Source organism: Nerophis lumbriciformis, linkage group LG02 (genome assembly GCF_033978685.3).
Source record: "Nerophis lumbriciformis linkage group LG02, RoL_Nlum_v2.1, whole genome shotgun sequence".
In the NCBI taxonomy this organism is placed as follows: Eukaryota; Metazoa; Chordata; class Actinopteri; order Syngnathiformes; family Syngnathidae; genus Nerophis; species Nerophis lumbriciformis.
Genome location: NC_084549.2, coordinates 18104876 through 18176964, shown reverse-complemented (window position 1 = coordinate 18176964; position 72089 = coordinate 18104876). Strand labels below are relative to the sequence as shown.

Genomic DNA, 72089 nt, shown 5'->3' with positions numbered 1-72089 from the left:
ATTACCTTGGCCTCCAGTATTGCCTCGCCTCTGTCGTTAGCCTCCTCGTCCTCGGAGTCGGAGTTTCCCGCTTTGATGTCCAGGTGCTCAAAGGCCGACTCCAGCACCTTTAACCCGTAATTCACCGCTTCCTGCATCTTGGGGATCAGCTCGGATTCTTTCTGCTCGCGTGTTTTCTTTGACAGGAAAGAAGTTTGTCATTAAACTTTAATAAAACAAAAGTGATGGTGCACAATTACAGATACAGTTGGAGGGGGTGGATATCAAAATAGTTAATGAAATAAAGGTTCTGGGAGTTACAATTGATGATCAAATTAACTGGTAATCACAAATTAAATCATATACAAACCAAAGTGTCACGAAGCATCGCAGAATTGAATAAAGCCAAACACGTTCTAGATCACAAATCACTCCGCATTTTATACTGTTCCAATAGTTCTTCCATATTCTGAATCTGATTCCGATTCTGATATCTAACCTACTGTGCAGAAGTTTGGGGCAATAATTACATAAGGACACTAAATCCACTCATTATCCTGCAAAAGAAAGCAATAATGGTCATTCATAAGGCAGGATATAGGGATCACACAATTAATTATTTATTACATTCAAAACTTGAAGTGTAAGGATCTTGTGGAAATACAAACAGTACAAATTAAATATAAAGCAAAAAACAATTCACTGCTTGGTATTGTGCAAAAGTTTTTCACTGAAAGGGAAGGGGGTTTAAATTTAGGAGGTAATTTCAATCTAAAAATTTTGAATGTACGCACAACACGAAGAAGCTTTTGTGTTTCAAACATGTGGGCTTCTACTATGGAACAGTTTGAATGTAGAGTTAAAAGAATGTCTACCCTTAATTTAGTTCAAAAAAACAATACTAAGACATGATTTTTAATATGTACAAGAATGAGGGTTTCTAACAATCACAAAGTGTTTACATTATTATTATTGTAATTATTTGGGTAGTTATTTACTTGTTATTGGTTGGTGTTACCATCAATTACTACTTGTATTAACGTGACTATATACAGTATGTGTATATTGTACTTATGTACGGTATATTTGTGCAAAAGAAAAGTGAGTAAAGTGAGTAAAAGATTATTGATGATATATTGTATTAGGACCGGTAAATGTATCATTGTGTATAATAATAATAATAATAAAAAAAGCCAGTGATTTGGTTTATAAAGTAGGGGGTGGGAGTAAATAAGTTTCACTCCTTTTTGGATATGAAAAAAAACCCATTATGTATTATTTTCATTGTTCAATATTTGTTTCTATTTCTGTACCTTACTGTAAAGTTATCAAGATTATTCCCTTTTTTCATTTGCTTTGGTTTTAACATGTCCAATATAAACTACTACTACTACAAATAAAACATTACCATCCATATTAACACTGACTATATAAAGAGACAGGGTTCATACACTTTTATTTAAAATATAACTTTTTAAAATGATTGAACTCACTTTGTTATTCAATTGTCAAAAACTCTGCCTCCAAAAATGTATTTTTATTAATGTTTTTCTATTTTGAAAAGTTGAGATAAGTGATGTTAAAAATATATATATAGTTTTTTTTTTAAATAACATTTTATCTGAATCATGTTAAGAAACAAGTCCACATACACCTAAAAATTCAACAAGTTTGAAAATAAGTGGTAAGTATATATTTTTAAACGTTTTAAATAATTTATTTGTAAAAATAATAATATATTTCTTCATGTTGTACTTCCTCAAATAATGGCTTCCATACTCATAAACACTACACCCCAATTATTTGCCAGATGGGTAATCCAATTGTGTAAATAAATGCCACACTCTTGGAAAACAAAAAACAGCGAATAGACGTAAACTAAACTTTTATCTGTACCAAATGCCAGAAGAAAGACCAACATTGAGGCGGCATTTAGCCGCTATGGCCCCCACCTGTGGAACAATCTATCGGAGAGCCTTAAGTCTGCAGAGACCGTTGATATATATATTTAAAAAAATGTTAAAAAAGGCACACCTTTTTAAATCAGGCTTTTTATTGGTCATTTTAAACTCTCAATTTCTTAATTTTTAATGTTACTTTTTATTTTGTGTTTTGCTATTATTAGTACTAGTATTCATTATTTTATTTTATACCTATATTTTAAACTGTATTTCATATTTTTTTAGATGACGTTAATTTTTAAGTACACTCCAGTGTGGACGCCTCAAAAGTGGCGTTTTTGCGCAATTCTGAGTGCCATGCCATGTCCAGTTAATGTAAATAGTGCTGTGTGGGTTGGTTTTTTTGGTGTAAAACACTTTGTCCTGCAATTTGCCTGTGCAAGAAAATTTATAAATAATCAAGTTTGATTGATACTAAATACAACAACTATTTTGGGATAAAATGAAACCCCTGATTCTACCTGATCAGGCTGCTTCTCCACAGCTTCAGCCTTCAAAACGGGCTCCTCTACCTCGTCATCGTACACTCTCTGCAACAGGAAACAAAAGTTGATGCAACGCTTATGTGTTGTAAGTACAAGGAAAGTCATTCAAATCAAATAGGAAAGCGATATGTTACGTTTTCGATGAACTGTGTGTTGGAGAGCATGAGGAAGTCATTGAAGACAGAGTGCAAACTGCTGTCTGTGGCCTTGGTGTCTCGGATCAAACTGTCCAGCTGCTTTTCAATCTCATGTGTTTTGGACAACATTCTTTGAGAAAAGTCTTGGAGGAACAAGAAGAGCTGCCATGGGAGGGAGATGGGGGTAAACAAACACGGTTATGTTGACGAACCAAAGCAGAAATAATGTCAAGATCCTTGCAATGCAGGGTTTAAGTGTTACTCTCATGACTCCAGTAACTGTTGGCTCTGCTTTCTTACCCCTGAATCGGCAGCTAACGACCAGTTGACGCTGCTCTGCCTCATTTCTTCAAGAGTCCACGGTCTCTCCCAAATCTGAGCATCTTTCTTACTGTGTTCATTCCCGTCCGGACCATTTGCCATCCCATCTGGCATCCCGTTCATCTGAAGAAACAACACGGTCATTAAGAGAGAGACCAAACAGACCAATATGCTGTTTGATCTATCAATAAATGCACATACAGCACATAAAAATATGCCCTATTTTTGCTTCTTGTAAACAGTTTTTTTTATTATATCGTTGCCATGTCTGGGGTTTTAACAGCAACAATTTTCAAAAGTTCCAAAAAAATACATGAGATAATTTAAATCACATCTTTAAAAATATTTTAAATGAATATAATGATATCACTATTTTAATAATATATATATATATATTTTTTGTTCATTCTAAATATGTATCATTAATTTTTATCTTAATTTTCAAAAGGCATGCAGATTACTGTATAGACACAAAAATAAGACATAATTGTTATCCTAGCAGAAAAGTCAAGTGACCTTGAATTCCGGTTTCTATAACCCAAACCAACAGGTGGTGCCATGTGACTTCTCACCAAGCTAGCCCGTGCCTTTCTTCTTGTCACTCACACCTGCCTATAAAAAAGTGACTCAAAGGCTAGGCATACAACAAAGGACGACTGTATGATGCTAAACTTAAAGATAATGATGTAAGTAAAGTCATCAAACAACTGTTGCGCAGCTAAGAAATATTCCATCCACCAGTTATTTCACGGTCATAAAATATATGACAAAAATTTAAAATGAGTGTTTTATTACTGTTGATTTTGTCTTTAAAGATTATATCCAAAATAAATTTCGAAAAACAGGGGTTGTCTTATTTTCAAGTCCATATACATGTAATACAGATTACCTTAAAAAATATGATTTCCTGGTTGCGATGTATTATTAGACAAACATTTATGCATTCGTAAAATATTATGCACAGTCGTCTTTTGTTTATCTCTGTTAATTGGTTCCGGACATGACCACGGTAAAGTAGGAATCCATTATGAATCAACTATTTTTGGGCTAAACATGATGTAACACCATTTAGTCACTTTTACACTTTTTTAATCCAATTTAGTAACGCTGCCTGGGAATGAGCTATGATACTGAACAGTGCACTCTGATTGGTTTAGTCTCCTCTAGTAGCCAATACTACTGTAGTGTTGATATTCTTCATTTATTTAACCATATTTATGACCAAAATATTTTAGAATATGCTTTACAATTTCAAAACCTGCGATGTGGTGACACTGCATTTTTGAATTGATGTGGCGAGGGATGACTGTATTGCATTTCTTGAGACAAAATTGAGTGCACTACTAGGCAACGACCAGCAGAAGCGCTGTTGATTCGGTCTCAATTAGTTTGTTGACTGTTAAAGGAGGGCTACACGGCCAAATTAAACACGTTCAACAGCGACATAAATATTGCTACTTATGAAGTTAATACCATATTTTCTTATAATGTAGACTGTGGCGTGTTGACAGCAAGTACACAACAAGCTACTGTACTGAAAGCATCCTAACACCAGTTTGACACTAACCATCAACCATTGGTGTTGTGTCATCTGGATTATTGTTCAGTTATTTGGGCTTCTGCACGCAAGGTTGAGCTTAGAAAATTCCAAACAGCTCAAAATAGGGCAGCTAGACTTACTCTTGATTGTTCTTATAGATCGAGTGTGAACATATACATTCTTGTCTCGGATGGCTGAAGGTTATTCATAGATTATACAGCGGTTTATTGTTATTTATTCGAAACGTTATTCATAACAAGTACCCTACAGCTCTTTTTAAGCAGATTGGGATCTTTCTGTGTGGAGTTTGCATGCTCTCCCCGTGACTGCGTGGGTTCCCTCCAGGTACTCCGGCTTCCTCCCACCTCCAAAGACATGCACCTGGGGATAGGTTGATTGGCAACACTAAATGGGCCCTAGTGTGTGAATGTGAGTGTGAATAGTGTCTGTCTATCTGTGTTGGCCCTGCGATGAGGTGGCGACTTGTCCAGGGTGTACCCCGCCTTCCGCCCGATTGTAGCTGAGATAGGCTCCAGCGCCCCCCGCGACCCCAAAGGGAATAAGCGGTAGAAAATGGATAGATGGATGGATGGTTATAATGCTGATGTTCACCACTACAGTACCAGAGCTCCAACTCAAGGTCTACTTGCATTACCACGACCAATATTAATTCAATGAAAACACTGGTGTGTACAGAGGCATTTCATTATGGAATATTAGGACTATTCCGAGTAAAATGGGTTTCACATGGTTTGTGGAGTTCCCCCTGCTGTTGTGGTTATGGTGTATTATTTAGGGGTGGGCAAGTTAATGCGTTAATTTCGAGTTAACCCATCAATCTATTAACGCCGACAATTTTTTTATCGCGCATTTGTGTATGTTGTTTACATGCTTTTATTTTGTTAACGCCTATTGCTGGCTCCTTCGGAAAAGGAAGGAGAACGCGGAAGAAAACAAAACAAGCATGGAGAAGAAGGGTAACTCAACAGAACTTTTACAGGGTCATTTTCATTATAAAGTACTTTCAGGCGGCGGATTTGACAGAAGCAAAGTGGTTTGTAGCAACTGCCAAGCTGAATTTTCTTATCACAGGAGTACTTCCAGTCTAAAATATCACCTTAAAGCCAAGCACATTGTTGATGCGAGCAAACCATTCAACAAAGCAGAAAGTGGAGCCAGGCTTGGGCAGACTACGTTAAATGCAGCGTGCGGGAGAAGTATAGATAAACGAGAGCAAGAGAAGCTAACAAATGCCATAGCAAAGTGGATAGTTACAGACTGTAGGCCCATCAGTGTTGTGGAAGACGCCAGCCTGAGAAACATTGTGCGAAGCGCAACAAGTGACAGCACGTATGAGCCGCCATCAAAACGCACCATCGCACCAAGAATACACTAGTTGTATGAAAAGGAGAGGACTGTAAAAGTGACAACTTTACAACGTGCAGCTGTAGTTGCTCTTAGTAGGGACTACTGGACATCAATCGGTAAGCATAATTACCTCGGAGTTACAGTGCATTATATTGATGAAAAGTGGGTGCTGCATTCACATGCTCTGTCTATAATGAAAACAGAGGAGAGGCATTATGGAAAGGAAAATGTTTCTGCTGTTACCTCAGAAATTGTCTGTTCGGTAGTGATGGGATCGGCAGTTCTTTTGACTGTACTGAATCACTAGAATCATTTCCTTAAATTGAGTCGTTCAAAAAATTTGTTCACTGAATCCCCCCCCCCCCCCAAAAAAAAAAATAGGAGGGTGGAGGGGTGGGGGGGGGGGGGGGGGGGGCGTAGTACAGTACAGTGCAGACATTCGCTGGAGAAGCAGCAAATAGGGTGAACGTGAGTCCCTACACAGCTCTGTGCATTCAGTACACCAGGCAGTGAATGACGGACACAGCGCCACAGTTCAGTACGTGAACCTGAATCACTTCTGCAACAGCAGTTCTGTGTGCAGATCGGCGAATCATGAGTCAGTCAGTAACAGTTCCCCCAGCGGCAGATCTTGGTGTGTGTCAGTTCGCGAACGACACAAGCCCTCAGCACCAAATGAACAACGCGCACAGTGACTGAACGAGAGCCTCAATGTGACGTCCTCCTCCGCGACACAGTCAGTTCTCTGTGTCAGTAGGTTCGCGAGTCCTGATTCTGTCGTTCACTGAGTGATTCATGTCGTTAATCCGCGGTGAACGAATCGTTCGCTCAGTCCCTCCCCCCGCCCCCATGATGAGTAGCTGGCTGCGTCGTTCGCCGACGTCGAGGGTTCAGTGAGTCACAGAATGCGCCAGTTCCACTCATACCGGCATGGTCGCGGCGGAGCTCAACTGAACTGAGAAAGGAACGAATCAGTTCATGAAGTGATTCGGTTCAGTACGTTCACTCAAAAGATTTGTTCGTTCGAACGACACAACATTACTGTTCGGATGTTATTATTGTGGCTCAGGGATTTGTATGTAGATTATATTTATTTTCCATAACAACAGGATAACTTAAATACCCAGGCAGTGGCAATAAACTTGAATGTTTGTATTGACATTTTTTGAGTTGATTTTCATAAAATATGCTATTTAACTGCTACTGTTTAACAAATACTGATTTTAATTGTGTTTGCACAACAAATGTTTTGGCACTTTTGTTCATCCATCCATCCATCCATCTTCTTCCGCTTATCCGAGGTCGGGTCGCGGGGGCAGCAGCCTAAGCAGGGAAGCCCAGACTTCCCTCTCCCCAGCTACTTCGTCCAGCTCTTCCTGTGGGACCCCGAGGCGTTCCCAGGCCAGCCGGGAGACATAGTCTTCCCAACGTGTCCTGGGTCTTCCCCGCGGCCTCCTACCGGTCGGACGCGCCCTAAACACCTCCCCAGGGAGGCGTTCGGGTGGCATCCTGACCAGATGCCCGAACCACTTCATCTGGCTCCTCTCGATGTGGAGGAGCAGCGGCTTTACTTTGAGCTCTCCCCGGATGGCAGAGCTTCTCACCCTATCTCTAAGGGAGAGCCCCGCCACCCGGCGGAGGAAACTCATTTCGGCCTCTTGTACCCGTGATCTTGTCCTTTCGGTCATAACCCAAAGCTCATGACCATAGGTGAGGATGGGAACGTAGATCGACCGGTAAATTGAGAGCTTTGCCTTCCGGCTCAGCTCCTTCTTCACCACAACGGATCGATACAGCGTCCGCATTACTGAAGACGCCGCAGCGATCCGCCTGTCGATCTCACGATCCACTCTTCCCTCACTCGTGAACAAGACTCCGAGGTACTTGAACTCCTCCACTTGGGGCAAGATCTCCTCCCCAACCCGGAGATGGCACTCCACCCTTTTCCGGGCGAGAACTTTTGTTCATATGGGAGAATATTCCAATAAAAGGTGCACTACACACTACTTTTGAATTCATTATTGGGTTTTGCGTATACATTGCAGTTAATCATGATTAATCGGAGAAATAGTGCAATTAATTATGATTACATTTTTTAATCGTTGCCCAGCCCTAGTATTATTATTTTACTTTGAACTTTTTGGAAAAAGGACCCCAGGAAGAATAGCCTGGCGTTTGTGCGTCGGCTAATAAACAATTGGGGTTTTTGAATGGTTAGCATAAAGGGCACATAAAACAACATTGACTTATATCAACCTGGGTGCCACATAGATTCAATGTGCGACCAGGGTGAACTGCTGCCCTTTTGGTCAAAGTGCAAGAAATAAATCCCTCTATGCAAAAACAAAGCAACTTCCACAGTACACGTTACATTTTATAGTAACTTCATAATAAGTTCAATACATTCACTGGTAGCTACTTTGCATTTTTACGACATCTAGAATGTTCTCTCAACTTGTAGCAACATGACTGCTACACTTAAAGATAAACAAACGTACCTCCGTAAATCGTACAACTTGTTACATTAACGCCACGTTGCAAAAAAAATGTTTATTCGTTGTGTTGCCTTTTTTAAAGTTGAACTATTTAACTAGCATAGTGGGAGCTGTTTAGCTAGCAGCTAGCTAGCTAGCCAACGTATACGTTAGTGGAGCATACGAGCGAACATGAATACAGACTAGCTTTTACCGCGCTTACCTTAATAATGCCAGGCAATGGAACGTCCACCGGCTTTCGAACGTGCGGAGAAAAGAGGCGACACAAACGATCGATTATGCTAAATTTGGCCTTTCCCTCATTGGTCTTCTGACAGGTCAGCCATGTTCTGTCTGCAGACAGTCACCTGACTTGGGTTGCCTAGCAACCACTGGTAAAAGTGGGACGGAGTGGAACGAACAAATCTCGTCCGCAATGTTTCCACGCTCCGGTGACTTGTCGGTTTGAACTTTCGATTTCGAGGTCCTGAATGTAGATTGTAGCAACGCAGACACGGTTTAGGACTTGTTTGTTGTTTGTTTCTCTTATCAAAGAGAGCTGTTGTGTTGCCGCGCAATCGTCAGTGCGCATGTGCGAATATTTCACACCACGGAAATAGCGACATACCTATCGCAAAACGATATTAATGTTAAAAAAAACAAACGGTTAGCGTTTCAGGCAAATTGCATAAAGTTACTAAACTACGCTTACCGACAGTATGAAAGGTTAGTATTTTAGTATAAAAACCCAACACACCTCTCCTCGCCATGTGGGGATGTAGCTCAGTGGTAGAGCGCATGCTTTGCATGTATGAGGCCCCGGGTTCAATCCCCGGCATCTCCACTTTTGCAAACAACTACCGTCACAAAGTGGACCACCAAAATAATCGAACATGGAACAACTGATAAAATGCAATTCACAAAAAAGTAATCAACACTCCTATAGTGATATTTTAATTGTTTGATACTCATACTTGCCAACCCTCACGGATTTTCCGGGAGACTCCCGAAATTCAGCGCCTCTCCCGAAAACCTCCTGGGACAAATTTTCTCCCGAAATTCAGGCGGACTCAGGTCCTCCACAATATAAAAAAGCATACCTGCCCAATCACGTTATAACTATAGAATGATGGAGGGCGAGTTCTTGGTTTCTTATGTGGGTTTATTGTTAGGCAGTTTCATTAACGTCCTCCCAGCGCGGCAACAACACACAACAACAGCAGTCATTTTTTTGTATACCGTAAAGCAGTTCATCTGCCGTAAACAGCAATGTTGTGACACTCTTAAACAGGACAATACTGCCATCTAGTGCATATGTGTGTGTATATATGTAAATAAATGAACACTGAAATTCAAGTATTTATTTTATATATATATATATATATATATATATATATATATATATATATATATATATATATATATATATATGTATATATATATGTCTTAATAAGGTTATCCAAAAAATAGTGCTCGATACCGTAGTAGAGCGCAATATATGTATGTGTGGGAAAAAAAATCACAAGACTATTTCATCTCTACAGGCCTGTTTCATGAGGGGTTCCCTCAAAATCTCCTGATGATTGAGGGAACCCCTCATGAAACAGGCCTGTAGAGATGAAGTAGTCTTGTGATTTTTTTCCCCACACATACATATATGTATATATATATATAAAATAAAATAAATACATGTATATATATATCTATATATATAGCTAGAATTCACTGAACGTCAAGTATTTCTTATATATATATGAAATACTTGACTTGGTGAATTCGAGCTGTAAATGTACTCCTCCCCTTTTAGCCACGCCCCCGTCCCACCCCGACCACGCCCACCCCCACCTCCCGAAATCGGAGGTCTCAAGGTTGGCAAGTATGTTGATACTGGAGATGTCCGATGATATCGGACTGCCGATATTATCGGCGATAAATGTTTTAAAATGTAATATCGGAAATTATCGGCATCGGTTCCAAAAAGTAAAATTTATGACTTTTCAACGGAGTGGTACACGGACGTAGGGAGAAGTACAGAGCGTCAATAAACTTTAAAGGCACTGCCTTTGCGTGCCGGCCCAATCACATAATATCTACGGCTTTTCACACATAAGTGAATGCAAGCCATACTTGGTCAACAGCCATACAGGTCACACTGAGGGTGGCTGTACAAACAACTTTAACACTGTTACAAATATGCGCCACACTGTGAACCCACACCAAAACAAGAATGACAAACACATTTCGGGAGAACATCCGCACCATAACACAACAAAAACACAACAGAACAAATACCCAGAACCCCTTGCAGCACTAACTCTTCCGGGACGCTACAATATACACCCCCCGCTACCCTTCGCCCTCCACCTCAACCTCCTCATGCTCTTTCAGGGAGAGCATGTCCCAAATTCCAAGCTGCTGTTTTGAGGCATGTTAAAAAAAAAAATAATGCACTTTGTGACTTCAATAATAAATATGGCAGTGCCATGTTGGCATTTTTTTCCATAACTTGAGTTGATTCATTTTGGAAAACCTTGTTACATTGTTTAATGCATCCAGCGGGGCATCACAACAAAATTAGGCATGTGTTAATTCCACGACTGTATATATCAGTATCAGTTGATATCGGAATCGGTAATTAAGAGTTGGACAATATCGGAATATCGGCAAAAAAGCCATTATCGGACATCTCTATTTGATTCCTCTCCGTCCCACCGGAAGTTTACACAATTTCAATTGGTAAACTTCCTGTTGTCTCAGCGATTTGTGGTGAGGTCTATTTTCCCATCATTTTTAAAAACCTTAAATTGTTCAATCGATCAACATAACCTCAAGTGCCTCAGAGGGCTTTACAGACCACACATTACTGTGCTTGAGTCAGTATGTTAAAAGAGGTTGGTCATCAAGAAGATAAGGAGAAGGGGGAATAATTTACTTTAAGTGAACATATATTTAAAATTCACATGGCCATGTACAAAACAAACATTTTTGGTCCTACCAAGTTGTATACAAACTCCATCGTGAGGACATCATAGAGCAAGGGCATCAAACTCATTTTCATCATGAGCTACATCGCAGATACCAACGCCCTTGGAGGGCCGCTTCATGATAATACTACACAATTTCCATTTTTTTTGTATTAATGTAACGAGGATGTCATTGTGGCTTGTGCGGCCCTTTGAGACACTTGCGATTAAGGGCTATATAAATAAACTTTGATTGATTGACTGATTATTGCTGTTTACCAACAAACTAATAGAAAACATGCTTTGGAATCAAAAGTTAAAGTGACAACTTAATTTCAGCTAGTGTAGAATTTTTATAAGAAAAAGGGTTTGAATGACACAAAGGCAAGGAATGCAGTAGGAACGGGATTCAGAAGGCGCTATTTGTCGCAGTTTACTTGACACATGAAACGTGACAAATTGCGGGAGTGCGCTATCCACTTTAGCCGACATTCCAACTTTGACCACAGCGTCAGTTGCTATAGAGAGTGTTGAGTCCAACCATTAGGTGTAATTGTCAATATGCGAAAAACACAGTACTTCTTTATTCCAACAAATATAAAAAAAACATGCATTTAAGTTTTTACAAGTACCGGTATCTTACATTAAACAAACTGCCAAAACAGTAGCAAACGCCAAAACACAGCAAAAACATATTTACACCTCCGAGAATAGCGTGCTTGCGTTTCCTATAGAAACAAGTGTGCAATTGCAGTATTAAATATCTTCAAGCCTGAGGTGTAAAACCTTTGACAAACACCATACAAATATAGAACACTTTTTTGTCAAATACTGTATGAAATACAGGCACATCGACATGTAAACAGTAAAAGGGCGATTTTCAAGAGATGCATATGTTGGTGCAAAAACCTACAATTTGTCCATAAAAAAAAAACGTTATAGGTGAATAACTTAAGGAGCAGGTGGGAGGGATTTTACTCTATTTTTTAAATCCTCTAACGCATGGTCAGAGAAAAAAATATTTGTAAATAGTAGTCAAAGATCGTCAATTTAAGGACCTGCTGCAAAAATGCAGGTGAAAGCAGTTTTAAGTTTTGGTGACAGCTTTTTCTTCCCTTGAGTGTGTGTTGTGATGATTTGCTGTGTCGCCTGAGCGTCCATCTATCCAAACTCTCAGCTGGTTGTTGTAGTGCTTTGTTGCGGTGTCTCGTGATCTTCCTCATGAGCAGAATCACCTCTACTCTTTTCCTTCAAAGCCTGCTGTCGGCCATCGCGGTCCATGTCCTCCTTGACGCATGTCAACGTTTCCACTGGCAAGGGCTTCCAATAGTCGTAAAGCTGACACTGCAATGTAAGTAGGTGATTAAAAAAAAAATATATACATACATTTTATATATATATATATATATATATATATATATATATATATATATATATATACATACATACATACATACATACACACACACACATACATACATATACACATTTATATATACACACGTATATACAGTCGTGGTCAAAAGTTTACATACACTCGTAAAGAACATAATGTCATGGCTATCCTGAGTTTCCAATAATTTCTACAACTTTTATTTTTTTGTGATAGAGTGATTGGAGCACATGTTTGTCACAAAAACATTCATGAAGTTTGGTTCTTTTATGAATTTATTATGGGTCTACTGATAATGTGACCAAATCTGCTGGGTCAAAAGTATACATACAGCAACATACATGATCAATTTTGGTGATGTAGAAAAGTCACAATCAAATCAGCTTCATGGCATGGCCTCTTAACTTCATGTGAGTGATTATGATTGACGACACCTGTTGACTTCTTTGAGACCATTTAAATAGAGCTCATGTGATGCAGTCATTAGACTCGGTTACAAACCCGACAAGGAACTCAGCACAGATCTGAAAAAAACAAATCATTGACTTGAACAAGTCAGGAAAGTCACTTGGAGCCATTTCAAAGCAGCTTAAGGTCCCAAGAGCAACTGTGCAGAAAATTGGTCGTAAGTATAAAGTGCATGGTACAGTTTTGTCACTGGCACGATCAGGAAGAAAACGCAAGCTATCAACTGCTGCTGAGAGAAATTTGGTCAGGATGATCAAGAGTCAACGAAGAACCACCAAAAAGCAGGTCTGCAATGATTTGGAAGCTGCTGGAACACAGGTGTCAGTGTCCACAGTCAAGCGTGTTTTGCATCGCCACGGACTGACAGGCTACCATGAAAGAAGGAAGCCCTTGCTCCAGAAGCGACACCTTGAGGCTCGCCTAAAGATTTCTGCTGATCACATGGACAAAGATAAGACCTTCTGGAGGAAAGTTCTGTGGTCAGGTGAAACAAAAATGTATCTGTTTGGCCACAATACCCCGCAATATGTTTGGAGGAGAAAAGGTGAGACCTTTAATCCCAGAAACACCATCCCTACCGTCAAGTATGGTGGTAGTATTATGCTCTGGGCCTGTTTTGCTGCCAATGGAACTGGTGCTTTACAGAGAGTAAATGGGACAATGAACAAGGAGGATTACCTCCAAATTCTTCAGGACAACCTAAAATCATCAGCCTGGATGTTGGGTCTTGGGTGCAGTTGGGTGTTCCAACACAGGACAATGACCCCAAACACACGTCAGAAGTGGTAAAGGCATGGCTAAAATCAGGCTAGAGTTAAAATTTTGGAATGGCCTTCCCAAAGTCCTGACTTAAAACCCCATTGAGAACATGTGGACAATGCTGAAGAAACAAGTCCATGTCAGAAAAACAACACATTTAGCTGAATTGCACCAATTTTGTCAAGAGGAGTCGTCTAAAAATCAACCAGAAGCTTGTGGATGGCTACCAAAAGCACCTTATTGCAGTGAAACTTGCCAAGGGACATGTAACCAAATATTAAAATTGCTGTATGTATACTTTTGACCCAGCAGATTTGGTCACGTTTTCAGTAGACCCAATTCATAAAAGAACCAAACTTCATGAATGTTTTTTTGTGACAAATAAGTATGTGCTCCAACCAATCTATCACAAAAAAATAAGAGCTGTAGAAATTATTGGACAGCCATGACATTATGTTCTTTACAAGTGTATGTAAACTTACACACACACACACACACACACACACACACACACACACACACACACAGTGTGACAACTGTACATTGAGAGGTTTGGATTGCTGGAGGAGCATCTGCCACTTGGTGTAGATCCTGGTCAGCAGGTCCTTCACCTGCAATTATATTTTGTTATAGGCAGAGTATAATGAAACTATTTTGTCACATTTCACTTTTTATAATCTCAGGTAGTTTGAATAAGGTTTATCCAAATATTTGACCTTGCTCCTGTATAGACATTTCACACTCTCTCGGATATCACACTTGACATGTTTTTCGAGTTCAAAGCAGATCCCCAGCAGCTGGTCCTGAAAAAAGACACATAAGAGGCAAATAATGAGACACATTGGACAATGGATGCACATGTTCAATGTGTAGTGTACAATAGCTGTGTAATGAGTCATTTTAGTGGATAGTAAATATACACTGCCATACAAGCTGTACACTGACTAGGGATGGGTACCTTTTACATTTGAACCAATATGGTACCTGGGAATTGATAATGGTACCAATTTTCGGTACTTTTGGGTGTCCACGTGGTAATAAATGTTAATAGTTTGATAATATATTTATTTTAAATGTAACATTTAGCACTGCACTGACAACGATAATTGTGCTGTCAAGTTGTTAAATCTTGTTTTCTTACATTTGAGTCTCATTTGCAAGTATTAAATCATAGACTTTGAATGCAGTTGCAATTCCAAGACGTTAGGTGGCAGTAGTTTATAGACTATGGTGTGTTGTAGTAGGCAGGAAGTAGTCTTTTCCATTAAGTTGAATGTGGCAGTCTTGTCTTTTATTGCACCCTACAAAGTGTTTATACTATAAGTTTGGTACTTTTTACACACCAGCTGTTTAATTGTAACATGCATCTTAGTTGTAGTTTTGATTACCAAATCGCTAATGCGAAGCAGTAGGATTTATGCGGAATATTCAACGTAGATTAGCCTCAAACTAGCAAATTTTGAAAAGTGGACCCTTACTTTTGAGCGCTTTCTATCGGGTAGGCTTGCTTTGTTGGAATGGAAAATGCAGGCATGTGAAATGTTTGCGAAAACGTTAAAACATTAATTTTCGCGTCAAAGTATCACTTCTGTGTTTATTTTAAATATATGTATAAAAAAATAATCCAAACAAAATTTGTTCAACGCTCGCCTCAGCCGCAAGTACTCGCTGTTTTGCTTGCCTGAACGCCGCACTGAGTTGTAGGAAAGGGAAACGATCAGGAGTGCCGAAAAAGCTTGCTAGTTGGCACAGTTCGCATCTTCGAGCTAGCTTACTTGATGTCACAATCCGAACACTGTTGGGTCCAAACCAGTTGTAGTTCTAGAGTATTTATTATTAGCCACTGAGAATGTTTATTATTGTAAACAGAAGCCACAACACCAGAAGTATATAACCTGAAGCTTTGGGATAGAGTTCTCAAATGGGAAATGTTTTCAAAGTTCTTTGCATGCATGTTATAGAATTTTACATTACATTGTCAATGATAATAATGTTAGTAAATTATCTACAAAAAACAACAACTTGTGGTACATTACACGGGACACGTAGGTGTCAAGAAGACAGACAAAAAGTCAATAAATGACAATAAATCTAAAAGGTAAAATATAGTGTAGAAATGCACCAAATTGCAGGAGTCTTGATTTTCAAAATGTTCTTTCTGGGCTTCTGTGGCTGCACTTTGCGCCGATAAAAATGTTCTTCTTTTTTCCCATCGCATGTCTGAAAATATCAACATTACCTCGAGACAGCCCGCGACAACTACGCCAGTTTGCATTTGCATTTGAGCTGTGCCACCAGAATTGACGTCCCATGCAACAGAGGTATTGAAACATGCTTGATTTTACGTGAGTCGGTACCCGGTAGTACCGTGGCAATTTGGTCTGTCACTTTAAAAGCACTGAATTCAGTACCCTTACCTAACACTGACCACTTTAAAGTATATCCAAGTTGAGTTTCAATGGTAGTGCCTCATGAGTGAGGGGGTTACTGTAGGACATGTCATACCTTCTGATGAGCTGGGAATCATACCTTCTGATGAGCTGGGAAGATGTGAAAATTGGAGGCTTCATTTGTCAATGTCAGCAGGCTGTAGCAGAGGTAGTAGGCCTGCAAAACAAACATTTTCAATGACACTAAAGTTGACATTCATTGCCCCCGCGTAATGCAAGGTGTGCCCGCTGACTGCACACTCACCTGCTGATCCAGAGAAGACCAGCCATCCTTTTTAGGACTACTGTTGGAGGCGTTCAAGATGTCGCGAAGGAGGGAGGAGGGTTTCATAAGGGGTACATAGGGCCTGAGATCAGAGAGCTGTACGTAGAAGAGATTTACCACATTACTACAGACATCATACTTCCCTTTGAAAATATATTTAGAGAAATAGGAACCTGAATTTCTTCTGCTCTTGTAGGTTGGTACTGACAAGATCCATCTAAGACTTTTGAGATCATTGCGAGACTGAGATGCTGTCGTAGGAATCTACTAGAGAAAAATGTGGTTAGTGTACGGTCAATTTTCCCAATCAAACCCAACAAAGAGGCTTTCTTACTTTCCGCGAGTGCTGTCAGGTAGCAACTGAACCAGAAGGCACATGTTGTGGTGGTCGTCTGTCAGGTCAGTGAAGGCCTGGCAGATTCTGGGCAGCTGAACGACATTTCACACAAACATTAAGTAAATAGACACAAAATGACGACTGTATTTTGTAGTTTGGCTGCAAGCATTACGCCTTTCAACAACCAATCACTACAGTACAGTGGAACCTGGATTTACGAACCCTTCATTGTACAAAACTATTTGATTTACGAATCAGACCGAATGATATGCTTTGTTGTACAAATGTTTCATACAACCATTGTGCCTGCAGCGCAGTCATTTTGTTGCCCGGCAGCACATCCATTGTGTGCGGGCTGATCGCTCTCTGTTGCTCACTGCTCATTCCATCAGCACAGGGCTGCTGTTAGCTACCATGCTACTTTGAGTGTTTTATTAGCAATTTACAATATTTGAACAATTACAAACAATGTGTACTTTGAAACATTCGGGAAGAATCCACAGCGTTGTCGACACGGCCCTCCCCCACCTGTTGCAAGCAAAGAAGATTAAACGACAAGGTAAAGTGGATTTCTAATCATTGTAGTGACCTGAATGTTAAAATTAAAGAGTTTTGTGTTTTCAAATAGTGAGCGTTGGCAGGGCGTGGGTTGTTTAGTAGAAAGTTGGTCCATCACTCCCCTATGTATGTTTGTTTGATATGCAGACTGTATAGCACTTGGGTTAAAAAAAAACTATTACTAAAATATGGATTTTTGTCAAGGCTGCAACGCATTCATATTTAAAACATTTCTTGTGGAGAAATTTGCTTCAATATATGAACTTTTCTAGTTACAAACTGTGTTTAAGAACCAAGTAAATTCGTAAATTGCAGTTCCACTGTATACAAATCTTAGGCAACTAATCTAATGCATACAACTCACCATTGCATTCCAGTCCCTGATGTTGTTGACTATTTTAAACAGCACAGTGTAACTTTCCACACTCGGCAGGGAGATGAAGTGAGTATCCAGACTCACTCGAGCCACCATGGTCATCAGCAAGAGCAGCTCAAAGTCACTGTGCGCCTGAGGACACATGCTCATGCAGTAGGACAGGTACTGTGTACCAAGAACAAAGGAGAGAAACAAGCAGTCGGTTTACATGCTGATATCTCTTGCTAAAGTTTCTTTCTCCATGTAAATGATGCTTTCTGTTACTACCTTAAAGATGTTATTACAGTTGAGTTCAGGAAAGGTGTTCCCATCTCTACTGCTGGAGGGATCTTCACTTTGAATATAAACATCCTCCCTGTCAAAAAAAAAAAATACATTCAACAACAAGAATGACAAAGTAGTCTTATTTAAAAAACACTTACAACAAATCTCCCTCTGTAAATGTTGGCTGCAGGTTTTCCAACGGGAACAATTTCACAAACGCAACTCCCATGTTTAGCAGGACCAGCGTTACATCAGCCAAAGCAGGCACCCACACATTAAAGAGCTGGCTTCCGTTTTTCACTGATAAACGCAGCAAAAAAAAAAAAAAACATGACATGAGGAGATGACAACAAAATGCTGGGAAAAAAGTAAAGATACTCACCTTTGTTATATGCAGCTGAGCTTGCAATGTCACAGAGGGCCTGTAGCATCTTGTCAGATACCATCCCCTCAGAATGCACAGACATCATCTAAAAAATGTTTACAAATTATTGGAGTGTGTTCTACTACTAAAGTCATGCTATAGTAGGGGCATACCTTGAATAGGAACTTAGTAACTTGAGGTGGGCATGGTGAGTTATAACCATAAGCTTCTTGGAATAATCCTATATTCAGATGCAGTCTCATCTGAGCTGGGCTGGACCTGACACAAGTAGAGCAGAAACAACACAACAAACTAAAAGCATCTGGAACCGATGGGAGTAACAGTAAAACCCCTAAAGCAGAGGTCGTACAGCTCGGCGTTCAGTATAAGTTTTCTGGAATCTCTCTCTGAATCCAAACTACAAGAGTGTTGCTTTTTCACGCCACAATTTGTACATGGTTATGTCTTAAGGCTTCAATGGTAATGTTATTTTGTTTATTCTGGTGGTCTTTGAACGCACCATAGCTGCGCGAGCCAAAGCGAACGTGAACCTTGTACAGAACTTTCTCTGAGACTGCCAGAGCTGAAAGGGGAACTGCACTTTATTTTTCCCATCACCCACAATCCTTATGAGAGACAAGAAAACACACATATTTTCCGTTTCTGTGCATTCTAAATAGGAAACTACTGCTAGTAAGAAGCGGCAAACAATGCAGGTAAATGAGAAAGAGCACTTTCTTTGTTTTCTACCACAAATGGCAGACTTTGTGAGAGCCTTGGAGCGTTATCATGTAGTGCGAGGGATGTAATGGTATCAAAATCTCCCTGTACGATATCACGGTACTAAGGCCATGGTACAATATTATTGTGGTATATGTCCACAAAAAAGACTTAAAAAGGCCTTACTGTATACAATGAAATGGCAGGAATGTTTAGGATAAACACTTACTGTAATTGAACACAAACATAATGCTAAAATGTTATAATATTTATTACCGTACTACAAATATGTATCTTTAAGAGCAAATAATTCTGCAGGAACATCTACTGTTTCTAGCAAATATATTTAAAAAAAAATGTACAGTTGTCTAAAAGCAACAAGACTTCAGTGTCTTTCACCAATTATTTTCTGAGAAGTGTCCTCCACAGTTTGGAAAATACTGTTTCTCAGAAAAGTTAACTAACAATAAACTTAATATGTAAATACCTCACAAACTTATGTTTGGCTTTGCTGACTTCAAATGTATTTTCTGGGTGACAATTTATGAGGTGGCAACCTGTCCAGGGTGCAGCGTGATAGGCTCCCGTGACATCGAGAGAGGCAGCAGTAGAAAGTGGATGGATGGATTGAGGATATATCAAGTAGTTACCGTATTTAGTTTACTCCTATTTCCCGCAATGTAGTATTTTTGTCGATTTACCTCCGTGCTCTGCGACGTGACCGACTGGCTCTGTGTCGCCTTGGAAACTCAACAAGAAAGTGCCGGGCTTTGCATTACAAATGCAGACTTTCTTCCCTCCGCCAAAGGTTATATTTTTGTGAGGGTTTGGTAGCAACATAACTTACAAGTTAAGATAGATTTAGATAATGTTTTAATTATAACAATTCCTCTCAACTACTATGTACATACTCCACATCCTGCTTACGGCGTTCCACATTTCGCCACCTTGTTAGCCCTGTGCTGTGCAGAGGATTTTGGAAGATGTATTTTGGAGCCGGCAAATGCTAAAGCGTCAGAAAAAAATACACACCAAGTTTTCATTTGATAAAGTCACGCGTCACGGCATTATTTTTAAGACTTTGAAACTGCAATTCCGCATTATCTACAAAACCGTTACAACCCTATGTAGTACTACTGCTAAACCTTTGAAATAAGCGGGACAAAAGGATACCGACTGGTGGGATGGTTGTATCATTCAGCACTTGTTGTCTCCTTGAGCTGATAAATTAGGAATAATCTTAACTCCTCAGATAAAAAATGCTTCCAAGCGAAGTTGCCAGGTCTTATGCTGCATTCCATTTGTTGATAGCCATATAGTATCAAGTTGGTAGCTTATGAATTTTCAAAGTTGACCAACTTTTCGGCTTGGTGCCACAACATTGTAGTATACAGCTGAGATGCATGATTTTTACTGTAACATTAACTTTTACTAACTCAAAGGCAATAGAGCAGCAGTAGCTCAAGCTTATTCTTCATCATTTTAGGGCGGGTCACAACCAATGTTAGCTGATACCGAGCTAGTAGCTGGCTACTCTTAGTGCGCGAAGAAGCAGTGTGAGAAATGTGATGTGTTACAACGCAAAAAAAGTAGTTAATCTGTGTTAGCTCTTACAATAACAAGGTCGATGTAGCTTGGTTTAATATGCAGGTCATGCCATGTAACTGGGGCATTGTTGGTTGTTTTGGATGGTTTTGAGAGCGCTTTATAGGCAGACTAGATGAATCCCAATAACCTGCACATTCAGCCGCCTCGTACTAGCACATTTTTTTACTTTTTAAATCGTACATAAAAAGGGAAAGACGTGTGTTTCCTGTCTTATATAAAGATTGTGGATAATGGAAAAAAATGCAGTTCCCTTTTAAACAATGTATCTTTAAATGGACTGTACTTATTATCATTTAGTAGGGGTGAACATCATGTTGTACTTAAAAAAATAAAATAAAAGTATGTGCGAAAAATACCTACGGCTTAAAACTGGATTGTGTTGTAATTGAACAATGGCAGCAAAACTTCCCTGTGTCAAAAATAGTCTTTTTTGTACTGAAAGGTTTTCGCCTTTCTTGAACCAAACCTCCGTAAAAAGAAGTGATCTACTGTATTCTCACACACAAACAAGGCTCACCAAAGGAGTGTTTTCTGTGCTGCACTTTGCGGTTTGACCATGCATTCTCTAAGCTGAAGAGAATCCTGACTGAAAAGCTGCCCAAATTTCTCCAGGTCAAACACGACCTCGCCCGGGGGCACTTCCCTGAATGCACAGGAGGCCAATGAGAAGCGCTGCAATAATTTCCTGAAAAAGAAACAAAACAAAATGAGTGTGTTCCGGTAATAAGATATAATGTATCCATAGCCTCAGATACAAGTCGTCATATTAGATCCTGTAATAAAAAGGTACCTTAGCTTTTCACACAGAACCCAGTGAAGGTGGGTTCAGGTGACATTCCGTAGCATCGGAATCAGACCATTAGATGCGTAACGTCCGTTTCTAATGTGACTGTCATTTACACGGCTTTTGTCCCAGGCTCAGACTAGAATTTTAGCGTAATTGTGACTTACTGTTCTTCACTAGAGATGCCCTCCTCATGGTTGTCTTCATCCTCATTTTCCACTATTCGCAACAGCTCTTCATCACACGCAGTACGAAGCTGTGCCTCGTTCTCTTTTGCCCTGTACAAACAAAACTGGTAAGCTCAAACTTTTCTCTAATAATGTAGTAAAATCTTCCTTTTCAGTGGTCCTTTACTTTTTGTGGGTGTGGATTTCTTTCAGCATCTGGTCAAGGCTGTTCCTGTAGGAGCTGCTTCTTATTCTGGCGATTGGCTGCTGCTGAAGTAAAACACATGCATACACTCCATAGACTGGTTGGGTTCAAGAGCAACATTGTGAGGGGGAAAAAAAAGGATCTTACAACTTTTAACGGACTGCTGGTACAACTTGGTGTGCTGGGCTCTGAAAAGGCAGATTTTTCTGGTGTATTCGGAAGCTTCGGAATGTGGTTCATGATCTCCTGCAAGGAGATCAGTTGATCGTCGCTGCTGTCGGAGGTCTGGCTTGAATCCAAATCTAAAGTTAGTCCCAGCCCAAAGTCTAGGTCCTCATCTAAAGGATCCACAGCTTTATTCGGCTTTTGTCTGTGAAGTCCACTTGGCAGCCTCTTGATTGGAGACTGGGAACAACTTGAAGGTTGCTTGTGATCCCCATCAATGGTCTTGCTGTTTGGGACAGATTTGTTTTTCTCTTCCAATTTGTGTGTTTGTGAATGACACCCATTTAAGGGGACAGGACAGTCGGGTTTAGATTCTTTAGAGGAAATGCACACTATGTTTTCTACTTGCATCCTTGTTAATGACACAAACGACATAGACATGTCAGAGTGGTTTGCTGATGACATGCAGATGTTTGCAGAACAAGTAAGTTCTAAGTCTTCGTCCTTAAGAGAAGACTTTGCAGAGCTATGGACACTGGAGTTGTGTCTTTTTTTTGTGGTGGCTGACATTAAATCTAACTTGGTCTTGTGTGTCTTGTGCACAGGGCTGAGAATGGCATCGGGGGTGAACAGGTCATTTATACCTTCAGAAACAGCGATAGTTTTTCGGCGAAGGGGTTTTTTCCGTTGTATTGCCGGAACGCTCAAAGACGCCCCGTTTACCTTTGATTCATGAGTAACATTGAGAGGCTTTTTGGGCTCCTCCGTCTGCTTTAATGTGCTGGGAGTCTGGACTAAAGAAGAACTCTGATGTCTATGTTGAAATAAGGGGCTGCTTAAGTGGGGATGAAAGGAGTTGGTCGTGGGCTTTTGGGGAACTTCAGTGCTTGATCTTCGCCTTTTGTCATATTCTTGTCTTCTTTTAGGCACTGTTTCTACATTTGGCTTTGAAAAGGATTGTAAATGTACAATGTTATTGTCTATTAATTGCATTTGGAGCTGCTTTGCCCCTGATGGCGAATGTCTCGTCACAAAAGGTTTGGCTGAAGGGGAAGTGCAGGACAACTGCTTAAATGTGGATGACGAATCCACACTTGTTGACTGGCCACTGGTGGGTTTATCTGGAATTTTATGCAGCAACAATGATACCTGTGATGTTTTATGAGGGCTATTGAGCACTGGATTTGGAGGTTGGATTTGGATAGGTCGGGCAAGCCGAAGACAAAGCTTCTTGGTTCTGCTGTCATTGTCCTCGCTCTCCCTGTGCCTCTTCTGAGAGGAGCTCACTACTGAAGACAGACAAATACACATTAGACAAATGTAAGACATTGGTTATGGTTATAGTATTAGTTTATTTCCAACATGCATACAGTTACAATGTGGTACATCACATATTTACAGTTTCACATTTCCACATGTCCGAAAGGGAACAGGAAGTAGCAGAGCTAATTTAATCATTCCCTTTTTCCGATTCATGGCAATTGCTAACACATTTGTTCACTTCCTGAACTCAATTAGTAACACTAAGAACTGAATATATAATCTATAAAGTTCGCATGAATAAATAGTTAATAGGTTGCTGAATATGTGATAGATGCTGATGCTGCTTTAAATCTAATATTTTCGCATAAGATTTGAGCCACATCAGGACATAGTCTGTATTTGTTTTGTGTGTGAGTGAGCTCGACTTTAAGACCATATTGAAAATAATTTAAGACCATTTCACATCCATCCATCCATCCATTCATTCATTTTCTACCGCTTGTCCCGTTCGGGGTTGCGGGGTGTGCTGGAGCCTATCTCAGCTGCATTCGGGCGGAAGGCGGTGTACACCCTGGACAAGTCACCACCTCATCGCAGGGCCAACAAAGATAGACAGACAACATTCACACTCACATTCACACACTAGGGCCAATTTAGTGTTGCCAATCAACCTATCCCCAGGTGCATGTCACGGACAAAAAAGTTCAAAGACAAAGGAAAATCACGGTCGAAAGAAATGTAAGTATATGAAATCTTTCATATTGCAAAACAAAATGCTTAAACTAAATATACTAGAAAACTCTCTACTGTAAACTAATTGGAAAAAAATATTAGCAAACATAACAGTAATTTTTCAGATTTGCAGTAGAACTGTTTCTTTTGAAAAGGGTGCAGTGTGCTATCAATATGTCAAGTGTTTTCATGTAACAACAACCAGAACTTCAGCAATGGTAGAGGAAAGCACAATATATTGTCTGTGAAATGGACTAGTAACCATTTAGCTTTGCTTTAGCAGAGAGGCTAACTTTTGCAGTGTTTTTGCGGCTGTCAGAATTGTACTACTACTGTATCTGCACAAAGTTGTGAAAAACTTTGTGCAGACAGAGTGTCTAAAAAGAAAGGCAAATGTGGCTTGCAAGCCTCAAACATACCTGGCGAGTTCTTAAAGGGGAAATGCACTTTTTTTTTTTTTTCCTATCGTTCACAATCATTATGAAAGATATGACGACGGATTAATATTTTTTTAAATGCATTTTAAATTTCAAATAAACGTAAATAAAAATCAGCTTAAAGCAAAACCAATGGGAGCGCCACTATTTCGCCCATAAAATCCGATAAATAACCATTGAAAAAGCACTAACAATACTCCATTTACATTTCATAACTTGAATATTAACCAAGTATGAGTGATATTGTTATTATACGCACTAACAGAGACAAATTATTTATAGCGGCGACGTGACCACTTCCTGTGTGCCGACGTTTACATTATCGAGTGGTCTGCTGCTTTTTCGCTTCCCTCCTTTCTGTAAGATTATTGTCGATCATAAATGATGCCTGTCACCTGGATAGAAGGTGGCTGGTGATATAATCGGACAAGTTGGTCCACTTTGACGGCCATTTAGGACCTGGAACTGGAGACGACGACACAAAAAGCGCTTGTTTCCCTCCGCCCTGTTTCTTTGCAAGGATTATGAGACACTTTTCATCTAATTGGCATTGGGGGTTAAATCACCAAAAATGATTTCCGGGCGCGGTCACCGCTGCTGACCACTGCTCCCCTCACCTCCCAGGGGGTGATCAAGGGTGATGGGTCAAATGCAGAGAATAATTTCGCCACACCTTGTGTGTGTGTGTGACAATCATTGGTACTTTAACTTTAAAATGGAAATGTACAAACATCCCAGCAGTCAGCATCTATAATGACAGCAGACCTTGTAAAGTAAGTGATGTTTTATTATGTTTGTTGGCTGTCATAAAGGCTGCAGTGAGTAATAATCAATCAGTAAAGAAAAGAAAAAAAGCAAACATTGTGATGCATTTTTTAAAATTAATGTGCCGCATATGCTCAAAATGATCAATATACGTTAATATTATAAATGATAAATGGGTTGTACTTGTATAGCGCTTTTCTACCTTCAAGGTACTCAAAGCGCTTTGACACTACTTCCACATTTACCCATTCACACACACATTCACACACTGATGGAGGGAGCTGCCATGCAAGGCGCTAACCAGCACCCATCAGGAGCAAGGGTGAAGTGTCTTGCTCAGGACACAACGGACATGACGAGGTTGGTACTAGGTGGGGATTGAACCAGGGACCCTCGGGTCGCGCACGGCCATTCTTCCACTGCGCCACGCTAAATTATATTATAAATGTGCCTGTTACTACATTACATATAAACTTACATCATGTATATAAAACCCTAAAGGAGGTATTTGGATGTTTTTCGGGGCTCTATAGGCAGAATTGAACAACTACTATAAGCTCCATTGTAAGCAGACTTTTGATCTACGGTAATTTAATATTTAGAATGCATTAAAAAACACATCTGTTATGTCTTTTAATAATGATTGTAAACAATAGGCAAAATTCCAAAAAAAGTGCCGTTCCCCTTTAAGGTTTATTGAAGCCAATACTGCAAAGTTTGTCCAAAGCACTTTGCAACAGAAAGCAGCAGTAAAACAAACTTATTCCAGCATTTAAAACAGAAGCATTCAGCTAAGGGGGAGAAATGACTGCCAACAAACTCCTGCTAAGAAGCAGCTTACTGTGGTGCAATCATTTACCTGTAAGTTGTACTATTGTTTGAAGCTAGAGATAATGAACATTGTCATTGTGTATTTTTCATTGAGATTCATTAATGACAGAATGTATTTTTCATGTAAAATAGTGCATGCAGCTTTCAATGTAAACAAGTTTGTCTGTTTGATATAATTGTCCACCTACCTAGCAGTCAAACTAAATCTATGTATATGACGATAACAGATTAGGTAGTGTAGTAAATTAATATTACCTGGAATGGATTTTTCACTTGAAGGCATTTGCATACGTTGGTCCTAAAAAAGGGAAATAAATGAAGTCTCCTTGCAACAATATATTACTACACTTGTTTTATCAAAAACTCTTACCTTGTTTGACGGTGGTCTATATTCCGTGCTACTTCTTGTCATGGACTTATGATCTTTCCTAGAGTCGAAGGATGTAACGCGGACGCTTGAATCTTTCTCTGGCTGAAGTAATTTAACAAGGGAAGTATTCAGACGGCCATCATGTTTGTTAGCAACATGAGTAGACCCCATAGATTGACAGCAATGCAGAGGAGCCGGTTTGTCCCCTGAATGCCACTTGGCCAAATTATTATGTCCTTCCTTGCGTGACCCAGATGAATTAACTTTTGCTGCAAGATGATAGGACGGCTGGCAAGGTGAATCCGTTCTGTTGCGTTGGCAATCTGGGCTAAATTGCGACAACATTCTCCTTGGCGGCGCTACGAGGCGGTTAGCGATCTGAGAGGGTTTCATTGGAGTCTCTGAAAGAAAATATGGGGAAATTGTATAGTTGGTGGTGTTAAAAAGTGCAAAGTCATTCATAAAAAAAACATACAATTTAGATACAGTGGAAGCTCAAAATGTACTTAAAATAATATAATTGTATTACAAACCCTGCCTTTGTAACCGTTTTATAAATAGGCTGCATTTTGGATACCTTTGAGTTACATTAAATGTGAGATCAAAAATGGAATTTAATGGTTTCAATTTGTTTTACATTTGTGTAGCTTTGCTTATTTAAATAAACATGTTTAATTTCTAATTAAAACATGTTATATATCCCCTGACAAATTGCAAGCTTATATTTAAAAACAATTTTTTGGTGCCCAAAGATTCACAGCTCTAGAAATAGTAGTAGTAGTAGTTGTTGTTGAAGGGAATAGCAAACGTTGTAATGCGCTCTGTAAAAATAATGCTTAAAATGACCAAAACACGTAAACATAACATGTTATTATGTGTCTGTTACTACATTATATATACTTACAGCATGTATTTAAAACTTGAGGTTTTTGGAGCGCTTTATTGGCAGGATTGAATCCCCATTACCTGCATTGTTAACCACCTCTTGCTAGCATTTATTCACAAATTAGAATGCATTGAAAGAGAAAAACGTTTGTGCTTGTCTCACACAGGGATTTTGAATGATACGTAAAATAAAAAAAATTCAAAGAGTTCTCTGTTAAACTTCCTCCATAGTGCAATTTAAAATCAGAAAGGAATTCATTGCAAGTGAAAGTGTAATTGTATTGCAACATTCCTTCACTGCAAATTGCATTCAGGTATTGTTTCTTTAAGTACAAAACAATAAAAGTAAATATATACGCTATTTTTCTGGGAGTGTTATTTTGGTTAGTGCAGTCAGGAGAGGATGTAAGACACAGCAATTTTAGTGTGAAAAGTAGAAGTGTGCACTTGGTTTTTCTGGTGCATTTGACAGTGGTCCGTGTGGGAGATTAAATTGTAAACTAAAGTACCTGCCGTCCTCTCTTCAGCGGTGATCTTGTAAAACTCATTGTTATCGATTGTATTTGTAACTAACAGTTTCAGTCAGATCCACAGTGTATATGTTTCTTTGACTTTTTATTCATAGCTGTATGTAGAAGTGTCTGGTTGCACCAGCACTGCTCTTTTATTGTCTTTAATGTCCTTTGATGTTGCAGGATGTGTGCTATGGCTATCAGTAGTTTTTTCCCTTGGATTCAGTCTGGTGGCATTGCATCATTTTGCACGGCACACCAAACAATATCTCACGACGCACCAGAGTGCCGCGGCACAGTGGTTGAAAAACACTGCTCTAACAAACACATTTTACACATAAAATAGGCTATTTTCAAGTAGAAATACATCATGTCTGTGTACAATATCATCACAAATGGCAATCATATGATTATTGTCATTTTAAAAAAATTGTATTTAGCCTTTATTTAACCAGGTAAAAATCCCATTGAGATCAAAGATCTCTTTTCCAAGGGAGACCTGGCCAAGAGGGCAGCAGCAAGGTTACATTAAAAACAGTAAACAACACATAAAACATCAAATTTACAACATTAAAACTTGCTCACATGACACGTGCATACAGACCAGGTAGACTGCAGTCCTTTCACAGAAGCTTTAAACTAATTTAATGTAACAAAGGTTTGAAGTTGAATATTCGATTGGAGGTTATTCCAAGCCTTCGGTGCTGTAAACCTAAATGCTTTCTTGCGCAGTTCAGTTCTTACTTTGGGGACGACAAATTGCAGAACATTCATTGAACGAAGATTGTGACTTCCTTGTTTCTTTGTTAAAAGACAAGACAGATAAGATGGTGTGATACCCAGAATGGTTTTGTAGATGAAAACATACCAATAATTGAGGCGTCGAGCACATAAAGATGTCCGGTTAACCATTGAGTATAACACACAATGGTGAGTAAGGGGAGCGCAGTTGGTGATGAATCTCAGTGCCCCGTGGTACACACTATCCAGCTTGTGGAGACAACCAGCAGTAGCATTCATGTACAACACATTTCTATAGTCAATAACAGGTAAAAAGGTTGTTTCCACCAATTTCTGTTTCACAGTAAAAGAAAAGGAAGACTTGTTTCTATAATAAAATCCTAGTAAAAGTTTCAGGTTTTTTTTACAAGATACTGAAAGTGCTCCTTAAAACTCAAGTGGTCATCAATTAAAAATCCTAAATATTTAAAAGCAGATACTAACAATTTGTTGCCCATTTCTTGTTAAAATGTTCTCACTTACAGTTTTTGATGTGGTAAAGAACATACACTTTGTTTTCTCTGCATTTAAAACCAGTTGAAGATAGCAAAGTTGTTCTTGTACTCTGTCAAATGCATATTGTAGATATTTAAAGGCCTCAGCAGGAGTGGGTGCTGTGCAGTATATGACAGTATCATGAGCATAGAAATGGAAAGTTGAGTTCGGAATATTCTGTCCAAGATTATTTATGTAAATAGTGAATAATAAGGGGCCCAACACAGAACCTTGAGGGACACCCTTTTTCACTTGCAGTACGTCCAAGGAGGAACCTTCTATCTGAACAGCCTGAGTTCTACTTGTGAGGTAATTTGCAAATCATCCAACTGCTTGCTGAGAAAAACCAATAGCTGAAAGACGTTTGATTAAAATTACATGATCAATAGTATCAAATGCCTTTGAAAAGTTAATAAAGAGGCCAAGACAGCGCTGCTTCTTGTCAAGAGCTTCAGTTACATCATTTATAAACTTCATAGCAGCAGTAACAGTACTGTGATTTTTGCGAAAACCTGACTGAAATGGTGACAGAATAAAGTTGGTGTCCAAAAAGTCTTTTATCTGTTCACTGATAAGGGATTCAAGCACTTTTGCCAGAACAGAGAGTTTAGAGATCGGTCTGTAATTATTTTGATTACTAGGGTCACCTCCTTTTAATAGGGGAATTACAAGGGCAGATTTCCAATCCAAGGGGATTTCATTTGAAATTAGAGTAAGGTTAAATATGTGAGTCAGTGGTTCAGCTATAATTTCAGCTGTCAACTTTAAAAAGAGCGTCTCCAACTTATCTGAGCCAACTGGCTTTCTAGGTTTAAGTTGTTTTAGAGCCCTCATGACCTCTGTTGTGGTAAAGGGCGTAAAGTTAAAAACCTGGGTATTTTCAACGGTTCTTTGCGGAGTTAGCGGAACTTCAGTAGAGTTGTCAGAATTGTAGAGAAAACCAGAGGAAATAAAATGATTATTAAAATGGCTAATTTCTCTTCTGTCACTTACTCTGACACCATCAACAAGTATACTAGGTGGGAGATTGACTGAATTACAGCAGGCGGACAAAGATTTGATGATTTTCCAAAACTTCTTTGGGTGTTTGAGGTTTTCAGTTGTGGAGAAATAAAGTACTATCAGAAAACAAAGACTAAAACCAACTACAACCAACTCTAGCAATGGTTATACTGGTGAAAATAAGTAGAGCATGCTTAGCAGCCTACTGTACACCCAAAACTAAAGAGAAGATATTTTACCAAGGTATGCCTACAGGCTACTGTTTGAAATGTTTTATTGGTTTGCAAACAATATTTTTTTGACCAGTTAGGTAGAATTGCATCATTTCCCACAGCACACCAAACAATATCTCGCGGCACGGTGGTTGAAAAACACTTATTTATTATATTTCTCTCCTGGTCCATATTTTCCATAGGTCATAAAAAATATCAGTCGTTATCTATATCGACCATCACAGAAAAACTTATATTCTGATACAGTTTACAGCCATATCGCCCAGCCCGTACTCTATACTGCACCTTGGTACTCCCGTACCTTACATACTGTGTTGAAGTATGGGGGAATACTTACCACAACACAATTCATCCTCTGATCATATTACAGAAAAGAGCAGTGCGGATCATTCACAACGTTGGTTATTTAGAACATACTCATAATCTGTTTATGCAATCAAAGTTGCTTAAATTTGATGACCTTGTTAAATATAATACATTAATAATCTCATATTGATTGATTGATTGAGACTTTTATTAGTAGGTTGCACAGTCAAGTACATATTCCGTACAATTGACCACTAAATGGTAACACCCGAATAAGTTTTTCCAACTTGTTTAAGTCGGGGTCCACTTAAATTGATTCATGATACAGATATATACTATCATATATACTATCATCATAATACAGTCATCACACAAGATAATCATCAGGGTGTATACATTGAATTATTTACATTATTTACAATTCGGGGTGTGGAGGGGGGGTTAGGTTTGGTTGTTATCATCAGTCATCAACAATTGAGAACAGAGAAATGGATATTTAAACAGTGTAGGTCTGACTTGGTAGGATATGTACAGCAAGTAGTGGACATAGAGAGAGGGAGAGAGATCAGAAGGTATAAGGAAAATATATGCATTTGATTGTTTACATTTGATTATTAACAACAATCCGGGGAGGGTGTTAGTTTAGGGTTGAAGTTGCCTGGAGGTGTACTTTTAGTGTGGTTTTGAAGGAGGATAACGATGCCCTTTCTTTTATACCTGTTGGGAGCGCATTCCACATTGATGTGGCATAGAAAGAGAATGAGTTAAGACCTTTGTTAGATCGGAATCTGGGTTTAACGTGGTTAGTGGAGCTCCCCCTGGTGTTGTGGTTATGGCGGTTAAGGAAGTAGTTTGACATGTACTTCGGTATCAGGGAGGTGTGGCGGATTTTATAGACTAGGCTAAGTGCAAGTTGTTTTACTCTGTCCTCCACCCTGAGCCAGCCCACTTTGGAGAAGTGGGTAGGAGTGAGGTGGGATCTGGGGTGGAGGTCTAGAAGTAATCTGACTAGCTTGTTCTGGGATGTTTGGAGTCTAGATTTGAGGGTTTTGGAGGTGCTAGGGTACCAGGAGGTGCATGCGTAATCGAAAAAGGGTTGAACGAGAGTTCCCGCCAGAATCTTCATGGTGCTTTTGTTGACCAGAGAGGAGATTCTATAGAGAAATCTCATTCGACTGTTGACCTTTTTGATTACCTTGGTTGCCATTTTATCACAGGAAAGATTAGCCTCTAGAATGGAACCTAGGAAGGTGACCTCATCCTTCCTGGTGACAACAATGTCACCCACTTTTATAGTGAAGTCATTGACTTTCTTAAGGTTTATGTGGGACCCAAACAGGATGGATTCTGTTTTACCCAAGTGTATGGATAGCTTGCATTTAACAAATTAGTGACGCCTAATCTACAAAGTTTTTTTATAAACCGAGTGCAGGCTCATAACTTGAGAGGCTTTGGAAATCTCTTATTGCCGAGAGCTCAAACCACTCGTAAACGTTTTTGTGAGTCTGTATGCAGAGTAAAACTATGGAACAAACTGGACTTACAACACAAACAATGCCAAATTATTAATCGATATAAACTATTGGTTCAAATATAGAGATGACGGTCTTTAATTTGACCTACTGCTATACTCTGTCTCAAAGTGTTAACATGTGCTCAATGTTTCCTTACCATTATTGCTATGTTGTCTATTACCATTGTTGGTATATTCATTATTCCTACATTGTTGATACAAATTATTGTTACAGTGTAATAATTATTGTTACCTGTGGTAATGCCACTATGATACAACATCTGTATTATAATGCTTGAACAAAGTAAGAGTGAAACTCATGTGAATAATCACTGAATTAAGAACTGGGAGTGGGATTAAAGGCCTACTGAAATGCGATTTTCTTATTTAAACGGGGCTAGCAGGTCCATTCTATGTGTTATACTTGATCATTTCGCGATATTGCCATAATTTTGCTGAAAGAATTTAGTAGAGAACATCGACGATAAAGTTTGCAACTTTTGGTCGCTGATAAAAAAGCCTTGCCTGTACCGGAAGTAGCAGACATGATATGCGCGTGACGTCACAGGTTGTGGAGCTCCTCACATCTGCACATTGTTTACAATCATGGCCACCAGCAGCGAGAGCGATTCGGACCGAGAAAGCGACGATTTCCTCATTAATTTGAGAGAGGATGAAAGATTTGTGGATTACGAAAGTGAGAGTGAAGGACTAGAGGGCAGTGGGAGCGATTCAGATAGGGAAGATGCTGTGAGAGGCGGGTGGGACCTGATATTCAGCTGAGAATGACTAAAGGGGCGGCATGGCGTAGTGGGTAGAGCAACCGTGCCAAAACCTGAGGGTTGCAGGTTCGCTCCCCGCCTCTTACCATCCAAAAATCCTTGCCGTTGTGTCCTTGGGTGGGACACTTCACCCTTTGCCCCCGGTGCCACTCACACCGGTGAATTGAATGATGAATGATAGGTGGTGGTCGGAGGGGCCGTTGGCGCAAATTGCAGCCACGCTTCCGTCAGTCTACCCCAGGGCAGCTGTGGCTATGAAAGTAGCTTACCACCACCAGGTGTGAATGAATGATGGGTTCTACATGTAAAGCGACTTTGGGTACTTAGAAAAGCACTATATAAATCCCAGTTATTATTATTAAAACAGTAAATAAACACAAGACATATATATACTCTATTAGCCACAACACAACCAGGCTTATATTTAATATTCCACAAATTAATCCCGCATAACAAACACCTCCCCCCTACCGTCCATATAACCCGCTAATACAACTCAAACACCTGCACAACATACTCAATCCCACAGCCCAAAGTACCGTTCACCTCCCCAAAGTTCATACAGCACATATATTTCCCCAAAGTCCCCAAAGTTACGTACGTGACATGCACATAGCGGCACGCACGTACGGGCAAGCGATCAAATGTTTGGAACCCGCAGCTGCATGCGTACTCACGGTACCGTGTCTGCGTATCCAACTCAAAGGCTTTCTGGTAAGAGTCTCGTTGTCCCAGTTCTCCACAGGCCAATGGTAAAGCTTAACTGTCATCTTTCGGGAATGTAAACAATGAAACACCGGCTGTGTTATCCGGCACAACAGTCAGGGGGTGCGTTATCCGGCACAACACCTGTCGCAATACACCGCTTCCCACCTACAGCTTTCTTCTTTGCTGTCTCCATTGTTCATTGAACAAATTGCAAAAGATTCACCAACACAGATGTCCAGAATACTGTGGAATTTTGCAATGAAAACAGACGACTTAATAGCTGGCCACCATGCTGTCCCAAAATGTCCTCTACAATCCGTGATGTCACGCGCAGGCGTCATCATATCGAGACGTTTTCAGCAGGATATTCCGCGCAAAATTTAAAATTGCACTTTAGTAAGCTAACCCGGGCGTATTGGCATGTGTTGCAATGTTAAGATTTCATCATTGATATATAAACTATCAGACTGCGTGGTCGGTAGTAGTGGGTTTCAGTAGGCCTTTAAGTACGTTATCTTCTTCCCACTCCCTTTCAGGCAAAACTGGACAATCATGCATTACATACTATACATTACCTTTTGCACTATATTAATTTATATCATTATGTGTTGTCAACTTTGTACTTTTTTATGTCATTGCCTGAAATAAATAAATAAATAAATGGGAAAAAAAAGAAAAATTACATACCTTTAATCTTCGGGGAATAGTATGTTGCATTCTTAAGTGTCCTGCAAAAGACAATTAGTCAATATCAGCATTACAACCACGAAAGACTGAGGGAAAACATGTTGCAGTGATACACTCAGCACTAATAGTAAATCTCACATAGCCGACACACCTTGAACGCTTCTAAGCTTGCAGCAAGCGGCCAATGAGGTGAAGACACCTGCTCCAAGCAATGCTGACATAATGTGCAACTATTGTTACACCAACATGCTGCAGTAAAATGCTTTATTTTGACATATTCTTAAAAAACAACAACACTGTAGTGTTTTAAGGAAGCACAAAGACTACGTGAATGTCCGTGCACGAAATAATCTACCTCGAAAGGGACAAGCGGTAGAAATTGACTGAATGAATGGACGCATTTAACTTTATATTGCTATACAGATCAAACAACGTCAAGTTAGACAAAGATAAACAACGTCAGTGACTTCATCTCCTTTTTTGCATACTGTCCTACGTAGGACCGGAAGTGCACCGTTCAGCTAGCATTAGCCGTTAAACGCTTTCACAGTATTTTAGCCATGTAAAAAAAAAAAAAAGGCTTCTTACCGTGTATCCCCATGATTTTCACCTCCATTTTTCATGTTGGTGCTACACAAAGTAGATGTTTATTATTGCCTGCCATCAACCGCCACCGCGTTCCTACGCTCAAATGATAGCCCGCCCGAGGAAGGCAGCTGCTGATTGTTGGCCCGAACTGCATCATGGGTATTTGAGTCTTCTTCCGAACGTTGCCAGATGGGAAATGACACATTATTGGACTACAACCTTACAATTATCGTATTTTGAGGAAAATTATTGACCTTGTTTAGGAACATGATCTAATAATAATGGTCAGGTTTTAGTGGGCAAAATGAAACCCACATCGAACCCTGTGGACATTGTTCCTACTGCAGGTGTAAAGATCAATCAATCAATCAATCAATGTTTATTTATATAGCCCTAAATCACAAGTGTCTCAAATGGCTGCACAAGCCACAACGACATCCTCGGTACAGAGCCCACATAAGGGCAAAGAAAAACTCACCCCAGTGGGACGTTGATGTGAATGACTATGAGAAACCTTGGAGAGGACCGCATATGTGGGTAACCCCCCCTCTAGGGGAGACCGAATGCAATGGATGTCGAGTGGGTCTGACATAATATTGTGAGAGTCCAGTCTATAGTGGATCCAACATAATAGTGAGAGTCCAGTCCATAGTGGGGCCAGCAGGAAACCATCCCGAGCGGAGACGGGTCAACAGAGCAGAGATGTTCCCAACCGATGCACAGGCGAGCGGTCCACTCCGGGTCCTGACTCTGGACAGCCAGCACTTCATCCATGGCCACCGGACCTGTGTGTCTCCCCCTCCACAAGGGAGAGGGGGGAGCAGAGGAGAAAAGAAAAGAAACGGCAGATCAACTGGTCTAAGAAAGGGGGGCTATTTAAAGGCTAGAGTATACAAATGAGTTTTAAGATGGGACTACTGAGGTAGCATCTCTAACTGTTACCGGGAGGGCATTCCATAGTACTGGAGCCCGAATAGAAAACGCTCTATAGCCCGCAGACTTTTTTTGGGCTCTGGAATCACTAATAAGCCGGAGTTCTTTGAACGCAGATTCCTTGCCGGGACATATGGTACGATACAATCGGCAAGATAGTTCTGGAGCTAGACCGTGTAGTATTTTATACGTAAGTAGTAAAACCCTAAAAATCACATCTTAAGTGCACAGGAAGCCAGTGCAGGTGAGCCAGTATAGGCGTAATATGATCAAACTTTCTAGTTCTAGTTCACAAAGAAAGTGCACTGCTACCCTCCTTCAAACCGCACTAAAAGAACACCTCCAGGCAACTACAACCCTAGACTAACACCCTCCCCCCTCCACATCCCACCTCCCCGGATTGTAATTAATCAAATGTAAATAATCAAATGTATATACTTGTTCTTATGCTTTCTGAGCTCACTATGTTCACTGCTCGCTGTACATATCCTACGAAGTCAGACCTACACTGTTTCAATGTCCATTTCTCAGATGATATAATTGTTGATGACTGAAGTGCTGATATCAACCAAACCTAATCCCCCCACCCCCCGCCCCAACCGCCTCCACATCCCACCCCCGGATTGTAAATAATGTAAATATTTCAATGTATGTACTCTGATGATTAACTTGTGTGATGACTGTATTATGATGATAGTATATATTTATACCATGAATTGATTAACGTGGACCCCAACTTAAACAAGTTGAAAAACTTATTTGAGTGTTACCATTTAGTGGTCAATTGTACAGAATATGTACTGTATGTGAGTGTAAATGTTGTCTGTCTATCTGTGTTGGCCCTGCGATGAGGTGGCAACTTGTCCAGGGTGTACCCCGCCTTCCGCCCGATTGTAGCTGAGATAGGCTTCAGCGCCCTCCGCGACCCCGAAGGGAATAAGCGGTAGAAAATGGATGGATGGATGGATGTACCGTACTGTGCAATCTACTAATGCAAGTCTCAATCAATCAATCAATCAATCCACTTTTCTTAAATGTTTTTGATGCTGTTGGTCCTTGGGTGGTAAAATTGATAAATCTTTCACTTCGGTCTGGCTGGATCCCCAGCTTTTTAAAACATACTGTGGTGAATCCCATCCTTAAAAAAACTAATCTTGATCCGGTGGAGCCTATAAATTACCGGCCCATATCGAAACTTCCCTTCATGTCAAAACATCTTTGAAAAAGTGGTAGCTAAGCAGCTAACCTCATTTTTGTACTCAGTGGTCTAGTGGTTAGAGTGTCCGCCCTGAGATCGGTAGGTTGTGAGTTCAAAACCCCGGCCGAGTCATACCAAAGACTATAAACATTGGACCCATTACCTCCCTGCTTGGCACTCAGCATCAAGGGTTGGAATTGGGGGTTAAATCACCAAAAATGATTCCCGGGGGCGGCACCGCTGCTGCCCACTGCTCCCCTCACCTCCCAGGGGGGGGGGATCAAGGGGATGGGTCAAATGCAGAGTACAAATTTCACCACACCTAGTGTGTGTGTGACAATCATTAGTACTTTAACTTTAACTTTGGAACACCATGATTTTTACGATAAATACCAATCTGGCTTTAGGTGTGTGTGTGTGTGTGTGTGTGAATTATATTTATATAGCGCTTTTCTCTAGTGACTCAAAGCGCTTTTACATAGTTAAACCCAATATCTAAGTTACATTTAAACCAGTGTGGGTGGCACTGGGAGCAGGTGGGTAAAGTGTCTTGCCCAAAGACGCAACGACAGTAACTAGGATGGCGGAAGCGGGGATCGAACCTGGAACCCTCAAGTTGCTGGCACGACCGCTCTACCAACCGAGTTATACCGCCCTCAAGGGTAGGTCATTTCACTCCACCGAAACTGCTCTTTTGAAAGTTTCCATTGATGTGATGATGGCCGCTAACTCTGGTCGCTACACAGTTTTGGTTTTACTCGATTTGACATCTGCCTTTGATACTGTGGATCACGGTATACTGATAAATCGCCTCAAATCTGAGATGGGGGTTTTCTGGTGCAGTTCTCCAGTGGTTTACTTTTTATATGAATAGAATAACTTTTAATGATGAAAAGAGCACTTTTCACTCCCCCCATTCTCACCACATTCTACAGAGGCACTATAGAGAGCCTACTGACCAACTGCATCTCTGTCTGGACTGGAGCCTGCAATGCCTCAGACTGGAAGTCTCTCCAGAGAGTGGTGAGGACGGCGGAAAAGATCATCAGGACTCCTCTTCCTCCTATCCAGGAGATCGCAAAAAGCCGCTGCCTGACCAGGGCTCAGAAAATCTGCAGAGACTCCTCCCACCCCCACCAAGGACTGTTTTCACTGATGGACTCTAGAAACAGGTTCCACAGCCTCAGTAGCAGAACCTCCAGGTTCTGTAACAGCTTCTTCCCTCAGACCGTAAGACTCTTGAACGCATCATAATGATCCCCTCAATTCCCCCCCAAAAATGGATTAACTCGCTGGAATATAAAGACAATATAACATACATCCATAAACGTGGATGCATATGCAAAAGTGCAATATATTTATCTGTACAGTAATCTATTTACTTATATCTGCACCTTATTGCTCTTTTATCCTGCACTACAACCAGCTAATGCAACGGAATTTTGTTCTTATCTGTACTGTAAAGTTCAAATTTGAATGACAATAAAGGAAAGTCTAAGTCTAATGTCCAATGTGTCCAACCTGTCATGTGGTGTGGCCCAGGGTTCTGTTCTGGGGCCTGTTTTATTTTTGTTGTATCTGAGGCCGCTTGGGAGGTTGATCAGTAGTTTTAAAAATGTTTCTTATCATTTCTATGCAGATGATATTTAGCTGTTATGCTCCTTCAATGATTCAGAGTTTCACTTTTTATCTGAGTTCTTGGAGTGCGTATCCTCTATTAAAAACTGGTTGTCCTCAAATTTCCTCCAGATAAATTCAAACAAAACGGAAACTGATAATTGCTCCCGATAAAAAGATCCCCCTGATCAAGAACTACCTTGGTGCTCTGGGTGCATCTGTTAAAAGCAGCCTCAGAAACCTTGGGGTTGTGTTCGATCAGTCCATGTCATTGGAGGGTCACTGTCGTCAACTGACCAAAAACTCTTTTTATCATCTCAGAAATATTTCTTAAGTGAGAAATTTGTTGTCAAAATTGGATCTCGAAATGATCATTCACGTGTTCATTTCGTCTCGCATTGACTATTGCAATTCTCTTTTAACTCTCTTCAACAAGTCAACGCTAAAGAGACTTCACATTGTACAAAATGCGGCTGCCAGACTTTTGACCGGTGCACCCAGAACAGGCCATATCACCCCCGTTTTATCCAGTCTTCATTGGCTTCCAGTTACATTCCGCATTGAGTTTAAAATTTTAGTGCTGACATTCCGTGCGTTGCATGGTGGGGCCCCTCAGTACATCACTGACTTGCTATGCCCCTAAGATCCAGGACACGGTGGAGAGACCATGTCTTTCAGCTGTCCTGGGAATGCCTCGGGATCCCCTGGAAAGATCTGGACAAAGTAGCTATGGAGAGGGAAGTCTGGGCTTCTCTGCTTAGGCTGCTGCCCCCGCAACCCGACTTTGGATAAGCAGAAGAAGATGGATGGAATTTTTACACAAGGCAATTCAAAGTGCTTTACAGAAAATTACGAGAAAGTAAAAATATAAAATGATCATCATTCAAATTTAAATCAAGTAGTGTAAATGAAATACTTTCAGTTGTTATAGGCACAATTACAGTAAATAAAAGTGTTTTCTTAGCCTGGAATTGAACATAGTTAACTTTGAGGCCTGTCTCACATTTTCTGGAAGACTATTCCTGATTTTAGGAGAGTAGAACTGAAATGCAGCCTCACCATGTTTGGTCCTTGGCTAACAGCCACATGTTGAAGGGGTCATTATTGAACATTAGGGGATTTTTTTGAATTATTGATCTTACACAGGGTGAAGTTATCAGAGAAATAGTTTCTCCACTTTTCCCATTGAGCATTTTACATGTGTATTTTTTTAGACCTCGACCATGACAAACTATTGATCCACAAGGGAAATTGTTTGAGTAGCTACTGTGATCTGCTGCCACTCTTTCAGGCCAGGTGGTTGCATTGCAGGCTCAAAAAGTCCATAAAGAACAAGGCAAAATCATATGGAAAACTACAGGGAAACATTCAACAAAACATAAGGATATAAGAGACATTCAAGAGCACAGAGCTGATGCAATCCACTGCCACATTTTTTACAGTGCAATTTTACTCACAATGAGGGAAAAACAAATCAGACAGCAACACGATGAAGAGAGAAGAATAAAAGACAGTTGAGGTGTGGCATCAAGCCTTAGATAAATTGCCAAGTTAATTTCCTCATTCTTCCGTTGGCATTGTTTTTTCTTATGCAATACTCTGCTAACCCACTGTGGATGCAAACACAAAATACATACAAAAGTACACAACGTATCTGCTTGAAATGTATATTTAATTGATCATATTGAACAATAAAGTGCACAGATTATACACTATGTTGACGGGCAAGTTAGTCTAATAATACTTTATTCAAGCCAGTAATACTCTTGGCCCTTATTTACAACCTGCATAACTCTGACAGGGTATTTTCTTAGCACAGTGCAAGTACAGAATCCCGAAGGAACACACAGTTATTAGGAATATGACCACGGTTTACTTCTTAGCTTTGCCCTGAGCGGCTACGGCCTCCATAGCCTTGCGCACGGTCTCCTCGTCTCCCAAGAACTGCATCGGCTTCACGGGCTTCAGATTTTTGTCCAGTTCGTACAGGATGGGAATGCCGGTGGGAAGGTTGAGCTCCATGATAGCTTCATCGGACATCCCTTTAAGGGAAAAGGCACAACAAAAAGAGAAATTAAACTTAGATATCATTCAGAGCAGTGGTTTTCAAAATGTGGTAATCAAATAATCACTTGATTAAAGTACAGTGTTTTATTTTCCTATAATCAAACACAGTGTTACTGTTGAAACTGTGAGTAATGTTACATTGGCCAAAAAATACTATATAAAACCTCGGCCTTGTTTTTAATGAATACTTACGCCTACTATGCTACTGCATTTTAACGTTGGTCATCATGGTGGTCTTTGGAGAGCCAGGTTTTTTCTGAGGTGGTATTTGGTGAAAAAGTTTGAGAACCACTGCTTTAGAGTAGTCAGTGTACAGCATGGGTGGCTTTAGTGTCCACTCACACACACAGACATTTTTGTGCAATCAAATGTAAATAATTAGGGGTGTCAAAATGATTAATTATTGAATCCAGATTAATTAATTAGTTATATTATGGAACTGATTAGCCATAGAAATCAAACAAAACACCAATATGATTCAGTTTAAGAGACTGTTCAAACTACCATCCATCCATCCATTTTCTACCGATTGTCCCTTTTGGGGTCGCGGGGGATGCTGGAACCTATCTCAGCTGCATTTGGGTGTAAGGCGGGGTACACCCTGGACAAGTCGCCACCTCATCGCAGGGCCAACACAGATACAACATTCACACTCACATTCACACACTAGGGCCAATTTAGTGTTGCCAATCAACCTATACCCAGGTGCATGTCTTTGGAGGTGGGAGGAAGCTGGAGTACCCGGAGGGAACCCACACAGAGGAGAACATGCAAATTCCACACAGAAAGATCCCGAGCCCGGGATTTAACTCAGGACTACTCAGGACCTTGCTGAATTTCCCCCAGGCATCAATAAAGTACTTTCTATTCTATTCTATTCTTCGTATTGTGAGGCACATGCACTAACCCCTGTTCCACCGTGCTGCCCCTGTTTAAACTACAAATATACCTGTATATGTATATAAATATATATAAACTACATATAAAATATACATATATATATATATAAACTACATATAAAATATATATATATATAAACTACATATAAAATATATATATATATATAATTTTTTTTCCCCAATATTGCCTAAAAATGGTGAGAAAAGCCAAATTAATTACAGTAATTAAAGATCATAATAATCTTTTTTTTTTTTAATGCTTGACGGCACTGTGCAGTTGTCCCTCACCACACTGCTTCAAATATTGCGGTTTCACCACATCACAATTTTATTTGTATTTTTAAGCATATTTAAACATGTTTTTGTCCTAAATAAAGCATTTTTACGCATAAACTACAAATATCAATACTACAGTAGTATTGGCCATGACAGAAGACCAAACCAATCAGAGTGCCCTGTTCAATTATGTGGCCACTGATTGGCTCATCCTCAGGCAGCATTACTGTGAAGGTCACTAAAGGGTGTTATTTCATGTCTAGAGGGCTGTCATAAAAACGACTCCACTTGACTGCTTCTTCCCACCGCCAAAAACATGCACCTGGGGATAGGTTGATTGGCAACACTAAATTGGCCCTAGTGTGTGAATGTGAGTGTGAATGTTGTCTGTCTATCTGTGTTGGCCCTGTGATGAGGTGGCGACTTGTGCAGGGTGTGCCCCGCCTTCCTCCCGAATGCAGCTGAGATCGGCTCCAGCACCCCCCACGACCCCAACAGGGACAAGCGGTAGAAAATGGATGAATGGATGGAATTTAGAAGGTAATTACCAGGTTTTTGTATGATTTAGCTATAAAAGCATTTGATATAGTTTTCTGCTTAGCGTAAATGTATTCGTCGCGGTACAGAACCCATTAACAGCGATAAACGAGGGACAACTGTAAATAATATCTATCAATGCTGCTAATAAGACACCACCCACCCTCCAGGTGCTTCACGATGCCTCTCAGACTGTTTCCATGAGCAGCAATGAGCACTCTCTTTCCCTGCTTGATCTGAGGAGCAATCTCTTCATTCCAGAAGGGAAGTGCTCGGGCGATTGTGTCCTTGAGGCTCTCGCAGGAGGGAAGCTGGTCCTCAGTCAAGTCGGCATAGCGGCGATCCTGCACCAGGAACAATGTGTCACATGAATATGGCGGAGTAAAGAGAAAACTTTTTTACTAGGGATGTGCCGATGCATTTCTCTTTAAAAAGTAAGTGATCGCTATTGCAGATTAATGTCTTTTAATGCCGATCACAAATGCCAATCCACTCTGGCTCACAATATATTTATTTTCAGTCCATGGCAGCTATTTATGGGTCTCCATACACAGTGTGGAGCTGTGGAGTTAATAATAATCACCTGCATTGAAGCAATCATGTATGAGCACGTATGGGACGTGAGTCAGGTTACGTCAGCACCGGAGGTAATTAAAATCAACTGTTCACCTGGCGGGTTTAAGAAGAATAAACAGAGTAGTCCCTCTTAAGCTGCTGCCTTGTTTCGTCATATATTACTGCCTTTGCTCAAGTCAATGTTTACTTTTGTATATAAATCATCACAAGATCCGTACTTTGGAGCAATGTTCACAGACTCCAGTGTTTGGCTTGTTAGCTTCCCACCGCAGGGAATGATGGTAGTGGTTGAGGGAAGAGTTGTTTGATGTTGGATGCTGAAAAATGTCTGATGCGTTGCACCCGGGTTTGTTGGTCACTCTCCGGGTCTGTTGGTCACTAATGTCATATACATTTTTATTTCCCCTAATATTTTCCCGGTCGACCGGTATGGTCCCAAAGATCGACGGGTTGGCGACCCCTGGAGTAATAGATACTACTTTTCGATTTATGTAGTTTAGTTATTGTGTACTATTGACTTTGTTATGCTCAAACAATTGTATATAATAATAGAAAATAAGGAACTATAGTGTAGAATATTGTGTTGATATTGTTAAACTGTCAATAACACTCACCATAAGTAAATAGAAAAATGTACAGTTAATATATGTGATCGGTATCGGTATTGGCTGAGCTCACTCATGAAGCATAAATCCCTTATTGGAACATCCCTAATAGCTATTGTTTCAATAAAAAAAATAAAAAAATACAAATTAGAGGTTGACTCGCATCCCAGGATCAACTTATTAGAATAACAATTGCCATCAAACTGACACATTTGCAAAAATATGGTTTTCTTTATTTTTCTCAAGCTGCTAAACCTTCACTTTGAACACCTACAGTAGTAAAGTGCATCCGGAAAGTATTGACAGCGCTTCATTTTTTTCCACATTTTGTTATTTTACAGCCTTATTTTAAAATGGGATACATTCATTTTTGTCCTCACAATTCTACAGACAATACCCCATAATGACAATGTGAAAAGTTTAGAATTTTTTTCGTGTGCAACTTTATTAAAAACAAAAAATCACATTCACAGCTTTTGCTCAATACTGATGCACTTTTGGCAGCAATCACAGCCTCAAGTCTTTTTGAATACGATGCCACAAGCTTGGCACACTTACCTTTGGGCAGTTTTGCCCATTCCTCTTTGCCGCACCTCTCAAACTCCATGAGGTTGGATGAGAAGGGTTGGTTTCCGTCCAGGATGTCTCAGTACATTGCTGCATTCATCTTAGTCTAGTCAGGGAGGTGACCAAGAACCGGATGGTCACTCAGAGCTACAGCATTCTTCTGTGGAGAGAGGAGAACGTTCTCTCCAACCATCTCTGCAACAATCCACCAATCAGGCCTGTAAGGTCGAGTGGCCAAATGGAAGCTATTTCTTTGTAAAAGTTTGCCAAAATCCACCTAAAAGACTCTCAGACTATGAGAAACAAATTTCTCTGGGCTGATGAGACAAAGATTGAACTCTTTGGCGTGAATGCCAGGCATCATGTTTGGAGGAAACCAGGCACCGGTCATCACCAGGTCAATACCATTCCTACAACGAAGCATTGTGGCGGCAGCATCAGCGGCAGGAACTAGGAGATTAGTCAGGATAAAGAGAAAGATGAATGCAGCAATGTACAGAGACATCGTGGATGAAAACCAACGCTTCCCATCCAACCTGACGGCGCTTGAAAAGGGCTGCAAAGAGGAATGGGTGAAACTGCCCAAAGATAGGGGTGGCAAATTTCTGGCATTATATTAAAACAGACTTGAGGCTGTAGTTGTTGCCAAAGGTGCATCAAAAAAATATTGAGTAAATTCTATAAACTTTTTTAAATCAAATTTGCAAAAATTAAAAAAAAAAAACAAACTTTTTACATTGTCATTATGGGGTATTGTGTGTAGAATTTGAAGGACAAAAATGAATTTATTCCATTTAGGAATAAGGCTGTAAATAGAGATGTCCGATAATATCGGACTGCCGATATATGCTTTAAAATGTAATATCGTAAATTATCGGCATCGTTTTCAAAAAGTAAAATTTATGACTTTTTAAAACGCCGCTGTATGGAGTGGTACACGGCGGACGTAGGGAGAAGTACAGAGCACCAATAAACCTTAAAGGCACAGCCTTTGCGTGCCGACCCAATCTCATAATATCTACAGCTTTGCACACACGCAAGTAAATGCCAGCATACTTGGTCAACAGCCATACAGGTCACACTGAGGGTGGTCGTATAAACAACTTTAACACTGTTACAAATATGCGCCACACTGTGAACCCACACCAAACAAGAATGACAAACACATTTCGGGAGAACATCCGGCACCGTAACACAAAAAAAACACAACAAACACAACAGAACAAATACGCAGAACCCCTTGCAGCACTAACTCTTCCGGGACACTACAATATACACCCCTGTTACCACCTACTCCAAAAACCCCGCCCCCCAAAACCCTGCCCACCTCAACCTCCTCATGCTCTCTCAGGGAGAGCATGTCCCAAATTCCAAGCTGCTGTTTTGAGGCATGTTAAAAAAAAGAATGCACTTTGTGACTTCAATAATAAATATGGCAGTGCCATGTTGGCATTTTTTTCCCATGACTTCAGTTGATTTATTTTGGAAAACCTTGTTACATTGTTTAATGCATCCAGCGGGGCATCACAGCAAAATTAGGCATAATTAATTCCACGACTGTATATATCGGTATCGGTTGATATCGGAATCGGTAATTAAGAGTTAGACTATATCGGAATATCGGATATCGGCAAAAAAGCCATTATCGGACATCTCTAGCTGTAACATAAAAGGTGGAAAAAGTGAAGCGCTGTGAATACTAAGCTTCTCTGATATTCAATTTGCATCTAAAATGAAGACACTCCTGGGGACGAAAACTAGACCTTGGCTTTGACTTACCCTTGAACTTTAACCCCATGCTTCGCAGTCATGCATGCTGTTAGGCAATCATGTTGAGGCTCCTTTACTCTGTTGATTTCACTTATCTGTGCTTGGTCCACGTTTTTGCAAGGCCTCACAAAGCCTGTTGCTCAATGTGTACTCTTGCCTCACAAACCTACGTGTGCTATCGTTACCTTGCTGATGGCGGCGTAGTAGTCGTGTTCGGGACCCATAGAGGGAGGCGGGATGTCGAACGAGCGCCGCCAGATCTTCACCTGGGCCTCCCCGTGCTTGGCGGCCGTCTCGGCCTTGTTGAGGCCCGTCAGGCCGCCGTAGTGGCGCTCGTTGAGACGCCAGGTGCGGTGCACGGGCACCCACATTTGGTCGATGCCATCCAGGACCAGCCACAGGGTCCTGATGGCTCTCTTCAGCACCGAGGTGTAGCATATGTCAAACTCATAGTTGGCGTCTGTAGGATTGGGGAAACACAGATTTTTAGTCAATAGTAGCATCATTTATCTCTTTTCGCTGGCCTTTGACCTGAGCTGAGTCCACCCACTAGTCCCCCCCCACCCTCTTCGCTTTAGTTTTATTTTTCAATTTGTCGCACTTTTATTATTATTTTTATTTAGCAAATTTGTACTTTTTATTCGACCCCTTTTACCGTATCTTGTTCAGCTCATTCATTGTTTACGTTCTTTGTTTGTTTTTGTTTGTTGTTTTTTGCTCTATGGTTTTTTAACCTGTAAAGCACTTTGGTTCAATTTAAAAAGTTGTCGTAAATGTGCTATATAAATAAAGTTGACTTGACTTGACTTAACTTGACATTATGTGACACATGCCTGTTGATTTAAATGTGATTTTTAGGCAATAGTAGCATTACGTGACACATGCCAGTTGATTTAAATGTGATTTTTAGGCAATAGTAGCATTATGTGACACATGCCATTTGATTTAAATGTGTTTTTTAGTTAAAGTTAAAGAACCACTGATAGTCACACACACTAGGTGTGGTGAAATGTGTCCTCTGCATTTGACCCATCCCCTTGTTCACCCCCTGGGAGGTGAGGGGAGCAGTGGGCAGCAGCGGTGGCCACGCCCGGGAATCATTTTTGGTGATTTAACCCCCAATTCCAACCCTTGATGCTGAGTGCCAAGCAGGGAGGTAATGGGTCCCATTTTTATAGTCTTTGGTATGACTCGGCCGGGGTTTGAACTCACAACCTACCGATCTCAGGGCGGACACTCTAACCACTAGGCCGCCGAGTAGGAAATAGTAGCATTATATGACACATGTCTGTTGATTTAAATGTGATTTTTAGGCAATAGTAGCATTATGTGACACATGCCAGTTGATTTAGAAATGTGATTTTTAGGCAATATTGTAGTTATATTCAACTGGTGGCCCAAGGGCCAAATCTGGCCCAGGAATGACATCATACTGGCCCCCGAGTTGAGTTCAAAACTTGTGAGACAAACATTTTTGCAGCAAATACCTCAAAATACGAGAGTGCTTGAGGAACTTGGACCACCGTAACCACATTGGGGGATCCTCACATTGACATTTTAACCTTGGGGTCAGAACTTGTGATTTACATAACTGAGGTGTTCCTCGAGGCACCCGTTTAAGTCTTTTCCTTTTTGGCAGTAGGGATGTAACAATATGAAAATGTCATCTCACGGTTATTGACAACAAAATGATCACAGTTATTATTACAAGTGTACTCATGCACACTTGAAACCAAGTATTATTCAAAAAATTTAACGAAATACATACATAGCCACACAATATACTTCAGTGGCAGAAGAAATATGTTATATAATATTGTTTACTTTAAAGCCATATTACTTTTACTTGCGTCTTTAAATATGTGTGTGGTGGGAGATGTGGCCCGCGCGCCTGCAGGAGCAAAGGTCACCGCCGCTGTCTGTGGTGCTGAGGACGAGCGCCATCGGATAGGGGCGGGGCGTGTACTGACGGCGAGACACAGCTGGCAGGTGATTAGATTTCACAGGTGGTACGTGTTAATCTAATCATCTGTTGTCTTTAACAGTGAGCGGCCGAGTGCAGGAGGAGGAGGAGGAGTATTGGAGAGACTGGAAAGTCCCTAAAGAACGTGTCTGTTGAAGAGCTTGTGAAAAAAAAACAATCATTATGTCAGGAGTTGTAGGTGACGAACCCCAAGATGCAGAGAAGGCGGAAGGCATTGTGCGGGAAAACATGATTTAATGTCCATCAAATAAAGGAAAAAAAAAAAAACAGAAAACAGGAACCAGCAGACAGAAAAACTGGAAACAGCTAATGGCTAACAAGAAAACACGAAACAAAAGAGCTAGGAGACAGCAAACTGTAATTAGCTATAAGGAACTATCAAACAGGAACAGCTTACCGCAAACTACGACAAGTAGTAGACACGACAGGTAGTAGCGACAATAATCCAGCAGTGACTGGAGGGCAGGGCAGGTATATATAGCAGCTGGCTGATTGACACCAGGTGTGGCCAGGTGCCATTCAGCCACAGCACAACAGGAAATAAAACAAACAGAGGAAAAAACTAAAACTTAACCAAACTGTCAGGGACAATCCCCCCCCCCCAAAAAAACAGTCCAAAGTCACGGGAGGGTGGAGGGAGGACAAGGAGGTGGGCCACCAGGCCAAGTGTCCCCGCAACCAGCGGGGAAGAGTTAGGTGGCGATGGCGAGTTGAATGCCGCCGCAATTGGCGAGGCGGCTCGTCCGCCGGCGTGGGAGGACCCACCGGAGACAATGGCGGCGCCCTCTGCTGCTGGCCCACCGGAGACGATGGCGGCGCCCTCTGCTGCTGGCCACCGGAGACGATGGCGGCGCCCTCTGCTGCTGGCCCACCGGAGACGATGGCGGCGCCCTCTGTTGCCGGCCCACCTGAGACGATGGCGGCACCCTCTGTTGCCAGCCCACCGGAGTGCATGGCGGCGTCTGCCGGCCCACCGGAGTGCATGGCGGCGTCTGCCGGCCCACCGGAGTGCATGGCGGCGTCTGCCGGCCCACCGGAGTGCATGGCGGCGTCTGCCGGCCCACCGGAGTGCATGGTGGTGCACCGGAGTGCATGGTGGCGTCTGCCGGCCCACCGGAGTGCATGGTGGCACCGTAGGTTGCAGACCCACCGGAGATGATGGCGCCGTAGGTTGCAGGCCCACCGGAGATGATGGCGCCGTAGGTTGCAGGCCCACCGGAGATGATGGCGCCGTATGTTGCAGGCCCACCGGAAATGATGGTGGCGTCTGTCGGCCCACCGGAAATGATGGTGGCGTCTGTCGGCCCACCGGAAATGATGGTGGCGTCTGTCGGCCCACCGGAAAAGATGGTGGCGTTTGTTGCAGACCTACTTGAGATGATGGCGCAGTCTTTTGCAGACCCACTGGGGCGAAAAGTAGCTGTGCCTCCCTAGCTGCACAGCCACTCATAGCCCCCCCCCTCAAGGGACGGATCCCAGACGTCCTCCGAGAAGCAAACATAGGACAGGGATGGGTGGGAGGGATTGCAAAACGAGGCAAAGCTTTTCCTCGATTTAGCCATCAAATCTAACGCTTTGTTAAGCCTCTCCGCCAAGGAAATCTCCGCGAGGTTCGTACTAGGCTGGATTATTATGTCAGGATGCAGAGAAGGCGGAAGGCATTGTGCAGGAAAACATGATTTAATGTCCATCAAATAAAGGAAAAAAAACAAACCAGAAAACTAGGAATAGCCAAAACTGAAAACAGGAACCAGCAGACAGAAAAACTGGAAACAGCTAATGGCTAACAAGAAAACACGAAACAAAAGAGCTAGGAGACAGCAAACTGTAATTAGCTATAAGGAACTATCAAACAGGAACAGCTTACCGCAAACAACAACAAGTAGTAGACACGACAGGTAGTAGCTCTAACGACAGGTAGTGATGACAATAATCCAGCAGTGACTGGAGGGTAGGGCAGGTATAAATAGCAGCTGGCTGATTGACACCAGGTGTGGCCAGGTGCCAATCAGCCACAGCTGAGGGGACAGCACTCAGAGAGAACAACAGGAAACTGAACCAAAATAAGAGTGCTGACAGGAAATAAAACAAACACAGAGGAAAAAACAAAAACTTAACCAAACTGTCAGGGACAAGCCTGACACATTAAAACCTTTGTCAACTCTGCGCAACTGGCATCTGGCGTATGTATCAGTGGGACCGCAAGTACGCGACGTATACAATGTGAAACATCTTTTGTTTTAATTTGCAAACATTTTTTTTTAGTAATAAATAAAAACGTGTGTTAAACGCTTCACGTCCGGTTTATGTGACTACACGCAAATTCACTTCCTAATGTCAATTTAAAGAAAGCACAGCCTGTAGGTTTAATGTGTGCAATTAAATATCCTAGTTGTTAAGACAGTGATGTGTTTATACAAGTCGGCGAGTTTAAGAAGAATAAACAGAGTAGTCCCTCTTAAGCTGCCGCCTTGTTTCGTCATATATTACTGCCTTTGCACAAGTCAATGTTTACTTTTGTATATAAATCAACACAAAATACGTACTTTGGAGCAATGTTCACAGACTCCAGTGTTTGGTTTGTTAGCTTCCCATCACAGGCGAGCAATGATGGTCGTGGTTGAGGGAAGAGTTGTTTGATGTTGGATGCTAAAAAAAAATGTCCGATGCGTTGCAACATTTAGCCTTAATGCATTGTTGCAGCTCGATGGTTTTTGTGCACCCAGGTCTGTTGGTCACTCACTTTTTTCCCCTAATATTTTCCCGATCGACCGGTAGGGACACAAAGATCGACTGGTAGATCACAATCAACGGGTTGACGACCCCTGGAGTAATGGATACTAGTTTTTGATTTACGTAGTTTAGTTATTGTGTACTGTATTATAAACTTTGTTTTGCTCAAACAATTGAATGTAATAAAAGAAAATAAGGAACTATAGTTAGAATATTGTGTTGATATTGTTAAACTGTCAATAACACTCACCATAAATAATTTGAAACATTTTGGCAGTAGTTGCTCAGACAGTGGTGTGTTTATACAAGTTTAGAGTGGGTTATGTCGTCTTTTGATGGAGCAAGACGTCAATGTCTCTTGTTTTCATGTTAGCATTTAAGATATTTAGCGCTAGCTTGCTATCTTGAGTGAGGAGTGTCACCCGTCTTTAAGTTTATCAAGTGTTGTCAATCCCAGTTTTACGATCATTTAATTTAAAAACGGTAATACTAATGGTGGGAAGTTTTGTGAATTGTGAATTATATTTATATAGCGCTTTTCTCTAGTGACTCAAAGCGCTTTACATAGTGAAACCCAATATCTAAGTTACATTTAAACCAGTGTGGGTGGCACTGGGAGCAGGTGGGTAGAGTGTCTTGCCCAAAGACACAACAGCAGTGACTAGGATGGCGGAAGCGGGGATCGAACCTGCAACCCTCAAGTTGCTGGCACGGCCACTCTACCAACCGAGCTATACCGCCCCAAGTTTTACCACAGTTAATAATTTTCCCGTTTATCGTTACATCCTTTTTTGACAGTTACAATTTTTCTTCGTAATTTGATTTATGTAACGAAGGTGCTGCTGTATCTTGTTTGTTCAACTTCTTTAGTTATAGTGGCGTTCTCCAAGGTTCCATTTTAGGCCCTCTCTTTTTCACTATTTGGGCTGTTGGGCCGTGTGTTCAATTAAAAAAAACTTGTGAGAAGCTCTCATTTTTGAAGTAGAGTGTTGTTATGGAGATGATCTTTGACTAGTTTTTTTTGCAGCAGGTCAACAAAAGAGTGCGCTAGAGGATGCTCCCAGCAGGCACGAGACATTGATACAACGTTAATTTACATACATGTCCTTTAAAACTGACTTTGAAACAACGTTGTAAAATAGTTGTATTTGTAAATTAAGACAACGTTAATATCCAACATTGGATCCACGTTGTTGGTTGGGAAATGACCAAATTTCAATGGTCAAATAAACGTCACAACCTGACATTGAATAAACGTCGTCAAAAAGCATGTTGTTTCAATGTTGTATTTGTGTTGTACAAAACCCAGAACCAGTGAAGTTGGCACGTTGTGTAAATCGTAAATAAAAACAGAATACAATGATTTGCAAATCCTTTTCAACCTATATTCAATTGAATAGACTGCAAAAACAAGATATTTAACTTTTGAACTGGTTAACTTTGTTATTTTTTTGCAAATATTAGCTCATTTGGAATGTGATGCCTGCAACATGTTTTAAAAAAGCTGGCACAAGTGGCAAAAAAGACTGAGAAAGTTGAGGAATGCTCAACAAACACTTATTCGGAACATCCCACAGGTGAACAGGCTTATAGGGAACAGGTGTGTTTGCCATGATTTGGTATAAAAGCAGCTTCCATGAAATGCTCAGTCATTCACCAACAAGGATGGGGCGAGGGTCAGCACTTTGTGAACAAATGCGTGAGAAAATTGTTGAACAGTTTAAAAACAACATTTCTCAACGAGCTATTGCAAGGAATTTAGGGATTTCACCATCTAAGGCCCGTAATATCATCAAAAGATTCAGATAATCTGGAAAAATCACTGCACATAAGCAGCAAGGCTGAAAACCAACATTGAATAACTGACCTTCGATCCCTCAGGCGGTACTGCATCAAAAAGCAACATTAGTGTGTAAAGGATATCACACACATGGGCTCAGGAACACTTCAGAAAACCACTGTCAGTAACTACAGTTTGTCGTTACATTTGTCATCATCATCATCATAGCAGTCTGTCGGGTGCGACAATGACTGTTTCATTTCGGTCGGATCATAGACCTCCACTCAGTCCTGTCTTTTGCCTTCAGCTGCCAGGTTGCAGTGTCGATCTTCAGTTCGCTCAAATTCCGTTTAACGGTGTCCTTGTACCGTAGCCTTGGCCTCCCTCGGTTTTGTTTCCCTTCCTCCAGCTTTTAGTAGATCAGATACCTAAGGGAGCCGCTTATGGCTCATTCTCTCTACATGCCCGACCCATCTCAGGTTTGTTTGGGTTAGCATGTCATGCATCGATGGCAGTCCAGCACGATTTAGGACCTCTGTGTTTGGGATTTTGTCTCTCCAGGAGATGCCAATGATGGCCCGAAGGTGGCGCATCATGTAGGCGTGAAGTTTCCTGACTTGCAACCTGTAGAGGGTCCAAGTTTCAGCACCGAATAGAGACATGCCTGTTATTCCAGAGTCTTTCCCTTAATTTCCCAACACAGCACTCGCTCTCCACATCCAGAGTCTGATCTCATCATCAAGCTTGGTCTTTACTGTCACTGTGCTACATCTGCAAGTGCAAGTTAAAACTCTACTATGCAAAGCGAAAGCCATTTATCAACAACACCCAGAAACGCCGCCGGCTTTGCTGGGCCCGAGCTCATCTAACATGGACTGATGCAAAGTGGAAAAGTGTTCTGTGGTCTGTCGAGTCCACATTTCAAATTGTTTTTGGAAACTGTGGACGTCGTGTCCTCTGGAACAAAGAGGAAAAGAACCATCCGGATTGTTATAGGCGCAAAGTTCAAAAGCCAGCATCTGTGATGGTATGGGGATGTATTAGTGCCCAAGGCATGGGTAACTTACACATCTGTGAAGGCACCAATAATGCTGAAAAGTACTTACAGGTTTTGGAGCAACATATGTTGCCATCCAAGCAACGTTATCATGGACGCCCCTGCTTATTTCAGCAAGACAATGCCAAGCCACGTGTTACAACAGCCTGGCTTCATAGTAAAAGAGTGCGGGTGACTAAACTGACCTGCCTGTAGTCCAGACCTGTCTCCTATTGAAAATGTGTGGTGCAATATGAAGCCTAAAATACCACAACGGAGACCTCGGGCTGTTGAACAACTTAAGCTGTACATCAAGCAAGAATGGGAAAGAATTACACCTGAAAAGCTTCAAAAATTGGGGGTATATGAGTGCCCAAGGCATGGGTAACTTACACATCTAAGCTGTACATCAAGCAAGAATGGGAAAGAATTCCGCCTGAAAAGCTTCAAAAATTGGTCTCCTCAGTTCCCAAACGTTTACTAGCGTTTTACGGAGGAGAAGGAGAAGCCTGGCCCAGAATTCTGGAAATCCATCCATCCATCCATTTCCTACCACTTGTCCCTTTCGGGGTAGCGAGGGTGCTGGAGCCTATCCCAGCTGCATTCGGGCGGTATGTGGCCTCCAAAACAATATACAGTAGTTGAATATCCCAAAAGCTACTCTATAATCATGTTTGTCTCCACTTGATGGCAATTTTTTAATGAATCATGGCTATTAGGGTGTTATAACCACAGTGAGGTAGTGTGTATACCTGTTGAGCATGTTCCAATTAAGCAGGTTACCACATAATGCATGCACATCTGAGTGTGAAGGATGCTATTATGCAAATGTTATTCTCCAGATGGAGAGAGCATGATGAGTACCTTTCAGGGCCTGTCCACCCCTCCTCGCCTCCTTCTCCCCTGTCACGCTCAAATCAGCATCAAACCATCCACAGAAGCGATTCTCCTGGTTCCAGTTGCTTTCTCCGTGGCGAATAAGCACCAGCTTGTACGCAGCCATAGTTGACGATAGTAATGAATAAATTGGCGGATGGAACAAAAATATGTCGGTCTCGGCGGATGTTCACGTCAAGCAAACCTGTCCAGTCTACTGGAACCGGCGGTGAGTGCTTTTATCGAGTCGATTGGTTACTTCATCACTTCCGGGTTTTGTTGTCCAATGATGTTCCAGTATGTAATGTGGTTTCCTCTTTTTCCACCAATGGCAGCGGTAGGCGTTCCCTGACTTCACACTTGTACATTGGACAATTGTAGTCACCTCATACGTAATACATACCTTCAAGCTTACGCTCATTTTATGTTAAAAAAAAAAGAAGCATGGGTAAGCCTGTGACTGCAATGACAGTCAAATATTTAAGAATAACAATTATTTATTTAATGTCAAGAGAGGAATGTTGTTTATTGACGAGTGGCCACTCATCAAATCAACGCCTCCATTTTTTTCCTCTCTCGCTGTTCAGTTATGTAACCTCACTGCGCCATCTAGCGGGTAAATTGAGCTACTACATACCGGAAGTGTTCGAAGCTAGTTTTTGTAAACAAGCGTTTGGATGAAAATGAATATATCGTAAATTTAGGTCACTTTTAGCCTAATTTAATAAATATAGTGTTTCACTAGCTGACTTTTGTGCTGCTGTAGAGTATATTCATGTAGTGTAATATAATATAGTGGTTAACTTTCATGCAGTTAGGCTGTATTGAATTTAATTTAGCTTTTGGTAGTATAGCGATTCGCTGTGCTTACTTTATTTTTTATTTTTTAAATGATGTAGTGGTTTTCAAAATGTACTTCCACGCAGACAATTGTAATTGTAATTGAATTGTATCTATGGTGCAGTGTTTTATAGAGCTGACAATAGCCGGTGTGGGATGATTTTTAAAAAACAACGACTTTCTATTAGTTTAGTGTTGTGGTTCACACATTTGAATTGTATGCAGTCAATGTGATGTTAGATACAATAAAATAAAATACAATTAAATTAAATTAAATTAATTTTACAGCTTTATTAACCAACTGTTTTCAAAGTGCTGCTTTTTAATCAAAAGCAATTAAAATAATGCTGGATAAAATAATAACATCAATAAAAACACAAAAATAAATAAAAACAAATCAATAAAATTAAAGACAAGACTTAAAACATTCAACTGGCAGACTCTGACACAAGGGGGCAGAGAGAGAGAGAGAGAGAGAGAGAGAGAGAGAGAGAGAGCGAGAGACACAGACACACACACACACACACACACACACACACACACACACACACACACATATATATATATACATATATTTGAATCATTGATTAAAAAATGACATTATTATTAAAATTAATTGCATCAATTAGTTAATAACGTTGGTATAGTGGAGATTTACAGAGTTGACAGAGGAAATGGTGTTGGGTGGATAATTTTGTTTTATTTTGTTTAATTGTATTTAATTTAATTTAATTTAATTTTATCGTATTTTATTTAATTGTATTTAATTGTATTTGATTTTATTTAATTTTATTTAATTTAATTTAATTTAATTTAATTTATTATGCAGTGGTTCACCAAGATGACAGAGCAGCTGCTATGGATTAGTGATGGTTTATTTTATTACCCTAATGCTGTAGATCAGTGATTCTCAAACTGTGGTACAGGCTCCATTAAGTGGTACGCCAAATAATCACGTAAATAAATATTCAAACACAGTGTTACCGTTCAAACTGTGTGTAATGTTACAGTGGCCAAACATATTAAATATGCTTGTAAAATAACACCTCGGCCTTGTTTTTAATGATTACTAATGCCTACCATGCTACTGTATTTTGATGTTGGTGGTACTTTGAGAGCCAAGTGTTTTCTCCTTCATCGTTCATAGTTTCTTTATATTGCATTGGTGGTAAACGTACAGGTGATAAATAACAGGTGTGTGTGTGTTCTTGTATTATTACCCTTCTTGAGACATCAACAAGGAAAAGTTCCTTCCATATGAGGACCGGTGAACAAGTTAGGACCAAAATCATGGTCCCAATACGGAAAACCATTGCATCTAATAGAGAATGTCTCATTTGCACCCCTGGTGGTGAAATCTATCAAAATTAGGGTGGTCCCAAAAAGGAGGGATTTTTCAAATTGACTGTGCCGGTTTTAAAAGTGCTCCCCCTCTGGTCAACATATGAAATAACAAGTATGTGTAAAAATTTGAAGTGCTCCCCCACTGGTCAACATATGTAATAACAAGTGTGTAAGAAATTGAAATAAGCCCATTCTGGTCAAAAATAATTCAAAAAAATAAAATAAATATGTATATAGAGACATACTATAATAACTTTATAATGAAGATTAAAAAACATTTACAATTTTTTTTTTTTTAAATAACTAAAGCTTATCTTTTTTATATTTGCATAGTATGTATATATTATTAATGTTGTAAATACAAATCTTTATGTATCTAGAAAGGGTGGTTCTAAAGAGGTAGGCATTTTTCGGAGGTCTCAAGAAGGTCAGAAATACAAGAATATATGAGTGTGTGTGTGTGTGTGTGTGTGTGTGTATGGGTTTGTGTGTGTGTGGCCACCAACACTAGTAAATGCCGCATTGGAAATGTGTGAATTAAAGTAATTGGCCAAAAACTCAAGAACACTCAGTCTCTTGTTGAGGTTTAGGCAAACACATTAAAGCGGTGGTACTTTTATTTGTTCATCATTTTACAACCTTGCCCTCATACAAAACATGAACACGGTGCACGTTTAATAGTGTTGCTGTGCTGTGGAAACTAAAAAAAAAACACAGCCTGTCACCATGTCTAGGAACTATGAAGCGGCAACAAGCCATAAAGCCGGACTGTGCCAATTCAAAGCTTAGTTTGACAGACAGGAAATGTCAACCTTAGCTTGGCGACTGGAGTACTTTTCTCACAACTTCATTCACTTATTTCCCCCGGCCTCCTCTTCCTGCTAACTGCTGTGGAATGTGCATCTCTGCAGTATGCAGTGTGAGGGTGGTGAGCTGTGCTGTGAGTCTGTGTTTGCATGTTGGGAAAAAAACAAAACAAAAAAAAGGGTGTCAGCAGGAAGGGGTTGGGACATTTGGGTGAGGAGAAAGTGCCGCCCTTCAGTTTGGGTATGGAAGAATGACGGGAGGCTTCCTGTCCTCAAGAGCAGGCTGTTCATTTTACAGTTTTATGCACTTTAATAACTGTTAATATTGCAGAGGTGCGTTACTCAAAGTATGCACTTTTGCAACCACATTCAGATTCAAAGTAATAAATAAAATTGATGTGAAAATAAAAATCATTATGTTAAATGGCAGCGACATGATTAAAACAGTCAATATTAATATCACTGTCATCATGCTATTTAACTGAATATTTTATGTTTGTTTATATATTTGGTTGATTCCCTTCTACTTCATTTTTTAGGGTTATTGTCCTTGTTTACTTACTGTTTATTTACATTTCAATGTTTTATTTATTTCACTTTAATTCATGTGATTCAATATAATTTGATGTAATCTGTTTTTGGGTTATTTGACCTCATATTCATTCCAAATTGTATTTAGTATCGTTCAGTTTATTCATATTGTGATGTTAATCACATATATTCAACAAATCAAGAACTAATTAATGTGAACTTCATTGATTATTTTTTTCAAATGTATTTGACAGTTTGTGTTGTATATTAAATTCAGGAAGCGAACAAATAAATGTGATAGCAATTGCTATGAAACGGCAAAGGGGTAGGTTTGAAAAAAACTCTGCTTCTTCGTAGTCCTTTTTGAACATGTTGTCATTTAAAACTGTACATAAGTGAATATTGTCACTGTAAGTATGTTCAAAATAAGCTAATATCATAACCACAATACCATGACGTTATGTTTTATCTTTTTTTTAATTTCTTATTTAGTTTACTCTATTCTTCATTGTAGAATTTCCTTATTCATATATATATATATATATATATATATATATATATATATATATATATATATATATATATATATATATATATATATATTTACTTTTTATGTTGGGGCTATTTTACAAATCCCGTTTCCATATGAGTTTGGAAATTGTGTTAGATGTAAATATAAACGGAATTCAATGATTTGCAAATCATTTTCAACCCATATTCAGTTGAATATGCTACAAAGACAACATATTTGATGTTCAAACTGATAAAAAAATTTTTTTGTGCAAATAATCATTAACTTTAGAATTTGATGCCAGCAACACGTGACAAAGAAGTTGGGAAAGGTGGCAATAAATACTAATACTCTACATAAAACAAGAATGCAAAATAATTCCACTTTCAAAGCTTCAACAATTAGTTTCCTCAGTTCCCAATCGTTTATTGAGTGTTGTTAAAAGAAAAGGTGATGTAACACAGTGGTGAACATGCCCTTTCCCAACTACTTTGGCACGTGTTGCAGCCATGAAATTCTAAGTTATTTATTATTTGCAAAAAAAAAAAGAAAGTTTATGAGTTTGAACATCAAATATGTTGTCTTTGTAGTGCATTTAATTGAATATGGGTTGAAAAGAATTTGAAAATCATTGTATTCCGTTTATATTTACATCTAACACAATTTCCCAACTCATATGGAAACGGGGTTTGTACTCGTGTTGTCTGGTTTTAAGTAGTATATGCAGAATACTGTAATATACTGTATACAGTCATGTTTATTGAATTTCCCTTTGAGGCATTATAATCAGTATAATTGAATTTTTTTTTTTAAATAAATGTAAAAAAAAATCAGTTCGCATATTTTTATGCTATTACAATATTTTTAAAGGTTTTATTGCACTTAATTAAAACTGTACATATGTGAATATTGTCACCGTATGTATGTTCAAAATAAACTAATATCATAACTACAATACCATAAGGTTATGTTCTATCACTTTTTAAAATGTCTTATTTAGTTTATTGTATTCTTCATTTCTGAATTTCCTTATTCATGTATATTAACGTTGTATTTCATAATTTTTTTTCATTTACTTTTTATGTTTGGGTTATTTTACTTGTGTTGTCTGGTTTTAAGTAGTATATGCACAATACTGTAATATACTATATACAGTAATGTTTATTTAATTTCCCTTTGAGACATTATAATCAGTATAATTGATTAAAATTTTTTAAATAAATGTAAAAAAAAATAGTTTGCATATTTTTATGCTATTACAATATTTTTAAAGGTTTTATTGCACTTAATTAAAACTGTACATATGTGAATATTGTCACTGTATGTATGCTCAAAATAAACTAATATCATAACCACATCACCATAACGTTACATTTTATAATTTTTTAAATTTCTTATTTAGTTTATTCTATTCTTCATTGCCGAATTTCCTCATTCATGTATATTACCGTTGTATTTCATAAATTTTTTTCATTTACTATTTTATGTTGGGGTTACTTTACTTGTGTTGTGTGGTTTTAGGTAGTATATGCACAATACTGTAATATACTGTATACAGTAATGTTTATTGAATTTCCCTTTGAGGCATTATAATCAGTATAATTGATAAAAAAAATATTAAAATAAATGTAAAAAAAAAAGTGCATATGTTCATGCTATTAAAATATTTTTCAAGATTTTATTGCACTTAAAATCATATTTTGACATTTTTATTCACCTTTGCCAATTTCCAACCTTCGCTGGTCCCGTGTATTTGCGTTTGACCCTAAACTGAATAGTATAAGTACAAGTACAAGTAGAATAATACATATAAGTAGTAAACACTTATCATAAGCATCATAAGTGTGAGACATCTAAAAGGTGGAGGTGCAGATTACGTTGCTCTGCAGACCAGACTGAATGGGGCCATTTTTCTCTTCTCCTAGAGGCATGGACATGTGCACACTATACTGGGTGGGGGACTTGACTTTCCTTTTAGAAGTGCAAGATTTACATCCTGTTCTTGCAGCTGGCCAACATTAACCCTTTGCACTCCTGCTCGTCTCGAACACAAATGCCTGACTGTATGTGGACTTCTTTTTCTTCTTTGTTTGTTTTGTACATAATGCTTGTTGCTTGGGGAAGTACTGCACCTTTTTGAGAGACATTTCCTTACCCTTCACCCAGCAGGCACAAGACATTAAGACAATGTTGAGAACTTGTTGATTTAGGTACTGACTTTGAGCAACTCAAACATAACTTTGAAACAACATGCTTTTTGACGACGTTTAATCATTGTTGGGTCCTGACGTTGATTTGACCATTGAATTTTGGTCATGGTTCTCACCCGGAAAAGGGTGGAGTGCCATCTCCGTGTTGGGGAGGAGATCTTGCCCAAAGTGAAAGAGTTCAAGTACCTTGTTCACAAATAATGGAAGAATGGATTGTGGGATCAACAGGCGGATCGGTGCGGCGTGTGCAGTAATGCGAACGCTGTCTGGATCCGTTGTGGTGAAGAAGGAGCTGAGCCGGAAGGCAAAGCTCTTAATTTACTGGTCGATCTACTTCCCTATCCTCACCTACGGTCATGAGCTTTGGGTTATGACCGAAAGAACAAGATCCCGGGTACGGATCGATACAGTGTCCGCATTACTGCAGATGTCGCACCAATCCGTTGTGGTGAAGAAGGAGCTGAGCCGGAAGGCAAAGCTCTCAAATTACTGCTCGATCTAATTCCCTATTCTCACCAATCGTCATGAGCTTTGGGTTATGACTGAAAGGACAAGGTCACGGGCACAAGCGTCTGAAATTAGTTTCCTCCGTCAGGTGGCGGGGCTCTCCCTTAGAGATAGGGTGAGAAGCTCTGTCCTTGGAGAGGAGCTCAAAGTAAAGCTGCTCCTCCACATCGAAGGGAGCCAGATGAGGTGGTTCGGGCATCTGGTCAGGATGCCCCCTGGACGCCTCCCTGGGGAGGAGTTTAGGTTATGTTTGACCGGCAGGAGGTCACGGGAAAGACCCAGGACACATTGGGGAGTCTATGTCTCCTGGCTACTCTGGGAGCGCCTCGGGATCCCCCAGGAGGAGCTGGACAAAGTGCCTGAGAGTGAAGTCTGGAATTTCTGCCCTCGCGACCCGACCTCAGATAAGCGGAAGAAGATGGATGGATGAATGGGTCTTACCTTTAAAGGCCTACTGAAATGCGATTTTCTTATTCAAACGGGAATAGCAGGTCCATTCTATGTGTCATACTTGATCATTTCGCGATATTGCCATATTTTTGCTGAAAGGATTTAGTAGAGAACATCAACGATAAAGTTCGCAACTTTTGGTCGCTGATAAAAAAGCCTTGCCTGTACCGGAAGTAGCAGACGAGTAGCGTGACGTCACAGGTTGTGGAGCTCCTCACATCCGCACATTGTTTACAATCATGGCCACCAGCAGCGAGAGCGATTCGGACCGAGAAAGCGACGATTTCCCCATTAATTTGAGCGAGGATGAAAGATTTGTAGATGAGGAAAGTGAGAGTGAAGGACTAGAGGGCAGTGGGAGCGATTCAGATAGGGAAGATGCTGTGAGAGGCGGGTGGGACCTGATATTCAGCTGGGAATGACTAAAACAGTAAATAAACACAAGACATGTATATACTCTATTAGCCACAACACAACCAGGCTTATATTTAATATGCCACGAATTAATCCCGCATAACAAACACCTCCCCCCTCCCGTCCATATAACCCGCCAATACAACTCAAACACCTGCACAACACACTCAATCCCACAGCCCAAAGTACCGTTCACCTCCCCAAAGTTCATACAGCACATATATTTCCCCAAAGTCCCCAAAGTTACGTACGTGACATGCACATAGCGGCACGCACGTACGGGCAAGCGATCAAATGTTTGGAAGCCGCAGCTGCATGCGAAACTCACGGTACCGTGTCTGCGTATCCAACTCAAAGTCCTCCTGGTAAGAGTCTCTGTTGTCCCAGTTCTCCACAGGCCAATGGTAAAGCTTGACTGTCATCTTTCGGGAATGTAAACAATGAAACACGGGCCGTGTTTGTGTTGCTGAAGTCGGCCGCAATACACCGCTTCCCACCTACAGCTTTCTTCTTTGCTGTCTCCATTGTTCATTGAACAAATTGCAAAAGATTCACCAACACAGATGTCCAGAATACTGTGGAATTTTGCGATGAAAACAGACAACTTAATAGCTGGCTACCATGCTGTCCCAAAATGTCCTCTACAATCCGTGACGTCACGTGCAGACGTCATCAGACCGAGACGTTTTCAGCAGGATATTTCGCGCGGAATTTAAAATTGCACTTTAGTAAGCTAACCCGGCCGTATTGGCATGTGTTGCAATGTTAAGATTTCATCATTGATATATAAACTATCAGACTGCGTGGTCGGTAGTAGTGGGTTTCAGTAGGCCTTTAAACCACATGTTGATCAATATTTGTAAGAAAATGTATGGCAGTTTGGGCTCTCTCTATGGATTAATCCATTGTTTTGTATTTGCTGATGTTGTTTACCAGAACACTACTGACTCTATCCTCAAACCTCTCACCATTGTATATAATTCTTTGTGTAGACTTGTCCTGAGAAGTCCATTCATGTGGTCTGCAGTACAGACGACTTCAATCTCCCAACTGGAAGTTCCTAGTGGGGCTTCTGTCGCTTGTCTTTTTACAAATCTGTGTTTCATTTGGGGGAAAAGGCAATAAAAAGCAGAGGTGTGCACGTGTCATGTTAATTGGCTTAGTCCTAAATCGAGGACTAAATCCTAAATCGAGGCGTCACCTTCATCGGGTTTTGTTTCTTTTTAAATGTATTTATTTACATGTCCCACCATACTTAAAACATCTTTAATTCAGTATACAGCTCCCTATTCTCTTAGAAATATCAATTGTCCATTTTTTACAGTACCGAAAATTCATAGGTAACTAGATCGTAGGTCATTCAAGTTATATTTGATGTATATTGTAGCATCCCGGAAGAGTTAGTGCTGCAAGGGGTTCTGAGTATTTGTTCTGTTGTGTTTATGTTGTGTTACGGTGCGGATGTTCTCCCGAAATGTGTTTGTCATTCTTGTTTGGTGTGGGTTCACAGTGTGGCGCATATTTGTAACAGTGTTAAAATTGTTTATACGGCCACACTCAGTGTGACCTGTATGGCTGTTGATCAAGTATGCCTTGCATTCACTTATGTGTGAGTAGCAGCCGCATATATTGTGTGACTGGGCCGGCACGCTGTTTGTGTGAAGGAAAAGCGGACGTGACGACGGGTTGTAGAGGATCCCAAAGGCAGTGTCTTTAAGGCATGCCCTCAATAATGTTGTCCGGGTGGAAATCCGGAGAATGGTTGCCCCGCGAGATTTTCGGGGGGGGGGGCACTGAAATTCGCGAGTCTCCCGGAGAAATGGAGAGGTTGAAACCGATAATTTACGATATTACATTTTAAAGCATTTATCGGATATCTCTAGTTTTTACATGTGTTTTAAAAAGCTAGTTTCAACCAAATTAAGTCAATAATAAGTATTTAGTGCATGTAAACATAACTAAGTGTGTGTATGTGGGGCGGTGATGTTAGGTTTCGGTTTGGGTGGGGACCCTTCAGGAGTTTATTAATAAGAACAATTAATAAGAGGGTTGACGTATGACGTCACATCTGTTTTTCTTCTTCGCGGCTTAATTGCCACCATGGTCAAGCAGCTTGAGCGTAGCAATAAAACAAGTGGGAGTGAGTGTAGAGTTTGAGCAGAAAATGCTGTATTGCTGTTCTGTTCTTGGGTGTTCCAGTCGTTCAAATAGAGAGATAGGAAAGAGCTTTCATAGAGTCCCGAAAGAAGTCAGGGGAAAAACTAAAGTGCGTGGAAGGCTCTTAAAAATATCACTTTCATCATCTTGTGGACAACAATTGGACCATGCTCGTGTCTGCAGAGATCACTTTGTAAAATGTTTGTTTGAACATTTTTATTTTTTGAGACATTTTTTGTGATGCCATCGCGTTTATTCTCTACTATATTAGTAATGTTTGACAACAGAACTAAACAAAAAAAAGGACAATAGATCGCATTAGTTTGTGTTCTTTTGTGGTTGCTATGCCTAAATACTGTATAACTACTCAGACCTGCTTGTGCAAATAAACTAACGTCATGTTAAGTCCTAGTTAGAGGTGTCCGATAATATCGGCCTGCCGATATTATCGGCCGATAAATGCTTTAAAATGTAAAATCGGAAATTATCAGTATTGGTTTCAACCTCCCGATTTTCCCGGGAGAATCACGAATTTCAGTGCCCCTCCCGAAAATCTCCCAGGGCAACCATTCTCCCGGGTTTCTCCCGATTTCCAACCGGACAACATTATTGGGGGCGTGCCTTAAAGGCACTACCTTTAGCGTCCTCTACAACCTGTCGCCACATCCGCTTTTCCTCCATACAAACAGCGTGCCGGCCCAGTAACATAATATATGCAGCTTTTACACACACATAAGTGAATGCAATGCATACTTGATCAACAGCCATACAGGTCACACTGAGAGTGGCCGTATAAACAACTTTAACACTGTTACAAATATGCGCCACACTGTGAACCCACACCAAACAAGAATGACAAATACATTTCGGGAGAACATCCGCACCGTAACACAACATAAACACAACAGAACAAATACCCAGAACCCCTTGCAGCACTAACTCTTCCGGGACGCTACAATATACACCCCCCGCTACCACCAAACCCCGCCAACCCCCAACCGCGCACACCTCAACATCTCTAGTCCTAGTATTAAATATTGTAATTATTGGTCCAATCCACCATATTTTTGTTTTCCATTTTCACAACAGAAACTAAAAGCTTAGTTGTTGTTGTTGTGCAGGAAAGCCAAGTGCTTTATTCGACCCAAATGACCACATTATAGCGTCTTTGGTGATATTTGTTAGCATCAAGAAAATATCCTTAATAGTATTAATAAGTTTGATCATATTACGCCTATACTGGCTCACCTGCACTGGCTTCCTGTGCACTTAAGATGTGACTTTAAGGTTTTACTACTTACGTATAAAATACTACACGGTCTAGCTCCAGCCTATCTTGCCTATTGTATTGTACCATAGGTCCCGGCAAGAAATCTGCGTTCAAAGAACTCCGGCTTATTAGTGATTCCCAGAGTCCAAAAAAAGTCTGCGGGTTATAGAGCGTTTTCTATTGGGGCTCCAGTATTCTGCAATGCCCTCCCGGTAACAGTTAGAGATGCTACCTCAGAAGAAGCATTTGAGTCCCATCTTAAAACTCATTTGTATACTCTAGCTTTTAAATAGACCCCTTTTTAGACCAGTTGATCTGCCGTTTCTTTTCTTTTCTGCTCTACCCCCCATGGCACAGGTCCGGTGGCCATGGATGAAGTGCTGGCTGTCCAGAGTCGGGACCCGGGGTGGACCGCTCGCCTGTGCATCGGTTGGGGACATCTCTGCGCTGCTGTTTCCTGCTGGCCCCACTATGGACTGGACTCTCACTATTATGTTAGATCCACTATGGACTGGACTTTCACAATATTATACTCGACCCACTCGACGTCCATTGCATCCGGTCTCCCCTAGAGGATGGGGGTCACCCACATCTGCGGTCCTCTCCAAGGTTTCTCATAGTCATTCACATTGACATCCCACTGGGTTGTGAGTTTTTCCTTGCCTTTATGTGTGCTCTGAACCGAGGATGTCGTTGTGGCTTGTGCAGCCCTTTGAGACACTTGTGATCTAGGGCTATATAAATAAACATTGATTGATTGACATTGAAATATTGTAATTGTGGGTCCAATCCACCGTATTTTTGTTGTCGATTTTCATAACAGAAACTAAAAGCTTGGTTGTTGTTGAAAGACAAGTGCTTTATTCGACGCAGATGACCACATTATAGCGTCTTTGGTGATATTTGTTAGCATCAATAAAATATCCTTTTTGTATTAATAAACTAAATGAATAAATATCTCATAGGCTCAACAGCAAATACTGAATCTTGACAGGGACATATACAGCTAAATAATGAGAGAAAATATGAAATTCACACCATAAAAACAACTGCAGACATGAATTGTAGATGAGACTAATATTTGTAGCAGGAAATCAAGTGCAAACATTTTTCTCATCAGCGTCACAATCACAGCAGCACGGCACTCTTTATGTCAATCAAATTTGTTACTTAGCGATGCACGAATAACTCCAACTTGGTCTTCCATGGACTAATGTTTAATTTGTGGACCCCTCAGATATAAAGACATGATGTACCTCCAATGGTTTCTTCTAAATAAGTGTCAAGGGAAGTGGGGTAGCAGTAACGTCTTTGAAAATCTTAATTTCCCCTCGGGGGATTAATAAAGTATTTCTGATTCTGATTCTGATTTCAACGTTGGATCCACGTTGTCCACCTACTCAGTGGCCTAGTGGTTAGAGTGTCCGCCCTGAGATCGGTAGGTTGTGAGTTCAAACCCCGGCCGAGTCATACCAAAGACTATAAAAATGGGACCCATTACCTCCCTGCTTGGCACTCAGCATCAAGGGTTGGAATTGGGGGTTAAATCACCAAAAATGATTCCCGGGCGCGGCCACCGCTGCTGCCCACTGCTCCCCTCACCTCCCAGGGGGTGATCAAGGGTGATGGGTCAAATGCAAAGAATAATTTCGCCACACCTAGTGTGTGTGTGACAATCATTGGTACTTTAACTTGAACTTGAACTTACTTTGCAATGTCAGTTTTAAAGGACACGTATGTATAATCAATGTCTTGTGCCTGCTGGGATCCCCTTTCACCCACAAAACAGACAAATAGGGCCTTTTATACAGAACCCAGCTAAGCAAAATGTCTAATATGACAAAAAAAAAAGGACTCAGAAGGATCGGACCTCTCAAAGAGGTGACATTTTCACATTCTGCATTATAAATTTCCAACATCTGTACAAGCAAGTGTGTTGCAATATTGAAAACACAACCGCTGCACTGTGACAGCACAAAGCAGAGTATTGTGTGTCTGCAGCACACTGACTGGAAAAGACTGAGCCATTGAATCATCCTCCATTTTGATTGGCTGCACATCAGCCCACCTCCATGCAGAAACCCCCCCCCCCCCCCCGCCCCCCCCCCCCCCGCAATAGACTGTTCCGGTATGAGCAGGCCTTCTTCCCAGATAATCACACACACACACACACACACACACATGCCCGCACATGCACACACACACTGCTATCAGTTCGACACTCTTTCATGTGGTTTGCAGTATAGATGACTTCAATCTCCCAACAGGAAGTTCCTAGTGGGGGTTCTGTCGCTTGTCTTTTCACAAATCTGTGTTTCATTTGGGGGAAAAGACAGTAAAAAGGCAGAGGTGTGCACTAGTAACGCACTGCATTCACTCTGTTGAATTGAACTTTTTGGATAGATTGTACTTGTCAGAGTTGTTTTAATGCAACATGCTTTTTACTTTTGACTACTTTTGTGACTTTACATTGGGTTTCATTCCGATTGCGATATTTATTTACAAAACCCAAAACCAGTGAAGTTGGCAAGTTGTGTAATTGGTAAATAAAAACAGAAGAAAATGATTTGCAAATCCTTTTCAACTAATATTCAATTGAATAGACTGCAAAGACAAGATATTTAATGTTCGAATTGAGAAACTTATTTTTTTTTTTTGCAACTAATCATTAACTTAGAATTTAATGGCAGTAACACATTGCAAACAAGTTGGCACAGGGGCATTTTTACCACTGTGTTACATGGCCTTTCCTTATAACATACTTGCCAACCCTCCCGGATTTTCCGGGAGATTCCGAAATTCAGCTCCTCTCCCGAAAACCTCCCGAGACAAATTTTCTCCCGAAAATCTCCCGAAATTCAGGCGGACCTGAGTGACGTGTCAACAGCCTGTTTTCACGTCCGCTTTCCCACAATATAAACAGCGTGCCTGCCCAATCACGTTATAACTGTAGAATGATCGAGGGCGAGTTCTTGGTTTCAAATGTGGGTTTATTGTTAGGCAGTTTCATTAACGTCCTCCCAGCGCGGCAACAACACACAACAACAGCAGTCACGTTTTCGTCTACCGTAAAGCAGTTCGTCTGCCATAAACAGCAATGTTGTGACACTCTTAAACAGGACAATACTGCCATCTACTGTACATGCATATGTGACAATAACATCTAGGGCTTTTAGAGAGTGCAGTGCACAACTGCGCACACAACAAGGAGACGAAGAAGAATGCATCATCAGAGAGGGTGTTCAGCATGGTTAGAAAAATAGTGACAGAGAATAGAACAAGGATGGACAATTCAACCCTTGACTCAACAATGAGTAGATGAGTGTTATGTGTATGTATATGTGTAAATAGATGAACCCTGAAATTCAAGTATTTCTCTTACTATATATATATATATATATATATATATATATATATATACATACACACATATGTTTATTTTTATTTTTGTTTATTTTGTCCTATCCAGTCCCTCAGGCAAATTATATTGTTGATATAGATGCCAACATCTTAAATAAATATATATATATATAGCTAGAATTCACTGAAAGTCAAGTATTTCTTATATATATATATATATATATATATATATATATATATATATATATATATATATATATATATATATATATGTATATATATATATATTAGAGATGCGCGGTATGCGGGCACAACCACGGAGTCCGCGGATTATCCGCGGATCGGGCGGATGAAATTTAAAAAAATTAGATTTTATCCGCGGGTCGGGTCGGGTCGGGTCGGGCGGTTGAAATAAAAAAAAATTAGATTTTAAATAGATTCAGGCGGGTGGCAGTTAAACCAATTCGGAAATATATATACATAGTTAAATGTTGTTGCCCACATACGAAAAACGAGCAGGCACCTGCAGCATATGCCACAACAGAAGAAAAAAAAAAAAAGAGATGGACACTTTTACGGAGCGGAGAAGGCCCCCGACGCCTCGCCGGGGTCCGGGACCGAGGCCCCTTCCCCCGAGAGGGCCCCACCGGGAGCCGTAGCTGAGGCGATCCGCGAGAAGGGCCCGACGCACGTCCAGGGTCACCACCGCGCCCACCGCACCGACACCCCGCCTCGTCCGCCTTCGCCGCGGCCGGCGTCACGCGCAGCAGGTAAGCAGCTTACCTGCCCGCCACCCCCGTGGCCGGGGGCTCGTAACAGGGGTCACTCCGCGCGCTCCGCCCGCGCAGCTTACCTGCCCACCACCCCTGTTGCCGGGGGAGCGTAACAGGGGTCACTCCGCGCGCAGTGCGCTCACGAAAGGGGTGGGGCTCACCCTGGTTGATATAGACAGCAGGACGGTGGCCATGGACGTCGGAACCCGCTAAGGAGTGTGTAACAACCCACCTGCCGAATCAACTAGCCCTGAAAATGGATGGCGCTGGAGCGTTGGGCCCATACCCGGCCGTCGCCGGCAGCGAGACGCGCTTGGAGGTGCGCTCAGCGCGGCTCCCATATGATTGCGCACTGGTGTGCGTCTGGGTCGTGACAGCGTGGCACGCGAATGTCTGTGCTGCATTGGATCAGTCTCCTTTCTTTAACAGGCAAAAGCTTTATAACCTCACTAATGCCTTGCATCGTCTATATTAGATATGTAACAACGGGCGGGTGCGGGCGGATGGCGGGCGGGTGCGGTTCTGATCAAATGTTACATCGGGTGGATGGCGGATGGTTGACGACTTTCTGATGCGGTTGCGGATGAAATAATTGCCTATCTGCGCATCTCTAATATACATATATATATGAAATACTTGACTTGGTGAATTCTAGCTGTAAATATACTCCTCCCCTCGTAACCCCACGCCCCCAACCACGCCCCGCCCCAACCCCGACCACGCCCCCCACCCCCCACCTCCCGAAATCGTAGGTCTCAAGGTTGGCAAGTATGCCTTTTAACAACACTCAGTAAACGTTTGGGAACCGAGGAGACCCATTTTTGAAGCTTTTCAGGAGGAATTATTTCCCATTCTTGCTTGATTTACAGCTTAAGTTGTTCAACAGTCTGGGGTCTCCGTTGTGGTATTGTAGGCTTCATATTGCGCCACACATTTTCAAAATTAAAACCAATAAGGCAATTTTTTGTGGTCCCCTTTATTTACAAAAGTACCGAAAAGTACTGAAAGTATCGAAGTACTGGTACCAAAATATTGTATCGGGACACACATTAAAGGACCTAAGCTTCCTCAGGAAAAAGAGTCTGCTCATGCCCTTCTTGTAAACAGCTTTGCAGTTGTCCTTCCAGTCCAGTCTGCTGTTCAAATGGACTCCCAGGTACTTATACTGCCCCACTACTGCTGCCTCCCGGCCTTGGATCTTGATGGGCTCCACCGGGGTCATTCTCTTCCTGAAGTCGATGACCAGCTCCTTGGTCTTGTCCACATTATGGACCAGATGGTTCGCCTGAGACCACTCCACAAAAGTCAGCGATTTTTTCTGGCGCTTTAGCGTTGGTCGGGTCTGAAAAATAAACTACATCTCCCAGAAACGTTTGTTTTCAACGTTTCCAAGGAGGTCACGTCATAATCACCCAAAAAAATGATCAACGTGGGAAATATGAGGAAACTGAAAAACTAATGAATAAATCCTCAATCCATGCATCAATTTTTCCACCGCTTGTACACCCTGGACAAGTCGCCTCCTCATAAACCATGCAGAAAATATATTTTTTATTTAACTTTCCTGAGAAACAGCATATTCCAGATTGATATAAACATGTCCACTGTGGAGGACACTGCTTCACGGAGAGTAAAAGTTGAAAGACACTAAAGTGAACATTTTTTTATTTAGACAAGTTACACTGGATGCTTACATTGTCACTTTAAAGACAATGAAGTGAATTAATTAACTCATAGTATGTTTTGCATATGGTGAATGTTCTTATTCATCTTGGAGAAAGCAAACCTCCAAGTTTAAGTAAACAGTGGTATTTCAGTTTGAGCACATAGTAAGATAAGGGCCCTTAGTTTTACAAACCCCATTTCCATATGAGTTGGGAAATTGTGTTAGATGTAAATATAAATGGAATTCAATGATTTGCAAATAATTTTCAACCCATATTCAGTTGAATATGCTACAAAGACAACATATTTGATGTTCAAACTGATAAACTTTTTTTTTTTTGCAAATAATCATTAACTTTAGAATTTGATGCCAGCAACACGTGACAAAGAAGTTGGGAAAGGTGGCAATAAAGACTGATAACGTTGAGGAATGCTCATGAAACACTTATTTGGAACATCCTACAGGTGAACAGGCAAATTGGGAACAGGTGGGTGCCATGATTGGGTATAAAAGTAGATTCCATGAAATGCTCAGTCATTCACAAACAAGGATGGGGCGAGGGTCACCACTTTGTCAACAAATGCATGAGCAAATTGTTGAACAGTTTAAGAAAAACCTTTCTCAACCAGCTATTGCAAGGAATTTAGGGATTTCACCATCTACGGTCCGTAATATCATCAAAGGGTTCAGAGAATCTGGAGAAATCACTGCACGTAAGCAGCTAAGCCCGTGACCTTGGATCCCTCAGGCTGTACTGCATCAACAAGTGACATCAGTATGTAAAGGATATCACCAC

The 72089-nt window shown here is 40.6% G+C and overlaps 3 protein-coding genes and 1 non-coding gene across 10 annotated transcripts in view; 1 reads left to right on the top strand and 3 right to left on the bottom strand.

Moving 5' to 3' along the window:
• washc2c (WASH complex subunit 2C) overlaps positions 1 to 8650 on the bottom strand; it is a 29385-nt gene extending 20735 nt beyond the window's left edge. For 3 of the 4 annotated variants that reach the window (XM_061950179.1, XM_061950342.1, XM_061950417.1), the window contains exons 1-5: positions 8489 to 8650; positions 2863 to 3006; positions 2560 to 2724; positions 2402 to 2470; positions 6 to 176 (exon numbers count right to left, since the gene is read on the bottom strand). In XM_061950179.1, the coding sequence (XP_061806163.1) occupies positions 6 to 176; positions 2402 to 2470; positions 2560 to 2724; positions 2863 to 3006 (549 nt within the window). In that variant the 5' untranslated portion in view covers positions 8489 to 8650. Of the gene's footprint in view, positions 1 to 5; positions 177 to 2401; positions 2471 to 2559; positions 2725 to 2862; positions 3007 to 3399; positions 3482 to 8488 lie in introns of those variants that run through there. The other variant, XM_061950261.1, reaches the window with a different exon arrangement.
• A 387-nt stretch (positions 8651 to 9037) lies between these two features.
• On the top strand, positions 9038 to 9109 carry trnaa-ugc (transfer RNA alanine (anticodon UGC)). Its single transcript has one exon. It is a non-coding gene; the product is annotated as a tRNA-Ala (tRNA).
• Positions 9110 to 11790: 2681 nt separating this feature from the next.
• On the bottom strand, positions 11791 to 35161 carry slf2 (SMC5-SMC6 complex localization factor 2). Of its 4 annotated transcripts, none has more exons than XM_061949892.1 (20): positions 35001 to 35161; positions 34413 to 34453; positions 26510 to 26910; positions 26395 to 26437; positions 22094 to 23400; positions 21929 to 22011; positions 21742 to 21852; positions 21308 to 21475; positions 18636 to 18741; positions 18481 to 18568; positions 18257 to 18398; positions 18102 to 18189; positions 17823 to 17999; positions 16898 to 16992; positions 16737 to 16830; positions 16543 to 16659; positions 16378 to 16455; positions 14565 to 14651; positions 14391 to 14459; positions 11791 to 12572 (listed from the first exon to the last, which is right to left on the bottom strand). In XM_061949892.1, exons 1-20 carry the CDS (start codon positions 35033 to 35035, stop codon positions 12402 to 12404), a joined length of 3501 nt encoding a protein of 1166 aa, XP_061805876.1. In that variant the 5' UTR covers positions 35036 to 35161; the 3' UTR covers positions 11791 to 12401. The 4 variants fall into 4 exon arrangements, with proteins under 4 accessions (XP_061805876.1, XP_061805953.1, XP_061806009.1 ...); XM_061949969.1 differs by having other exon boundaries at positions 16737 to 16827; XM_061950025.1 differs by having other exon boundaries at positions 21929 to 22008.
• A 5240-nt stretch (positions 35162 to 40401) lies between these two features.
• Positions 40402 to 54687, bottom strand: LOC133596865 (phosphoglycerate mutase 1). The gene is made up of 4 exons (XM_061949774.1): positions 54443 to 54687; positions 46231 to 46505; positions 42691 to 42871; positions 40402 to 40790 (listed from the first exon to the last, which is right to left on the bottom strand). The coding sequence occupies exons 1-4, from the start codon at positions 54579 to 54581 to the stop codon at positions 40621 to 40623; spliced, it is 765 nt and encodes a 254-aa protein (XP_061805758.1). The 5' UTR covers positions 54582 to 54687; the 3' UTR covers positions 40402 to 40620.
• Positions 54688 to 72089: the final 17402 nt, after the last annotated feature.

What these genes read in the sequence shown, in the direction of transcription:
- slf2 (XM_061949892.1), bottom strand. Translation starts at nt 35,035, where the DNA reads ATGAAAAATGGAGGTGAAAATCATGGGGATACACG. An exon ending in ATAGACCACCGTCAAACAAG is followed by an intron (nt 26,438 to 26,509) that starts GTAAGAGTTTTT and finishes TCCCTTTTTTAG; the next exon opens with GACCAACGTATGCAAATGCC. An exon ending in TTACTAAGTTCCTATTCAAG is followed by an intron (nt 18,569 to 18,635) that starts GTATGCCCCTAC and finishes AACATTTTTTAG; the next exon opens with ATGATGTCTGTGCATTCTGA.
- LOC133596865 (XM_061949774.1), bottom strand. Translation starts at nt 54,581, where the DNA reads ATGGCTGCGTACAAGCTGGTGCTTATTCGCCACGGAGAAAGCAACTGG. An exon ending in ACTACGCCGCCATCAGCAAG is followed by an intron (nt 42,872 to 46,230) that starts GTAACGATAGCA and finishes TTCCTGGTGCAG; the next exon opens with GATCGCCGCTATGCCGACTT. An exon ending in CATCGTGAAGCACCTGGAGG is followed by an intron (nt 40,791 to 42,690) that starts GTGGGTGGTGTC and finishes TTTCCCTTAAAG; the next exon opens with GGATGTCCGATGAAGCTATC.